At 32.7% G+C, this 72,089-nt stretch overlaps 3 protein-coding genes and 1 pseudogene across 7 annotated transcripts; all 4 read left to right on the top strand.

Annotated features, from left to right (window-relative positions):
- The first annotated feature begins 14,682 nt into the window (after nucleotides 1-14,682).
- On the top strand, nucleotides 14,683-19,703 carry LOC102625727 (uncharacterized calcium-binding protein At1g02270-like). Of its 3 annotated transcripts, none has more exons than XM_006478015.4 (10): nucleotides 14,683-15,121; nucleotides 15,221-15,325; nucleotides 15,424-15,529; nucleotides 15,686-15,906; nucleotides 15,988-16,064; nucleotides 16,168-16,276; nucleotides 16,385-16,510; nucleotides 18,338-18,448; nucleotides 18,541-18,648; nucleotides 18,914-19,703. In XM_006478015.4, the coding sequence occupies exons 1-10, from the start codon at nucleotides 14,978-14,980 to the stop codon at nucleotides 19,145-19,147; spliced, it is 1,341 nt and encodes a 446-aa protein (XP_006478078.2). In that variant the 5' UTR covers nucleotides 14,683-14,977; the 3' UTR covers nucleotides 19,148-19,703. The 3 variants fall into 3 exon arrangements, with proteins under 3 accessions (XP_006478078.2, XP_006478077.2, XP_006478079.2); XM_006478014.4 differs by having other exon boundaries at nucleotides 14,686-15,121; nucleotides 18,911-19,703; XM_006478016.4 differs by having other exon boundaries at nucleotides 14,687-15,121; nucleotides 15,227-15,325; nucleotides 18,911-19,703.
- Nucleotides 19,704-25,794: 6,091 nt separating this feature from the next.
- LOC102626404 (NAC domain-containing protein 62-like) lies at nucleotides 25,795-28,500 on the top strand. 3 transcript variants are annotated; one of them, XM_006478019.3, is made up of 6 exons: nucleotides 25,795-26,112; nucleotides 26,205-26,482; nucleotides 26,582-26,803; nucleotides 26,902-27,267; nucleotides 27,411-27,893; nucleotides 27,982-28,500. In XM_006478019.3, the coding sequence occupies exons 1-6, from the start codon at nucleotides 25,947-25,949 to the stop codon at nucleotides 28,279-28,281; spliced, it is 1,815 nt and encodes a 604-aa protein (XP_006478082.2). In that variant the 5' UTR covers nucleotides 25,795-25,946; the 3' UTR covers nucleotides 28,282-28,500. The 3 variants fall into 3 exon arrangements, with proteins under 3 accessions (XP_006478082.2, XP_006478080.2, XP_006478081.2); XM_006478017.3 differs by having other exon boundaries at nucleotides 27,393-27,893; XM_006478018.3 differs by having other exon boundaries at nucleotides 25,796-26,112; nucleotides 27,408-27,893.
- Nucleotides 28,501-36,268: 7,768 nt separating this feature from the next.
- LOC102627365 (IAA-amino acid hydrolase ILR1-like 3) lies at nucleotides 36,269-39,239 on the top strand. The gene is made up of 5 exons (XM_006478021.4): nucleotides 36,269-36,672; nucleotides 36,758-36,883; nucleotides 37,611-37,925; nucleotides 38,115-38,243; nucleotides 38,593-39,239. Exons 1-5 carry the CDS (start codon nucleotides 36,349-36,351, stop codon nucleotides 38,971-38,973), a joined length of 1,275 nt encoding a protein of 424 aa, XP_006478084.2. The 5' UTR covers nucleotides 36,269-36,348; the 3' UTR covers nucleotides 38,974-39,239.
- LOC102627077 (IAA-amino acid hydrolase ILR1-like 5) lies at nucleotides 39,026-41,757 on the top strand (annotated as a pseudogene).
- The last annotated feature ends 30,332 nt before the right edge of the window (nucleotides 41,758-72,089 follow it).

The following is a 72,089-nucleotide window of genomic DNA, read 5'->3' as shown; positions in this document are numbered from 1 at the left end:
GCCAAAACACAAGGCAACTTCTTCACCAAAATCAATATCATCCAAATAATTCCCCTTATGAATACTTGAAGCTATCACAAAAACAACAAAAAATGAAAAAATAAAAACCAGTAGACAAGAAAAAAATTCCCCAATAAAAATAAAAATACAAAAAAGAAAAACCACAAGTCGCCCTGCAAAACTTTTCCTTGTAGAACCTACAGAAAAACCACCACTATAGGGCTATCGAAACCTCTACCCACCACTATTAGAGTTGAAAAAACAATCTCTGATATGAGTGTATTCTTTCAATTTGAACACCAGAGCAGTTTTTTGAGAGATTCATTAGAAAAAAGCCTTAAGAAGTTGAAGAAGAAATTTAAAAAAGAAGAATAAAAAGAGGAATGAAAATAAAAAGATGCTTTACCAAGAGCTCATTAATAGTAATTGTTATATTTGAGCATGCAATGAAATTTAACCCTATATTCGTATGACATAAAATATAATTTTATTCATTAATTACACAACTAATTTTTTAAATTTTATTTTAAAAAAAATAAATTTCTATCTATTTACATAAATCTTAGTTTTTATAAAAATAAATTAAAAAATAAATTTAAGTTTATTTTTTTACATTGACCTAATGTTTAATTAAGGGCAATAATGTCTTTGTGCTAGTTAGAAATGGCCACTAATTGAACTTAACCTCGTAGGACAACAATTTGACTATTTTGGGGTGGGGTTGATGGCTTACATCAAACTTAGTGTGTGCTAATGATTAATAATAATAATGGGGTAAAAATGAAATTAATCCTTACCCAAGCATTAGAAGTTCGTTGGTTTTCTTTTAACCGGATAATTACCGGTCAATTTGTCACGCGTCCCTACACGTGGCAGCATCTAATTTATTCACTTGTCATTTCAGTTTGTGTTACATACAGTTTCTGTAACTTAGGCAGCTCTCAAATCCGTAGTTAACCCAAAATCTTTTTCCAACCACTTAGGTCTTAGCATTACAATTTTTACCTGCCACGTTACCACTAACTTGAAATTACACCAATAACAGCTTCCAAAGCACAAGGATTATGTTGACTCATGGACTTCCCATAACAAATCAAAATACTCTTACCAGACGTTTTCTTATTTCATCTCAGAAGGAAAACAAAAATGTCGCTTTTGTAACCGGAAACTGACTTGTGCAGCCAATCATCCAACAAACTACGTGGTCAATTTCTTTTTTTTTTTTTTAATTCTTCTGTCAATTCTTGGCTGCACGGTGCAGATTATGCACCTAGCAAGACCCTTAATAATACGTAGGTTAGAACACTAAATATGAAAGGGTATCAAAAATAGTTTTTAACTAGTAATTGAAATGAAAAGAAATCAGAATGAGAAATGAGAATTAAAATAAATTATTTATTTGAATTATAAGAATTGGAATCGGAGTGAGTTATATTCCCATTAATGTATTTACTTTATTTAAGAATTGAAATAAATTGTTCTAAACTACTAAAATGTATTCAGTTAATTACTGTCATTTTTATTATTATTTATTACAATAATTGTGATCATTATTGTTAAAAATATTGCTATTAATGATCATAATTATAACAATGAAAATAATAACAATAATAATAATAATTTTAACAACAACAACAATCATACTCATAATAATATAGTAATTATTGTTGTTCTTGTTGTTATTGTTATAGTAATCATCATCATCATCATGATTATTATTAACAATTAAAAGAGAATGAATAAGAATAATAATAATATAATAATATTTTAATTGAAAACAAAAGTAAAATTACAAAATTTAAGTGGAGTAAAACAAATAGTTCAAAGAATGAGAATTTGATTCCCAACCTCTCATGAGAATCAAATTCTTATTCTTTAGTTCAAAAAATATATGAACTTCATATGTTTCATTCTCATTTTGCTTCTACTTTAACAATTAAACACTATCGATCATTCTCATTTTAAATTTTGATTTGTAATCCCATAAGCAAAGCACTATTAAATTATGGTCATGTTATGTTACCTTAACTGTAAGTGACAGCAATAAACATCACAACTTAAGGTAAATACTCGTGGCACGTGGAGCTTTTTGGGGAGGGGGGGTAGGTAGGGGGAGGAAGGGGGAGGGGTGAGTGAAATTGATTGACGGGTTGCAATCCGTTTTCCGGCGGAAAAATTTCAAAATCATTGAACGGAAAGGACTAAGCTAAGTGAATTTACAATTAAAGACGAACTGAGCTTGATTTCATCATTAATTTAACAAAAAAAAAGGCTCGATCTCATCATTTATGTGAATTTACAATTTTCTAAATCTATAAGAAATTTTAATTTATTCCCCCACCATTCTGATCAACAACTATATCCGATCTAAAGACTTAGTTTAAGAACAGATAGATCCGTATTATGGTTCTTAAATGCTTAATTTTTTTTTCTATTTTAAGAACAGATCTACATAAACTAGTGTTTATTCTTATAGTATATCATAACTATTGAGTTATTTATTTAATTACTGACTCATTACAATCAATAACTTCTACTTTTAATCAAAGCAATTACGTTTAATTTCTTTTAGAATACATTGGAAGGTTTGTTTGTTCAATACGTTGATGATTTTTTCCCTTGTTTTATATATCAGTGCAAGCTTCATTCAAATCCAAGATTTTGAATGTTTATCTCTGTTTTTACATACTCTTTCATAAAAAAAATAAATAAATAAAAAAAGGTATATACCATCATGTTGAGATTTGAAAGAAGAATGGAAAAAGAAACTGTTTATGAATGAAACTAATGACGGGTTACTTGCACCCTAAATTATACACGGAAGACTCTTTAATTTGGACACTCATATGATAAATTTTGCTCACCCTTTTAAATTTCAATATTACCCTTAATTAAACTTTATTGATTAAATATTTTTATTTTCCTCTGACACATGTACATGTTAGGATATATATCTACATTTGTAATAGGGATTTCTTAGGATATTTTCTTATTTTTGAGGATTCTTATTTAAGGAATAAATAATTTTTTCTTTGAAACTTAACTTATTTAAAGAGGAATAGAACTTATATAAGGAAATGAATATTTCTCTTGCAACAAATAGTTACTATTTACAGGGAGGTTAGGTTCACCTCTTTGTATAATACAACAATCAATTTTTCTATAAGTAGATAATTTTTAATGTAAAAAAAAGTAGGTATATTGAGAGATTGGGTATTATTAGAGCATTTGGGTGTGAGAAAAATACTAAAGTGATTATAATAATTTTTCACATAATAAATTTTTTTCTTGTCATCCTTAGCAATCATGATTTTTCTCTGTTATAGGAGTTTTTCATGTAAATTATTGTATTGTGTGATTGGTTTTATTCTTCATCTATATTTTTCTTATTTATTATTTGTGTGATATTTTTGCTTGCAAGATTTTAGGTGGGTTTAAAATTCCTAATAAGTGGAGTCAAAGTTAAAGTTGTTCTACAAAGTAATTATATCTGCAAACAAATTTTCAAGTAAGGATTGAGGTTGAAAAGTTCGACGGAAGAATCAATTTTTTCTTGTGGCAAAATTCAATTTAAGGATGTATTGATTTAATCTGGGCTACATAGTTCTTTGAAGGGCAAGCTATCCCCTACTTCTAGCAATAACTCTAAAAATCTATTATTATGAGCGATAAAGATTGGGAAGAATTGGATGAAAGAGTAGAAACTACTATATGATTATGTCTAATGAAGAATATTCATGTGAACATAGAAAAATTAAATTCCTTCAGGAAAAGAACTTTGGGAGAGGTTAGAAAATTTGTATCAGGAGAAAGAGCATCTCTAATAATTTGTATCTTTAGGAGGGATTCCACATGTTGAGAATGGATGAAGATATGAAAATTTCTTATTATCTTAGTGTTCCACTGGCATCATGACAGAACTGTAAGTAATTAGGACAAAAATTCAAGAGGAGGACAAGGCACTTAGGCTATTGTGGTACCTTCCAACTTTCTACAACCATTTGTTTCCTACCTTGATATATATGAAGGAGACGTAGATGTTAAAGAAGTTATTATTACTCTAATTTAAAAAAAAAAGGCTGGGTAGTGGAAGGAATGAAGTTTTTGATGATATGCTATTGACAGTTGATAATTAGAAGAAAATAACTCCAAAAGAAAGGAGACTATTAGGCATGTAGACAATCAAAACACCTTAAAAGAAATTGTCAGAAAGTGAATGGAGCAAGTTCAGTAAATGACTTCAAGTCAGTATATGAAGATATTGATAGTATTGCTAGTGAAAAGTCTCTCATCATTGTGGGAGACGATGGTCCTCTGTAATAGATGATGAAGACATCCTCATGACATGCTGCTGGTGTCATGCAAGAGGATATGTTACTACTAGCTGGTCACAAGGTTTGCAAACAAGGGATGGTTCGGCATTTATACAAGGCGCATGGTGAAATTTTTTTTTTTTATGTTGGTAGGTAAGTACTCTAAAAGAAGCCAAACATAAGTGTAGTATTTTCAACAAAGTAGTCGATATGTCTCAATACATGTATTCTTGAGAAAGTAGAGTATGATAATTCTTGGTATAGAGAATTATGGCAGTTAGATAGAGAATAAGATTTTATCCTATGATGAAGTGATTCTCACAAATGTGAGAGTGATTTTGATGGAGTTAAAAAAGATGGAGAGAACATGGTTGTATTGATACATGGTAGATCATGTTTTGTCACCTAATTAAAAAGCTTACCAAAGTGGAGATTGTTAGAAAATATATCTCATTCTTCAATAAGATTTCCAAGAATATTTTCTAATTTTAGAGAATTCCTATTTAAGTAATAAATAATTTTTCTTTTAATACTTAATTTATTCATGGAGGAATACAAGAAAGAAATACTTCTTTTATAAGAAAAAATTGGAGGTTGTGTTTACTTGTTTGTATAATACAATAATAATTTTTTTTTGTAAGTAGACAGTTTCTATTGTGAGAGAAACAGTAAGTTTATTGAAAAGTTCAATGCTATCAGGATTTTTGTGTATAAGAAAAATATTAAAGTGATCATAATAATTTTTTACATTGTTGATTTTTTTTTCTTATCGCCCTTTATATTCGTGTTTTTCTTTGATAGAAATTTCCACTTAAAATATTTTGCTATGCGATTATTTTTATTCTCCATCTATATTTTCTATTATTATTTATTTGATATTTTTATTTGCAAGATATCGGGTCAAATTAGAATTCCTTATAATACATTCATCACATCTTAAAACAATTCTTTATTAAAGAGAAAAAACATTAGAGGACAACAACTTATTTCTCTAATTTTCTTATTGATTGAAATCTCTCTTTAATTAGAATATCTATTACCTTCAATAATATAAAATTTTCATTGTTTAAAAGAGAAATTTCTCGCTTCATCATAAAATTATCTATAGTGGAATTGACCCAACTTAAATTTCTAATTGAAAAGTGAAAACTTTAGTGCAAGAGCTACTTGTTGTTTTTTATTTTCTGCAAAATTTATTTTTTTCAAAGATTGCTTGTTGTTTTTTATTCTTAAACAATTGTTGTTTTTTAATTTTTATTTGGAAAATTATCACTGTACCACTTCTGTTTTGTCTTACATTCATCTAACCATTATAAAATTCTGACATGTTCTTTACACTACCTTTCTTTTTAAATTTGTATCAATTAGCCACTTTTGCACTAAGACCGTTAAATAATTTAAACGAAATGATAATTTTATCCCTAAATAAATTAAAAGATCATTTTATCTTATTAAAGAAAATAAACAAAATTATAATTATAAACATGCCCCTAAATTTAATAAAAAATAAATCCCAAAAGAGGTGCTCATTTTTTTATTAAATTTAGATTTTGTAAAATTTTAATAATTATTTTTATTAAAAAATTATAATTTTGCAAAATTTTATTAAAATAACTGAATTTATTTATTAAAGAAATAAATCACAAAAATTTAATAGTTTAGGGGATTTTTATTAAATCCAAATTTTGTAATTATTTTTATAAGTATAATTTTTTATTTTTCAAAGTTTTTATAAAATAAAATGCTCTTTTAATTTTATTTAAGGGTAAAATTGTTATTTCATTTAAATTATTTAATGGTGTTAGTACAAAAGTGGCTAATTGATACAAATTTAAAAAGAAAGATAGTGCAAATAACATGTTAAAATTTTGTGGTGGTTGGATGAACATAAGGCAAAACATAGGTGGTGCAGTGATATTTGTCATTTTTATTTCATACAAATTTAAAAAGAAAGATAGTGCAAATAACATGTTAAAATTTTGTGGTGGTTGGATGAACATAAGGCAAAACATAGGTGGTGCAGTGATATTTGTCATTTTTATTTCAACTGGCAAGTAAATAAGCATTTATTAAAACTCAAGTATTCTTTTGATAATGAGTTATAAATTCGAGGTTGAAAAAAAAAAAGCACAACTATCCCAAACGCATCCTTAATAGGCTCTTAAAAAGATAAATTTTAGCATTCATTATTTAGGCTCAGTTTGGTAATGCTTTAGTTTTTAAAAATTGTTGTAAGTTGTACAGTATAAATAATCAGCTGTGAAACGAATCAATTATTGAAATATGTTTTTAAAAGTGTTGTGAGTTTTAAAAGTTGTCGTATATGTTTAGTAAATCTTACTATTAAATTGTTGTAAAAATGTAAATGACTGAATAATAATATTAAATAAAATTTATTTACACACTTATAAACATGTATATAAAATATTTTTATTTTGTATATATAATAATTGATAACTAAAATAAATATTTTATATTATTAATTTTTTTATTTTGTTATCTCAATATAATTAAAAATAATATAATCTCTTTGAAGTTAATGATTTTATTTTCTAATTAATAAAGATAATTTTAGATTTTCATAATATATATGAGAATATATATGAAATTATATTAATTATAAAAGTAATTTTCAAAATTAAAATTTTAAAAACTTTCAAAAAAAATTACTAAATATCAAAATCAATTTAAAAATTTTTAAAATTACATTTTAGCATCACAAAAATAACCTCAAACCGATCCTTAATAATTTTGGCAAACGGTTATGGCGCCCATTCAGAATAACATGGCCCCCCGTACATACATATATATTAACCATTGCCTCCGGCTGGCTGCCATTTCCTCGAATGCCCTTGGGAAATTTACGAAAATAGCCATAAATATTTTATTATTTTCACAACTAACCCTCTCAACTTTTTTCTATCAACATTAGTCAAACACAAGCCTTTCTCCCCAAATTACCCTTCTTTACAGACCAAAAGCAACAATCTTTCTCCCATATCGTCAAATCAAACGCAGTTTAACCATCAACCAACGTCGACGGCAAAAGACAACAGTAAAAGTGAAATCCGATCATAATCTATCCGAATCCAACACTAATCGGCATTACTTAGTGGTATGAGTTATTTTCTGAACTTGGTGGTATGAGTTATTTTCTGAACTTGGTTAACTGAGTCGTGGGTGAATCTGGCGACATGCTGCCTGTCGCACCAAGCTTCGGGCGACAGGCTGTCTGTCGCACCAAGCCTTAGAGATCCATTAAAACTGTATTAATTTGATCCGGATCCAATTAATTTTTTTTTTGATAATTTCAGGTTTAATGGATTCAGTTGTACTTGAATTGTGTTACGATGGTTGGTGGGAGACATTAGAGGATGGCCGTATGGAGTATGTGAATGGTAAAAATCGAGCTTTTTTGGTTGGGAAAAATTGTCTGTTTGATCAGTTATTGGCAAGAGTATACGAGGTGTTACAAATAAACCCTAATGAATATAGTATTACAATGAAGACAACTTTGAGGTCTAGTAACACATTATATCGTATATGTGCACTGCCCATGGATATATTTGATGATGAAATGGTGAGGGTTGTGTTGCATATGGCATCCGACGTAGCCAATTTTGGATGCATTCCTATATTCGTGACCACATCACCTCGAGTTCCGAGCGAAGGTATTGAGCCACATGTCGATACAGAAACTTCGTTTAGAGCAAATATGTCTGGCCCCGATAATGATGAAGAGGTGTTGCCAAGGACAATATCGCTGCAGCAATATTACTCTCCAATCCACGATAATTATGACAAAATTGGTGTGACGGGCAAGCCTGTCGCACTAAAAAATTGGTGCGACAGGCGCCCGTCGCACCAGCTCTGGTGCGACACGCGCCCGTCGCACCAGCTCTGGTGCGACACGCGCCCGTCGCACCAGATCTGGTGCGACAGCGCCTGCTGTCGCACCAGATTTGGTGCAACAACGTGCCGCGCATGGGCGCGCGCGCGCGCCCTGCCCCCCCCCCCCCCCCCCCGCAAAATTAAGCACAATCACTCCAAAATCGAAAACAATACTCCCAAACACCACCAACCACCACAAACATCATCACCACCACTATTAATCTCAAGCTATAACTATTATTATTCTAAAATCTCATTTTAAATTAATGAAAAAAAGAAAAATGACTAACCTAGGTTTTGTTGAAGGTTGTAGATCGGATGCCGGTGAGAGATGGAGCCGCCGCCGACGAGGGATGATGTCGCCGCCGATGATGGGAGTTGGATCAGTTTGGGAGAGATGAGTGAAAGGGAGTGTTGGGGAAGAGATGAGGGAGGGGTATTTTGGTCTCAAATGTTGTTTTATGGCTAATGTTGATAGAAATATTTTTGGGGGGTTAAGATGAAAATAAGGGAAATTTTTTTGGTTATTACTGTAAATTTCCCAATGCCCTTCGACCCGCTGCAGCCTATAACTAATTTTTAATGGATTTTGCTATGTTACATTTAATGTACCATACAGAACCAACAAGAACCACACAATTATGTGGATCCCACAATTTGTGTGGTTCTTGTGGGTTGTGTATGGTACATTAAATGAACATAAAGAGTCCCATTTTTAATTGTATTATGGCTGAATTGTTGGATCTTAGATTCTCAATCTAACAACCGACAATATCCTAATAAATTCAACGGCTAAATGGTGTCCTAATATTTCTTTTTATTTTTATCCAAAAAGACGAGTCTGGATGTGTATTTAACGGTATAAAGGTCTAACTATCCAATTTTTAAAATTGAAGATAATTGAAGCAAATATTAATTAAAATTGAAGATAGTTGAAGCAAATTTGAGAGTGTGGGTATTCCCTGAACCTTATGATACAAATAAGGATGCAAATGGCGAGTAAGAGGCATGTCACAAGGGCGACAGTGTCAATCATGGGAAATTTACGAAAATAACCATAAAATTTTTGCTATTTTCACAATTAACCCTCTCAACTTTTTTCTATCAACATTAGCCAAACACACGCTTTTCTCCCCAAATTACCCTTCTTTACAATCGAAAAGAAGCTTGGTGCGACAGGCCCAAGTCTTGGTGCGACAGGCACCTGTCGCACCATGCCTTGGTGCGACAAACAACCTGTCGCACCATGCCTTGGTGCGACAGGCACCTGTCGCACCAAGCCTTGACAATGAAGAAGGATCAGTTGGACATGTTCAGAAGGAAACTGGAAGCTGAAAAGGAGAAACACCAAAACTGCATTCAAGAAACACAAAGGATCACGTTGAATGGAATTCAGACCGGTTTTTCGACAGTTTTTGAGTCGTTGGCAAAATTCTCCAAGACTTCTCTAACGATGTATAATGACCTATTGACATACAGTGAGAATGCTGGAAAAAATGGGATCCCGTCATACATTGAAGGCTCACAAGTTGAAGAAAATGGCAGCAGTTGAGTCCATATATGTGAGCCAAGGGCTTAGGTGGATTTCTGATGTGTGTTTGCAAATCGTATCAAGTCGAAGCAGCTCGCTGAGACAAGTATATTTATGTCTATTGTGGGATGAATTTTTTTTTTTTCAAAGGATTGCCATTTGTGTGCTCGAAAGGTTTGCCCATAATTTTGTAATACGACTTGTATATTCCTGCTTCATTTCTCTTGGCAAGGTTGGCCAAGAAGTGTGAAGGAAGGCAAATGGGCAGTTAGGTGTACGTAGATAAAACTTAGTTGACGAACCGAGGATTTTCATTTGTTATGTGACAATTGATCCTCTTGATCAGCGACTGATTATTTTGCTTTATGCTCAGGAAGTTCCTCCATGCAACCCTTCAGAAAATCATTAAGATTCCAACTACCATTCTGCGCAGCATCTAACTCTGCAGGCTTTGGGCAGTAGAGTGAAATAGCAAGCTTGAGACTGCTACACAAAGCAAAAAACTATGGGCGCATGTCCTCTCCTGAAGCTTTTTCAAAGACTAATGTCTATAAATGCTCTCTGTAGAATATCATTTAGGTATTCCGCAACTTTAAAACTTGGGGTGTGACTAACATGCAGTAGCTCTACCATAGAGTTTCTCCCACTTTTTAATTCTCTAAAATCCAATTTCGGAATTCAAATTCCCCGGGATTTTCCATCAAAAGCCACGTTGCGAAATGCTAGGCAGGCTGTACGGATGCTGAAATTAGTACAGAACTGGAGAGAAGAAGGCAAGAGGAAGAGGAAAGGGAGATGAGAGAGAGGGGTAATTTGGTCTCAACGGTTCTTTTATGGATAATGTTGATAGAAATTTGTTTGAGGGGTTAAAATGAAAAAAATTAAAATTTTTATGGTTATTAGTGTAAATTTTCCGTCAATCATTAGCTTTTTCTTTTGCCACAGGTTCCATTGTTTTGATATTTATGTAATTTTAATTTAATATTAAAATATTGATAACTTTTAATTTTATTTTATTTTAATATTATTATCTTTATACTGAACCAATTTACGATTTTTCTTCTTTTTCTCCTCTACCCACTGTAACTTCTTCTTCACTTTTTTCATCAATTTCTTTTCTTGCCTACGGAAATGATGATAGTAATGGATGATTTAGTAGATGATTTTGCTTTAGGCTCACCGGATGATTTAGTTGGGTGAATTGCCTTCTATTTTAAAAATAAAATTTGAAAAATATTCAATTTCAAAAAATAAATAAACAAAATTATCTTAATCATGTAGCTATGACCGTGTACCCCCCAAAAAAAATATCATATCAGAATTTTTTATTTTTTTAAGCTTTCAAAAAATAAAAAAGAAAGAAAAGAAATTGATGAAAAAAATCAAGAAGTTGCAGTGGGTAGGGGAGAAAAAGAAGAAAAACACTTGGAGAGAGAAAGAGCACGAGGATATAACGGTAAATTAGTTCAATGTAAAGATAATAATATTAAAAAAATTAAAAGTTATCAATATTTTAATATTAAATTAAAATTACATAAATATCTAAATAATGGGACACGTTGTAAAAGCAGAAGCTAGCGACTGTCGCTAGCACTCCTCGATGCGGTTGTTGCTTGTTGCAGCAGATTCACTAACTTTCGGCTGAAAAAGTTGATTTTTCGTTGAGCGTGCCTGGGATCACTTTAAATGCCGCCCGCTACGTCCTTAAACTTTAATCTTTTATCAGTCGATCTGTATTAATTACAAGATAAAAGAAAATCTTAATTCCATTAAAAAAAAAAAATCTTAATTAATTCTATTAAACAAGGAATTAAAATTTATGATTGTGTCCGAGTCTTGTGGGAGTGATGAGGGACAATGTACACTGTAAAGGCCCAAAACTAATTATTTAAAGGAATAAATGAAATGGTTAGTTTTTACCTACACTCATAAATTTCCTGCGGGCACCTATTAATTTAAACATGTCATCAAGTTATATCTATTTATCAAATTTCGTCGTAACCATTATAATAAGAATAAGAAGGACATAAAGGTAAATTCTATTATTAAATTAAATGAGGATTTCTCCTGTTAAAAGAATTACAATATCAATAGTGCGATTATTATGAACCATTTAATTTAAAATGAAACACCTCTACCTTTGATTTATCTATAATAGATAGTTACTATTTACTAATTACCCCAATTATTGGTAATTCCTTAAATCTTAATTTAATTTAGATCTATCTTATATCATATTAGTAAAAAAAAATTAATACATAACTAATAAATAATTTTTTAATCACTTTTTCATGATAAAATATAAAAAATAAAAATACAATTGAACTCTTTTTAACAAGGGGATATGTAATAAACAAAATCATTATAAAAGCATTCCATAAGACTTCAAGTTAGATCTTTTCTTTTCGAAAAAAGACTTTAAATTAGATGCATTTTATGCACATTATTTAGACGTACATTTTATTTTGTTGTTTACTAGTTTTGAAAATGTAAAATATTAACATGTAAATTTTATATGAATTATACACTTCAAAAAAAAAATCATCAACTTATAATAAATGGTTTATGAATTGAATCATAAAGTTGTTAATACTGCCCATAAATAGATAGTTTTTATTGTTAGTTATTTTGATAATGTTAAGACATAGTACATGGTGAATGATATGATACAAAATAATAAAATATGATGAAAATTATAAAATCACACGCAATGGAAATTAGAGGGTTATGTAATGGTAAATATGTTTAGAAAATTATGTAATTTTCCATTAAAAATATTGAAAATTTTTAAAATCCTTATTGAGATTTGATGAGAATAAAATAATAATGGAAACAAAACAATTGATTGTTGTTATCTTTATTAATCAATACAAAGATTGATTGCCATTCAACTTAAAGATGGCTTCAACCTTAGTTAATCCATCTAATTCCCAAATACTATAACAATTGCATCATTTCTATAATTATTTATTCATTAATTATAGATTTGTTTTTTGAAAGAATTCATTTATGATAGAAATTCAGCACTTATGCTTATTAAAATGAATTTCATGAGTTTATGTTTTTCATCAATTATAAGAGAAATCGTTATATATGAAGATTACTTTTGTAGCTTTTCACTATACGTATAAATTATCAAAATCAACATTAATGCATTAAGAAATTTATATCAATCAGGTAATGTAATTATAATTTAGTGATATAAGATAAAAACACAATTTGTGTATAAATAATGAAATTTACTTAACAAGTGACTTATACAAAAGAACTTATATAATGTAATTTGTATACCATTTATAAATAAATAGTATAATTAATTATATTTTGTTCATATAAACCATTAAATAATCAGATTTTTTTGTAGCCTTTGATTGTTGTGTTTGAATTAGTTTCTTCTTCTTTCTAGGTTGTAAATCTCCTCTCTTTCCCATTTAACTTGTATGATTTCTTATCCTTTATTGAATCTAAATTATTTAACCAGTAAAGACTTATATCCACGATAAACACTTTAACTTTTTTTTTTTTAATTTTATCCTATTTAATTATTGTAAATGGTAGATTTCATCTAATAGTTCACATTAATCGCACAATTGATGTTGGGATTTTTAAAGAGCATCATATAAGGACCCATTAAATAAAAATTCAAATGAAAACAATAAAAAGTTCACATTATTTTTAATAATTTCAAATAAAAAAATTTAAACGTTTAACCAATTAAACCATCATTAATTATTCAAAACTTATGGCACAAAGAATATGTTTTGGATAATTTGATAATTCATGTTATAAGAATAAAATAATTAAATTAAAGTTATGTTAAGATTAGTGATTAACAATGGTTAAAAGACTTGTATGTAAAAAAAATGATCAAATTGATTAATACTTTAAACTTTTTCATTATTTTAAATTCTAAAAAATAATGTGAATTGTTTAGAAATAAAATTTGCAATGGGGTAGATTTACTTAAATAGTAGGTTGGAAATACCTAGGTGGGCAAATTTCAATTCAGTTCGGTTTTATGCAAAACCGGACCGAATTGAACCAGTTCGGTTTCATTATGATATAAACATTTTTAAACCAAAAAGCATCAATTACGAACCAAACCGAACCGACAAAATCAGCTACTGGAATCCAGATCTCACAAAAACCGAGCCCCTAAAAAATGCAGGATCAAGTTTTCAAAGAGATAAAAATCAAATTTTCAAAGATCCTACAGAAGCCCTGATTCTACAAATATAGAATCAGTTAAAAGAATCTCACTCCAATTTCTCCATTTGATTAAAAAAACATGAGTTTTAATGCTATTAAAACAAAAGCCATTACTACAAATTAAACAAAAATAATATCAGAGAGAGCGGCAGAGATAGGGAGACAAATTGACATTAGACGCAAGCTCCGACAGCAGTTGACAGACGGTGATGGCTGGCTATGTGAGACTTGACGCCTGGCTATATGTGACGTGACGGCTGAACATGTCGTAGCAGTAAAATTAGTAAGAAAGAGGCGAGCTATTTGTTGTATTCTTACTGTTTTGGGGTTTTGTTTGTTTGCTTGTTGACGCAGTTCGGTTTTGATTTTCATTAATCCCAACCGAAATGGAATAGTTGAGTTCAGGTTATTAGACAAAATCAAACCCAATCGATTCGGTTTGATTCTCCGATTTTCTGTCCGCCCCCATAAATATCCCCACCCTGGTGGCAAAATGGTTAATTTCTGCCTATACCCCTTAAGTTTTGACAAAATATCAATGTCCATCCAAAACTTTTGAGATGCGGTCAAATCACACCTATAGTTCTTTCAAATTGTGCAAGTAAAATTGGATGGACACAGGATGGGTAATATTTGATGACATGTCGGACTTCGTGAGTCCGCATTGACATTTATCAAAACTAGGGGTTAGGACTCACTGTGGGCGGAAATTATCCATAAATAAAAATAAACTGAAGAAAAAGAAACGGTGAAAACGGAGAGAGAGGGAAGGCGAATGAATATGAAGCGGTCGTTAATTAGAACAACCTATAAATAAACAGTAATAATAACAGCAATTAGCATTCAGCAATAGAAAGAAAGTGGAAAAAATTTAAAAAAATTGAGGGAGGAGACAAAAACATCCGTGATGGTGGCTTTATTCCATTTTGCTAACTAAATTAACACAAAAACAAAAATATTTTTTTTTGAAAAAACTGTTGGGTTTCATTAGCATTAAAAGTAACAGAAGCAGATACCAAAATTTTCAAAAACCATGAGAACAAAAATGAAGGGAAGAATATCAAGAATAGGGAGTTATGCGATATCATCTTCGATTAGAGATCATCAACAACAGCCTTGCATTACTTGTACCACCTTCAACATTCTTGCTCCCATCTACAAACGCCTCTCCAATGAGGTTTCTTTTTGTATTGTTTTGCTTTTTTTGTTTTTGTTTTTATTTTCGTGTATTTTTATTTTGTTTTGGGTTTAATTTAAAATTTCAAATCATATGGAGGATCAGAATTGCCGGGAAAGTGATTGCAGAGCGTATTGGTTTGGTAGAAACCAGAGGATATTAGATTGGCTGTTGTATGAACGATCTTCCATTATTTGTCTTCAGGTTTTTGTTTTAACTTTACTTTCATTAAAATTTACATTGATTTTGAACTTCTATGCAATTTATTTACTTATAAATTTGAAATATATTTCTAATGGCAGGAGTTTTGGGTTGGTAACGAAGAGCTCGTAGACATGTATGAGAAGAGATTGAGTGATGCTGGTTATGTCAATTTCAAGCTTGCCCGTACCAACAACCGTGGCGATGGTGTGTGTATTTCTTTTCTTTTTTTTTTTGTTAATAACATTTTGTGAATATTAGTTTCCGAAGTGTAAATGAGTGGAAATGAAATAGATGAAAAAATTATGATTAGAATGTTGTAGCTTGGGGGAACAAAAGAAACTGATGAAGTCATTATTATAGGTCTGCTGACTGCGGTGCATAAGGATTACTTTAGAGTTGTCAACTACCGGGATTTGCTCTTCAATGATTTTGGAGATCGTGTTGCTCAGTTGTTACATGTTGAATTAATAGACCCTTTTTCACAGTGTCGAAATGGTGATCTTCGGCAGGAAATTCTCATTGTGAATACCCATTTGTTATTTCCTCATGATTCTAGTCTCTCTTTAGTCCGATTACATCAGGTGAATTTGTTTTTGCCTTTTCATTTTTATTTTTTGACATAATTTCTCATTTTGATCTCAATTACATCATGTTTCATTTAGGTATATAAAATTCTGCAACATGTGGAGTCTTATCAGAAAGAACACAATCTCAAGCCCATTCCTATCATACTATGCGGGTAAATTTATGATTGCTTTTCTTTCCATTTGGAAGGTATCTTGCTTTAGTATGATTATTATCCTATTTAATTTCTCTGACTTGCGTTTTATATTTCACTATAGTGACTGGAACGGGAGCAAACGCGGGCATGTTTACAAATTCCTCAGATCACAGGGATTTGTGTCATCATATGATACCGCTCATCAGTATACAGATGCTGATGCACACAAGGTCATTTTAATGTTCATGCAACAAGTTTTATTCCATTTCATCTAAAAGCCTGGTCGAAGCAAATATGTGTCGATTATGTTTCTCATATCTTTTAGATAATCTTCACAGTGGGTTAGTCACCGCAATCATCGAGGTAACATATGTGGCGTAGATTTCATATGGCTTCTTAATCCCAATAAATACCGAAAATTATTGAAAGCGAGCTGGAGTGAAGCAGTATTTGGGATGTTCAAGGTTAGATCTCCCTATCTGACAAGCCTATCGAAATTCATTAGGTGTACCTAGTCATATGATTTTTGATGAGATGCATCTGTTTCTTACCTGAATTAACTGACTCATTCAGTAAGTAGCTTATTGTTGGCTGATTTTGGCTACAAGTTTCAATGCTTAGAGAAGTGATTTTAATTAACTAACTCTACATTTCTTCTCTAAGAGCTGGATATGACCGTCCTTAGTAAATTACTGTTCAAAAGTAGCTGCAGAAAACTATTGAAAGAACAATATTGAAGTAGGGATTAAAAATTTTCGAGTTGGATATACCTTCTCTCAAAATTCTCATGCCTGGGATTCCATATACATTCCTGCCACAGCAAGAAGCAGATTATTTTGGTCGACTTATGTGGCATTGCTTCCTCTCTCTTTCGCTCTCTTTTTTTACTTTTAGGCTTTTAAAATGTGTTGATATTGATAAAAGGCCTAAAAAACTGGTTGAGACGTCTCAGTTTACTAGTTTCTCTCAACTTCAGATTAATTCCCCATTTCTTTTCTTCGAATGATGGTGTTAATGAGTTGAAATGAATCTCTGGTCTTATTCTACTTGTGGCCAGAGTCCTCCAATCTAACAATATCCGATAATAGTGGCAATCCTCGAGTCTGTCCTGAATTCTCTATGCAGTGTCTTCAATTTCCTGAAGTCTCTTAAAGCAGGCTGGCATAAGTACCGTATTTCTTATGCCTCTGAATACCTCTTTTGCTGGCTGTCTTACCCATTGTATGTAAATTGCTTTTACTCTGAGCTTGTGCAAATAACAAGACTCTGCACAATTACTCCCATGGTGTCCACTACCTAAAAGTGATTTATAGATTTGTGTAGGGCGGAACCAGGATTTTGATTTAGGCGTTGCCAAAATACATATAAAAAAACATTGCAACAAAAATAAACTAAATGCTATTCAAAATCTTAAATTAATGAAAATACAAATAATTATATATTACACCATATGATTCACTCATGTATCAAAATGAACTTACGAATAAAAATTAATAATTATAATTAATAAATTAACAATGCACACATCTTAATACTAAAGTAACACACATAATTCATAAATTAATACAAAACAGATTGTGCCTAAAAATATAAATTAAAAGTTCATAATGCAAAATTCCTTATTAAATAATAAGAATTTGAAGAATAGGTACAAAGAATATAAACCTTTAAAAAAAAAGAAGAAGAAGAAAGCAAACTTTGGATCCTTGGCCCTTGTGAGAGAATCAAAGAACTTAAAAAGGAAGTTGAATGGGTTGTTCAGTTATGTTATGTGAAATAAACTTAAAAAAGGAAATGGAAGATGAAGTTGCCAATTTTGAGCCTTGGGGGTTTGAGGTACATTTTTACTCTTTGATGGGGGTAGAAAAAAGTGGTGTATAAATAAAAATTAAAATAATGACTGTAAAGTAGGAGTATTAATATATTTTGAATGTTTAGGAGTTGTTGGTTATTGATATTTTTCTCAACCTTTTAGTTTTTATTTAATATTTTAAAATTTCTATAATATTAAAAAAATTTCAAAATTTTGGTGGTTGCCCGGGCAACCCCGGGTGTATGAGTGGTTCCGCCACTGATTTGTGGTTGATTCAAAGGACTGTTTTTTCCTTTTAAAATGCAAGACTTTTTGATCTCCTTGCATATGATAATATTACATTCCTAGTTTTGCTGTCTACTTAGGTCTTCGAAGAGGTTTGTATTTGGTTTTTAGCTCAACTTACTACATAAGATGTAAACGTACCAAGCAACTTCATGAGTTTTCTTCTCTGAACATGAAACGTTCTTACTTTCAGTGTCTTCTGCGGAGAGCTTCCCTTACAGAAACTGATGCATTTGCATTTCTGAAAGCTGACAATGATGGCGATTACATTACCTACTCAGGTTTCTGTGAAGCTCTTGAACAGGTATTGTGTATTGTTATATGATCTCAGCTCATTTTCTCTTTATTTCTCTCATGGTTTCTGAGCAGGCCTCTCAATGTTGTGTCATTCTTCAGCTTAATTTAACTGGCCACAAACATGGTCTCGCTGATGAAGAGACAAAGGACTTGTGGGTCCAAGCTGATATTGATGGGAACGGTGTCGTTGATTATAAAGAATTTCAGGTAGATTCAATGAAGCTATCTTTATATAGCTCTCAATTATGCGTATTATCAGAACGTTCCTCAAGCACATGCAGATAAAGCTATGTGATCTTTGTTGAATCCTATCTATTTTAGATTTTCTGCAACTTAAATTTGTGTTTCATCGCTGTACTTTGAATCTAGTGGGTTCTGAATAATGATTACTTGCATTGATGTCAATGCTTTTAGTTTTGTCTGTGATCTCTAATTATAATGGTAATGCTTCTACATGATGGAACTGCAGCAGCGAATTTGGAAGACCACATGGTCAGATCAAAGAAATGACCTCAATGATGAAGATGAAGATGGTTTTGTGAAAAGTAGTCTGGAGCAAACAATTGGTTTTAGCGTAAAGAATGCAGTTCTCTTCCCTCCTGAAGTAGAGAAGGGAAGGTGGCCTGAAAACTATTCTCTTTCTGATCATGCCCGTCTCACTGTGGTCTTCTCACCAATTAGAATGCCATGCTCTCGGTTATCTTGACTAACCTCACATGCTATGCAATTTGAGTTTGAAGCCACATTAGCATATAGGGCAAATAGTTTAGAAGCCACATAACTGCTTCTTGGATTCTTCAGATGACACATCCATACAGGAAGAACATAAGTACAGAGGAAGGGTGCATGGTTCATGCGATGGGATGCTCAAATAGCTCATCGGATTCTTCTTGGGAGAGCTTAAGATTCCACGAAATAGTGCTGTGCTCAATGAATCATGCGGTATACGTGCTGCCCTACAGAACTGCTCCGATTCTCTTACTGGGAAGGGTAGCCCAGAGGACGATATTTAAGATGATAACTGATTTCAACCCATGCAAATTGCACTTTCTCTTAATAGCCTTGGGGGCGAGTGAAAGAAGGCGAGTGAAAGAAGATAGAGATTTATTCAGTGGTTGACACGAGTGGTCTTGAAGCAAAAAGTTTTTGTAAGTACAGTTGAAGCACCCACTCTGTAACTTATTGTACATGAAGTACAAAATTCCAATTGGAGTTTAGCACAACCATCATTAAATTGGTGATATCAAAATGATTTGGGCAATGCTCACTCCTCTACCTTTTAAAAAAAATATTAAAAAATTAGGAAATTTAAAGTGTACATAGTATGTTAAGGAGAGACTCTTTAGCTGGTTACATCGACTGTGCTTTTAAGGATTACTTCTTGCATTGTCGGTTCTGTTTTGTGTAGAAGAGAACATCATGAGAATTAAGAAGTACCTTAATTTAAGAAAAAAAAATTTAGAAAAAAAAAATCCAAATTAAAGAATAGTCTATTAGAGAAACACAATAACGCCAATAATTCTCTCACCTCTGAATTTTTTAGCTGATGGCTTTTAAAAGATTGCTCAGCATTAGCAACCAAGATGACTTTCAAAAAGAGAGAAAAGTAAAAATTGTTTAGCATGATGACTTTTAAGCTATTGCTTGGCCATAGCATTCAAGTTGGAATCAAAGCACTAAGCATATTCGTAAAGCCTGATCTTTTTATCTAAGATAAAGAAAAGCTTTCAACTTTAACAAGCTTATCTCTTGGTTGTATTACTTATTTGTGCCTCCCACGTTTTAGAATGAGAAAAGACCCTGAACAATGAAAAAAATCACACTTATTCCATAGAATTTAATCAATTAGTATAAGATTATTATCTATTAGGGAGATAGTTTGTTTCTCCCAACTAAAATCAATATATACTAGTTACTCTTTATTATTTTCGTTATAACTAATAACTCTCATGACATACTAATTTTATTGTATTATCTATATTTTCAAATATATTATTATTCATATTTATTATTAAATAAATAAATCATAAGAATGGATATTAAAATAAAAAAATTAAATACTAAAAAGAATAAATATAGGTTTGGGTGTAAAAAAAATAAGAGTAATAATATAGCCACAAACTCTTGTATAAACCAATGTGTCATTAATTTATTGGTTGAATGAAAATATAAAATAATATAAATAAATCATGTGGGCCAAAAGATATTTAATTCAACCAACGAATTAATGCCACATCAGTTTGTATAAAATAAGTTTGTACAAGAGTTTATAGCTATATCATTACTAAAAAAAATAATTATGAGACTTTTTTTTATAATTTTTGTTATTTTTAAACATTTTTCTAATAAAAAATATATATTTTATATTCTCAAGATAAAATATCTAGGGATGGCAATGAATTGGATCTGATCCAAGATCCACGTGATCCAAATCCAAATGGATCGGATTTGGGTCGGTTTAAAATGAATTTGGATCGGATTTGGATATCGATGTGCGGATCTAAGTAAAATGCAAGTTATGCAACCCAAGAGGGGGGGGGTGAATTGAGATTTTAAAATTATGCAATACAATTCGCATAACAATTTAATCTATTGCCTTAATCAAATCAAAAACAATAAATTCAATCAAGCACAATATTAAAAGAGTAAGGGAAGAGAAAACAAACACAATGATTTTTACGTGGTTCGGCTATCCCCGTCTACGTCCACGCTTCCAAGCACACCCGGCTTGAGGATTTCACTATCCAAGCCTCCCAAGGCTTCAAATGTTTACAATTGACTTCCAATGTGTCAATGGACTTTTACAACAAGAGATTATTTCCCTAATCTCTTCACCCCAAGTGTTTCTCACACTTGTACACTCACAATTTAATGAGAAATGAAAATCACAACAATGAAACTCTCTTTAAGAGTAGATAACAAATTATAGCTCAATGATGATTCAATCAATGATGATTTGCGAAATGGAAGCTCAATATATGTTATATGATCTTGTTTTTCCTTGTATTAGTTATTAGAATGAAGTTTGAGTTGAATTTTTATAGTGAAAGCCCAAAAACTAGCCGTTATAGGCAAATTCCCGCGCCCAAGCGGTTAGCCACTTGATTATCCGGCTAGCCGCTTAGGAACAGTGATATTACTGTTATTTTTGAATTTTGCTACAATAATACTGTTCACTGAAATTACACTTTGACCAAAACTTTCTGTAATTATACTATGGCCCAAAACGTTATAAAACTTTATAAATATGTCCAATTTCAGAACTTTCTAAGAATAGTTGTCTTTCCTAAAATTTTTGAAATTATGATATGACCCCAAATATTTTATTATTTCGCACAAAGGTCTTTTTCAACATAATACACATATTTTTCAAAGTTCTCAAAACCTTTCATTTTAGTCCAAAATATTCATAAATTATAGTGTGGCCCAAAACATTTCAAATGTTTGTAAAAACGTCCAACTCCGACATTTAATACTTATTAAAATCAAAGATTTCAAAACTTAGCATTTAAGTCCAAATTACTCAAATCCACAAAATATTTTACTTTGTAAAAATAAAATCTTTTACTTTAGAAAAGTATTTAATTAAATTAATCTCTTGAGCTTCTCAAATGCTAAATCATGCATCAATTAAATCACACCGGCTTTACAAGAATTTATCGCACTAATTTGTTCGTTGAACTCTAAACTATATTCTTGATGTCGCCGTTGTCCGTTGAGTGTCTTCAATCTTGATTTCACTTGATTCACTTGTATAAATATTATCCTTAAAAAACTAGTGAAAATGTGAAATACAATATTTATTATTTTTACTTAAGACACATGTTTGTTATCATCAAAATTACATTATGTAAAGCCCTTTAGGCTAACACTAAGATGGATCTGGAGCAGGTCTGGATCTATCTTAATATCTAAATCCATATCCATATTCACTAATCTTTTAATTTTATTTTATTTTAAAAGTTTCTTAACAATTGTGGAATTATAATGATAATAAATTTTATTCATAGCACATTAGTGATATTTACCATGCATTTAAACTCTTCAAACTTAAAGGTTAGTTTTGTAAATTTAAAGGTCAGCCAACCCCAAAGCATGTACATATAATATTCAAATTGCAAGTCAAGTAATACAACTCGATAATTTATTTTATTGTATTGGCTAAATAATTTTTAAGGAATATAGTTATTCATATATTTAGTCAAATATGGTCATAATAAAGATAATAAAGCACTAAATATAAATCATATTTAATTTATATGTCATTATCTAATGTTATAGGAATGAGGGTGGGTGTGTCGTGGATATTAGAATGATGAAAGAGACAATATAATATTAGATTGATCTTACTCCTACAATTACTTTTGAAGAATATTTTATTATATTTCTTATTTGTTGTTTTGTGTAAAATCATAAGTTACAATATTTATTATATATTTTTTAAAAATTATATAATTTATTTGTTATCAATACATTTTAGCCTTCAATTTTCATTCTAAAAAATGATTACTTTTTTATTGCTAAGTTTTAGATTTCATGACGGATTTAGAATAGATTTGGATTTTAATTTTTTTTTTGGATTTGGAGCAGATATAGATATATTTTTTTTTTTTGGATTTGGATATGGAGCGAAAAATATGGATTCATGATAGATATGGAGCAGATACGGATCTTAATTTTTATTATGAATATGGATCTAGAGCAGAGTAGATTCAACCCATATCTACCCCATTGCCATCCCTGAAAATATCGAGCAAATAACTCATTTATCCGTTTTTTCTTTTAAATTTTTATGTCAAGGAGATATTGGCTATTATGAAAAATTGAAAATAGTAAGGGATAAGTTATATATATATATATAGGGAAATTGACAATCTCCTTAATATATTATATTCGATATTGTATCACGTTTGGTGTAATATAAATGGTAATGTATATATAAAAAAAATTAAATTTTAAAAACATAACAACAATAATAATTAATAATATAATAATTAGAATTATAGTATGTGGAAGCTGACTAGTTGAAATGAATACAATGATTAGATGATGATAATAAATTTTGTAGAGAAGAAACTTTTTTGTGGGCAGCAGGGAGAGGAAATTTTCTTTCTGAGAATATCACTGATTCAATATCTATTTGTTTTGAGATTAACAATCTTAATTGAGTAAATTTTGAAAAGTGGAAGCATTGGTTTTTTTTTTTTTTTGAAAATATTAACAAAATAAAGAAGTAACGCTTATAATCATTTCTACACGGTAAAAAAAAAATTTTATTTTTAAGGTCAAAATTATCAAATCTAAAGAGACAATCATGAATGGAATTAATAACAGAGAGAGGCTTTCCTACAATATTTACATAACTAATTTTTTTTGAATTTTTAAAAATATTAATTACACTAATTAATAAATAGATAACTAAACTTTGGACCTTCTAAAATATAGGGCTACGATTGTCTAATTCATCTAGTGCTAAAGTGAAGCGCAGGAGGGTCCGACTGAGGCGTGTCTTCTCTAGATTTCTACGTTTTTATGGTGTCACCCTGGTATTGGGTACATCGGCTGAAGATTCTTCAGATGATATTGATATTAGTTTTTCGAAGTTTGATCAAGTGGGTGCACACATCATGTGGCAACCTTTAATTGGACGAGCTGTAGGTCTTTATTACACAGGCTTGTCCAGTGAAAAACCATCGTGTGGCATGTTGGTGAGCGATGATGCTCACTTTTTTTTTTTTTTTTAACTAATAGCATTTTTTTTCCTGGGGTTTGCGTTCACACTACAGTCTATACTAGCAGACACAATTGGATGAAAAAGTGACATATGAGGCTGAGGAGATGTGTCAAGCAACGATTAACGATCAAGATTTGTCCAATACATATCCCATGTGAATACTAATCGACATTATTTATTTGGCACATACATCCAAAATTTACAGAAAATTTATAAAAATAACCATAAAATTTTTATTATTTTCATAATTAACCCTCTAAATTTTTTTTTATCAACATTAGCCAAACACACACTTTTTTTCCCAAATTACCCTTGTTTACAAACCAAAAACAACTTTCTTTCTCCCCTTTTATCAAACCAAATGCAGCTTTGCACTCTTGAATTATCACTGGGGACTGCAAAAGGCAACGGAAACGCCGACGACGAACGGTAAAAGTGAAATCTAATCATAATCCATTTAGATCCAACACCAATCAGCATCACTGAGTGGTATGAGTTTTTTTTCTGAACTTGCGAGAGAGTTTCAGTGCGATTGCTTACTGCAAGTCGTCGGTGAATCTGCCTTTTGGTGCGACAGGCACCTGTCGCACGAAGCTTAGTGCGACAAAGTGAGGCAGATCTCCCACGAAAATTTTGTGTGTGCGACAGGTGCATGTCGCACCAAGCAATCGCACTGAAACTCTTTCGTAAGTTCAGAAAATAACTCATACCACTCAGTGATGCGGATTGATGTTGGATCTGGATGGATTATGATCGGATTTCATTTTTATCGTTCGCCATTGGCGTTTGCCGTTACCTTTTGTCGCCGCCAGTGATGATTCAAGATTGCAAAACTGCGGTTAGTTTGATAAAAGGAGCGAAGGAAAGTTACTTTTGGTTTGTAAACAAGGGTAATTTAGAGAGAAATACTTATGTTTGGCTAATGTTGATAGAAAAAAATTTAGAGGGTTAATTGTAAAAATAACAAAAGTTTTGTGGTTATTTTATAAATTTCCCAAATTTACAAGTCTAATAAAGATAATATAAATGTCACTTGGATAATAATCAAAATTCTTAATTTGATGCACACAAATAATTTTATTAATTAAATTTATACACGTTCCCGAATCAACGATTTAGATTTATCTAATATAAATCTCACGCGGATACTAATCAATTCCTAATTGTTGATTTTGGTGAACAGAAAGTGAGTCTGGACACAACCAAACTTACTATTATCTTAAAACTCATCTTCATCGATTTCTCTCGTTGTGTCATTTTAATAATTTCAAAAACCACAACTGCATCATAATTTTGGTAATTGTCATTAAAACTGGAAACAACGACGAATGGGAGGAAACTGAGACTAAGGCAACTTCCTAGTACATACCCTTCTCTCTTTCCAAGACATGATGTGACGTCTTACGGTTGACGTGTCAAAATCTCATTTGCTGACGGACGCAAAGTCCCCACTTTTAAAACTTGTTCGAAAAGCTTCATCCATTTGTCGATTCTACCCTGTAATTTCGAGTATAAACAGACAGAGATTAGGGGTAGAAATGGAATAAGGGAATAAAGAAAACGAGTAAACGCGGAATATACGAGGGGTTTAATACGCGGGGTTTTTAAAGAAGACGAAGAAAACCAAGTCCCTGTCTAATTTGATAGAGTTTGGTTGCTTTTCCTTTCTTTTTCTTTTAAGGCCATTTTAACAGCTGAAAAAAAAATAAAAGAAGGTTGATACTAGTAGTAGTGAATATCTCTGAGAATTTGATAATAGGGTTTCTTAGCGATGGCAGTGTTGTCATTGAATTCACTGCCACTGGGGTTCAGATTTAGACCAACGGATGAGGAACTGGTTGATTTCTATTTGAGGATGAAGATCAACGGACATAACGATGAAGTCAGTGTTATTAGTGAAATTGATGTCTGCAAACGGGAGCCCTGGGATTTGCCTGGTAATTAACTTTTTCTTCATATATTCTTGATTAATAATGACAGTAATAATTAACTCACTCACTAACAATTTGAGTCTGATTTATTTTTGTAGATTTATCAGTTATAAAAACAAAAGATCGAGAATGGTTCTTTTTCTGCCCACAGGATAGAAAGTACCCAAATGGGCACAGATTGAACAGAGCAACAGCAGCTGGGTACTGGAAAGCAACTGGTAAAGATCGCAAAATTAAGTCTGGTAATCACTTAATTGGTATGAAGAAAACGCTTGTATTTCATATGGGTCGTGCTCCTAAAGGTAAAAGGACCAATTGGGTCATGCACGAGTATCGAGCTACTGCTGACGATCTTGATGGCACCAAACCCGGCCAAGTAAGAACAACGCTCACTTTGTTGTTTGATTTTGTTAAATGTTATTGCCTAATTGCTCGTTTTTAGGCTGACTATGGAAAAAAAAATAATGTGTTGCAGAGCGCTTTTGTACTTTGTCGTTTGTTTAAGAAACAAGATGAGAGTGTTGAAATTTGTGTCGAAGTCGAACCCAGTGAATCATCTCCTACTTCGGCCAGATCTGAGTTTGCGTTAGATCAAACATTGCTGGACTGCAAACCTTCTGTTTCTCATTTGGCGGAGAAAGTAACATCTAATTTGCAAGAGTGTCAGACCAAAAGCTCGGAATTTACAGCTACTGAGGTGATAATCATGTGCTCAATCTCAATATTTTTTTTCCTTCTGTATTTTGCACAATGAAAAATGTAATGGAATAATATAATCTATATTTTCTACTTTAGATTGATCAAGCCATGCAAGAAAACTTTGGTGATGTGTTTACTACAGTGATGTTGGAGCCACTAGATTGCACCCTGTTTCCTCCATTGCATTCGCCCTCTCCAGTGGAGAAAGGATCTTCTTCCATATCTCATTCTGTCCGCAATGATTTGACCACCATTGATGAGAAGGGGCAGTTACCATCCGAATCAGATGCCTATATTACGGAGTTCTTGGATTCTATTCTTAATACTTCGGATGAGAATTTGTTTGATGAGAGTGACTGTCAGTGGAATTCATTCTTTGTGAGTGAGACACCAAGTAACATGACTTTTGTTAAGGACAGTGGATCATGCAGTGAGTCAGATGCAGAAGTAGCCCAAGCTCGCGTAAGTGTTGCTTCAGGACTTTCATAATTTTATCAAGTTTATGGTATATTCTTGCAAATAATGCTGATAAAATTATTAGTTTGCTGTGTTACTATAATGGGAAGTTTTGTGTTTGCTTGACATAGTTGTTCTACATGCAGCAGCCCAACCCAGACATTACCAGTTCTTTGTGTTTTAAGGATAACATTGCAAGAGCAAGTCCTTTAAAGATGTTAAGAATGCCAGAAGACTTCAGAACTGTGACCTCTCAAAACAGTGATAATGAGCCGTCAATAAATTTCAGAAACTCATGTTACTTAGATGACTTCTGCAACGCAGATGTTGAATCTTGCGAGCAGGACGTTTTCTCTTCTGTTTCTACAACTGGCCAGTTCCATGATGCATTTGGTGGTTTTGGTGATTCAAACAATCACGCAGTTGGAGTTGCCAGCAGAAATATTGTTGCAACTGGTATTAGAACTAGGATGCGCAATCCACAAAGTCTTCCATACAGAGAGGGCTTTGTGAATGTGAAGCAGGGTGATGCTCCAAGAAGATTACGGCTGCAGTGTAAACTTCAAGTTGGACCAGTAAGACTTCAGAGCTGCATGCCAGAGGAAGATGAATCAAAACCTATTGTTGCAGAGGTTAGAAGTTTTTAAATGGAGATCGTCTTGAAGTTCTGACGATATCTTTACGTGTGGTTTATGAATTTGATTAAATTTCGATGTGCAGGGTGTAGCAGATGCAGAAAAGGAACTGCCTGTTAATGCTGCTACTGGTGCGATGTATGAACTAAAGGGAGATTCCCAACTAGCATCGAATGAAAACAGTAATATTTCTGAAGAACAGACTACAGATGAACGGACAAAAGGAAGATTAAAGAGCACTGTTTTGATGGATAAAGATACCTCAAACACTTTTCGAGCTGGTCACTCAAATCGCTCATTTGCTGTTTTGTTTAGGGCAGCTGCAGTTGTAGTAATGTTTGCAATCTTGGTCAGCACATGGAGATGTCTTTGCCTTAATTTTTGAAGCTTGCTTAGATTTCTTATCCCTTTGTTTGTATAATTTTCCCATCTTCTTTCTCTTTCTCCCTATGAGATGACTAACTTCGCGTACGAGATAGTTATTTATTTTTTCAGATGTTATCTTTCTGTACATATATATGTAGGTAGTGCAGTATATGCCTGAACCTAACTTTGTATTTTGATCCTATAATTTAATATTATAGCTAGACTTTTATTATGTTTATTATACTTCCTACATGAATCCACTGACTAAAACACTGAAAAGTATTAAGAGCAAACTTGTTGCAATTTTTCGCCCTACCAGTGTGCTAAGATAAGAGACGCAATGCTCTCTTCTTTCTTCTATTGACTAGGAATATCAGCTTTATTGGCAAATTCATGTGAAACTTGTTGTTTCTAGTTTCTATAGCCTAAAATTAGATTCTATATAAAATGAAAGTATACTCCGAAAGTCATGCACTACACCTTATTTAGTGTTTAGTACATATTTGAGATTATTAGATTTTCAAATAAGTGATTTAGTAGTGTTTGATAAACTTACCTCAGAAGTGATTTTCAAATAATACATGTAGTCTTAGGTGGACTGTAAAGATCTGAGTTTCACTTTAAAAATCAGATTATTTGAAACTCAGTTTTTGTACAATACCAAATATCCTTATTATATATGTGTGTGCGCGCGCACACGTACGCGTGAGTGTGTGTTTTTAAGACTACCCCACGTATGGGGTTTGAAATTTTATTTATTTATTTTTAAAAAAGAGTGCAACATAAGTATTTTCTAAGAGGTTACCCAATACTCCTTTCATCCAAACATGCTTAATTGTGTAGTTTTAATGGATTCAATGCATTAGTATTATTTATTAATTAACATTTATTGTTATTGATACTTAGGGAACAGGGAATATACATAGAAAGTTAAAAGTGAACCAATTTTAAGTTTGTGAAATAGTTTGCCTCAAAATAAATATTTAATTTTACAACTATAGCCAAAAGCATAATTTGTCCATTTTACTCATTTCAAATTTTCAATGTACCTATGCAATTTTATGGTTAATTATTTAATAATACTATTATATGATAATATGAAGTTATTTAATATGTTACCAAATTATGTACAAACATAATTATTTTAAATTCTATATTAAAATAGATTTGCATGAAATCCCAGACATACCCTTAATCTCTGCTGTAGGAACCCTAAGGTGTAATTAGGGGTGGCAACAGGGAGGGGAACGGAGGGGACTGACATCCCATCCCCAATATTCTACATATGTCCCCGTCCCTATCAAAATTGCTTGAGGGGAGGATATGGGAATCTTCAAGTAATAATAGGGGATCCCCGAAGGTTTCCAATTCCCAAATAATTAATACGTTTTTAGTTTTCAAATTTGATTTAATTAGATTAAAATAAAAAAATTTAAATAAAAGAAAAATTTGACAATATATCTTACATTAACATTAACTCATTATAAAAGTCACACTAAAAAAAGAAATCATTAGAATAATTATCTTCATCAATCTTCATAATCTTATAACCAAAAAAAAAAAACTTTTATATCAATAATAAAATGAATGAATGAAACTTATTTCATTCTACTCCATCAAACTTTTGGTATACGTAACATCAAATAATGTCTTTCAAAACAAAATTCGAATAATATGATTTTTCTACAATATTGATGTGTGTGTTGTCTATGAGCAATCATATCTCTTGGCCACCGACTATGATGTGACTAACACTGTGAGCTGGGCTGTTGGCTGACAATGCGACTATCTTGGTTGCTCGGTCGCCAGTGATGCGACATGCTACTGAGTTATGATGAGTATTTGTCGTGCTGCTGGTTGATGAAGCGACAAACTAGGTTGCTCGACCACTAGAGACGCAACATGCTATTGAGTTATGATGATACGAGGACGAGTTGGGTGCTGGCTACAGCACAAATAATTTGCAAAGGATGAGTGAGACTGTGAAAGAGTGACTAAGAGTTTGATTTGTTGATTGTCGGGTGGTGGGCTTTGGGCTGCAGTTAAGTTATATTAAAGTCTTTATATTATTTGTATAAATATTTAATATTTGTTATTTACACCAATATTTAATATTTTATAATTTAAAATTTATTCTAGAAATTTAAAATAAAAATAAAAAATTAAAAGGGATAAATGAAAAAATGGGGAGGGGATCCACCTCATCTCATCTCTTTCTCGAATTAGAAATTGAAAAAAAATCATTACGTTGCCACAGAGATTTTTACTATTGCTAAGTGTAATGTACCCTTCCCCAATTTTGCAAAATAAGCCCCCGTTTATAAAAGATTGTACAACACACCCCCTCAAAAGATTGTACAACACACCCCCTCAACCTTAATGTGTAAAAGGATGATGATATTTATTGGAATAGAATCTTCTCTCTACTGAATTTTTAAATATCTTCTGTTATATTTTTTTTAATGACAGTGTATTGATAAAAATTAATTTTTTATTTATTAACAATGTATTTACTCATATATGATCGGATCAAGAGAGTCTTATCCCAAAGAGTTCTGCTATTTACCCTGGGTCAAACCCCGAAGCCAATAAACGACGCCTTTTCAATCCTTTTTTTTCCCTTCCATTCTCCCTAAAACGAAGTCATTTTAGCTTGGTTAAGGCAGCAATGACAGCCCCAAATTGCTCAATTGGATCAGTTCATACTTCATAATGCAGGAAAACTGGAAAAGAATTCTTTAATAAGAAAGAAGCTCAAATGATTTAAAAATTTCTACATCCTTCTGGGTTTCTGAAACATCTCCGACAAACTCAAAAACCATAAAGAAAAATCAGACAAAGTTAAATAAAAAATCTGCTGAAGAACTTCACAAAATTTACAGGTTCCGCTTTGACTTTTGTGACTGTGTTAGCTTAAGCTAGAACTCAAATGCGGAGAGCAAAAAATTTTGGTAGCTGTAAAAGCTTGTTTATTGAATATTGAACCGAGACTTTTATACAGCCATTACAAACAAGAATGATCCAAAGTGCTAAGATTAAGGAAGAACAATTCAAAAAAAAAATCTTCACCCTGCAAACCAGGATTTATTCAACACGAACTAACAAACTCAGAAACTAAAGGGATAATCTGTTTAGACTTAGTCAGCAAATACTTAACAAATCCTCCCTTAAACTGAACTGCAAAATTTACAGTCAGTTTATCTCTTGAACGATGCATACTCCAAGCTGTCCTCTCATCTTCAAGAACAAATCCAACTTCAATGGTTTTGTCATAATATCAGCTAATTGGTCTTTAGAGCCACAATGCACCAAATCAACTACACCATCTCTGGTTAACTCTCGAAAAAAATGGAATCGAATATCGATATGCTAACTCCTACCATGCATTATAGGATTCTTCGAAAGCTTAAAAGCAGAACTATTATCATAGAAAATGGTACATTTACTTTGATTGAGTCCAAGTTTCCCTAGAACCCTCTACATCCAAATACTTTGACAGGCACACGAAGCAGCAATTATAAACTCTGCCTTTGTTGTAGAGAGTGTCACAACTGGCTGTTTCTTGGAACTCTACGCCATAGCTCTAGAACTCAATTTAAAGACATAACTTGAAGTGCTTTTTTGATCCTCACTATCCCCGACATAATCACCGTCAGAGAAAGCAATCAAATTTTCCTCACCACCTTTCTTCTATAATATTCCCATCTCTATTGTTCCTTTCAAGTACTGAAAAATTCTCTTCACAGCCTGTTGATGCAACTCAATCGGTGCCTCCATGAAATGACTTATTAAGATCAGGTCTGGTGGCAGTCAAATACATGAGACTGCCCACCATTTGCTTGTAAGTGGTGGAATCAACCTTCATACCTCATTCATCTTTCACAAGTCTACAGCCAGACACAATAGGATTTTTCACAGGATTACAATGCTCCATTCCGAACCTTTCAAGTACCTAATTAACATCTTTGGCTTATGAAAATTCCAACTAAACCCTGCACCACCTCAACTCCGAGGAAATATTTCATTCTTCCAAGATCAGACATTTCAAACTCTTGCTTCATTGACCTCTTGAACTCCTCAAACATCTTCCCATCATTCCCAGTAAAAATGAAATCATCAACATACAAGCTGACTATAATGATTCTTCCATCTCCACCATTCTTTTTGAATAAAGTGTGCTCATTTGAACACCTTTCGAACTCTTCTTTGATAAAATAAGACTCAATTTTACTGAACCATGCTCGTGGGGCTTGTTTGAGCCCATACAATGCCTTTTTCAACCGATAGACTTTGTTCTCAACACCCTTCACCTCATAACCTTGTGGCTGCTCGATCAAAACTTCTTCAGTGATCTCACCGTGCAGGAAAGTACTCTTAACATCAAGCTGAAACACCTTATAATCTCTGCTAGTAGCTAGTGCAAGAATTAATCTAATAGTATCCCAACGAGCAACAGGGGCAAATACCTCAGTATAATCAATGCCACCTTGTTGTGTATATCGTTTTGCTACGAGCCGAGCCTTGCATTTGTCCACTTCTCCCTTCTCATTCAGTTTAGTTTTGAAAACCCACTTTACACATATTTTCTTGGCTCCCTTTGGAAATTCTGTCAACTCCCAGGTACCATTTCTTTCGATGGCTTGAATTTCTAGGTCCATGGCATCTTTCCAAGTAGAACTTTTAACAACCTCTTCGAAACTTACTGGATCACCTGATGATGTGAGCATAGCTAGCTGCTGCATTTCTTCTTCTTCAGAAAAACCCTCACGGCTTACATAGTCCACTATCCATACTGGTTTTCTTCTGATCCTCCCTTGAACGGGGATTATTTACATATGTTGATGTAAAAGAACCCGAGCCACTAACTTCACTTTGCTCAAGCTGTCCTTCTTTTCCAATGACACTTTCATTCACAGATTCCTCACTTTCTTTTTCATCTCCCCATTCAAGAGTATCACTTCGAGTTGCTTCAATTGTTTTCTCCTATCTCCAATTTTCTTCTTCTTCAAACATCACATCTCGACTTATGACAATCTTCTAAGATTCAGGATTATACATTTGAAAGGCTTTCGATTCTTCACTCACCCCTAAAAACACACACTTGAAGCTCTTATTGTCAAGTTTCTTCCTCTTGATGTCTGGTATGTGAACATGTCCGATAGAACTAAACACTTTGAAATACTCCACTGAAGGCTTGAGTCCACTCCATGCTTCTTCAGGTGTTTTGTCTTTCACTGCTGAGGTAGGACATCAGTTGAGAATATGCACTGCCCAATTTACAGCTTCTGGCCAGAATTCCTTAGGAACTCCTTTATCAGTCAACATGCACCTCACCATGTTCAATAGGGTTCGGTTCTTTCTTTCTGCAACCCCATTTTATTGTAGGGAGAAGGCTGCATTGAGTTGTCTGACAATCCCATTTAAACAACAATATTTGTTAAATTTCGATGAGGTGAACTCCTCACCTCGGTCAGTACGTAAGCTAGAAATATAATTCGCTTTCTCTTTTTCTACCATGCTTTTGAAAATTTTAAACATAGCAAATGCCTCTAACTTAGCATGCAAGAAATAAGTCCACATCTTATGACTATAATCATCTGTAAACGTGAGTATATACCTCTTGTGGCTATTTGATTTAGGAGTGATAGGACCACAAATGTTAGAGTGCACAAGCTGCAATGATTGATAAGCTCTCCACAAACTTTTCTTGGAAAAGGGTCACAGTGCTACTTGCCAACAACACAATCAGTGCATAATTTGGCAGAAGGTTTTGAGAATCGGCAAACCCTTCACCAGCTTTTTGTATGCCAAAGTTCTCAGGCCTTTCATGTTCAAGTGTCCAAACCTCCGATGCCACAGATTAGTTGTTGTGTCCTCGGTTGCCATTTGAAAACAAGCTTGTCCCGGAGCATAAGTAGGTGCAGAAGCACACAACATAAACATCCTATTTGCTGACATGTTTGTTTGCATAATTAACCCTCTCATTGGATGATAAATCTTGCATACACCATATTGAATCACAATGGCCAAATCTTTTTCTTAAAACTGTCCAATACTAATCAAATTACTCTTTAGCTCGGGAATGTAAAATACCTCTGTGATCACCTAAGTTGTTCCAAGAATTTGTATCCTGATGTTTCCCTTTCCCATGATAGCCATTTTTGAGTTGTTGCCGATTTTTACCATTTGCCTGAATGACTCATCGAGCTCAATAAACCACCTCTTATCTCCACTCATATGATTGCTGCAGCCGGAGTCTAAAAACCACACCTCCTCTATTTTGGAATTATGCATCTCAACATAGGACATGAGTAGCATTTCTTCGTCTTCATCCAACTCAGCGTAGTTGATATTTTTGTCCCGGTTGGGACATTCATACCTAAAATGTCCTAACTTGTGACAATTAAAACATTTAACGGTGGTTTTGTCAACAGGTTGTCTTCCTCGACCTCTTCTTCTTCCTCTGGGATTTCCACGACCTCTGCCTCTTCCTCCAAACTTGTCTTCCTCACTTGCGCCAAGCCTCTCACCACTTGTGACCTTCAAAGCTTGCTCATCGCCACCATTTTTTTGAAACTTCTGCTCATGAACAAGCAGTGAGCTCTGCAGCTCATCCATAGAGAGCTGATCAATATCTTTTGACTCCTCAATGGAACATACAATGTAGTTGAATTTTTCAGTGAGGGTACGCACCCGACATATCTTCTCCAATATTCCTCATGTCATTGGCTACCAGCATCACCCTTGAAAAATAATTAGTGACAGACTCACCTATCTTCATCTCCAGAATCTCAAATTCTCTGCGAAGAGTTTGAAGTTGAGCACGTTGTACTTTGATGTTTCCTTGATATTTTCTCTTCATTGAATCCTACAACTGCTTGGATGTGCTCTTCTGAGTGATGGTCTTCAGCATTGGCTTGTCAATTGCTGAGAAGAGATAATTTTTTAACTTTAGGTCTTTTAGCTTTAAATCCTCCAAGTTTTTCCTTTGTGTAGCCGTCAATGTCTCTCCTTTAGCAGGCTCACTGTAACCTGTTTCGACGATGCTCTAATATTCTTTCGATCTCAAAAGGTTTTCCATCAGCATGCTCCAGTGATCGTAATCTCCATCAAACTTGGGAATGCTTGGTTGTGTAAAGTTGCTAGCTTCGGCAGCCATCTCTCTTTCACTCTTCTCACAGTGTTTTACTCACACTCTTTTACAATCCAGCCCCTTTGTGAAGCTCTAATACCACTGTGAGCTTAAGTTAGAACTCAAATGCAAAGAGCAACAAAACTTGGTAGCTGTAAAAGCTTGTTTATTGAACACTGAACTGAGCCTTTTATACAACCATTACAAATAGGAATGATCCAAAGTGCTAAGATTAAGGAAGAACAATTTAAAAACAAATCTTCACCCTGCAAACCAAGGTTTATTCAACACGAACTAACAAACTCAGAAACTAAAGGGATAATTTGTTAAGACTTAGTCAGCAAATACCTAACAGATTGTTCTTGCTTCTAAGAATAGTGATACTACATTTTGATTATAGTTGTTGTACTATGCTTCCAGAATTTACTTGTCCATTAGTTTCACCTATGATCTGCTTGGGCATTTCAGATGGTTCTCGTAGCCCAAGCTCTTTTTGCATAGAGTGAGAAAAACTCAGATAAAATACACATGTAATGCTAACATCTCATTAAACTACTAACTAGGTTTTCATGCAAGTATCATTTATCAATGATAATGATACCAGTTGTGAAATGAAGGGGAAGAAAGCAGTGGTTTTACATAGAAATAGAAGGCTGTGGTGAGAGTAAGACGAAGAGGAGAGAGAGCAATTTGGGGCAACGAGCATTTTGGGGCTGTTGTTGCTGACTTAATCAAGTTAAAATGATGTCGTTTTAGGGAGAATAAAAGCAAAAAAAAAAGAAAAAAAAAGATTGAAACAGCACCGTTTATTGGTTTTGGGGTTTGACTAAGGTAAATAGCATTTTCGTATCCCAAATATGATACCTACAATAGGTAAGATTCATATAAAACCCGCCTATCCATATACGACCCATAAATAATTACGGGATCCTGAGCCAACGGATTGTTATTGAGATGGCGATTGCCTTTTTGCTTCTTCTACTACCGATCACTTATCTCACTACGACCACAGCAGTTGATGAAATACTTACAAATCAAGTTATGATATCAGCTCAACAAGATAAAGATTGGCTAGTCTCTGTAAGAAGACAAATCCATGAAAACCCGGAACTGCAATTCGAAGAACACAACACAAGTGCCCTCATTCGCAGAGAACTTGATAAACTTGGAATCCCTTATGCATACCCAGTCGCCAAAACAGGCATTGTAGCACAGATTGGCTCTGGTTCTCGCCCTGTCGTCGTGTTGAGAGCTGACATGGATGCTCTCCCTTTGCAAGTAAGTTTGCTACTATCTCTAATTTACTAAATTAATATCAATGAATGAATATATGGAAAGCAACTATGTTGTTGCTGATGTTTAGGAGCTCGTGGAATGGGAGCATAAGAGCAAAATTGATGGCAAAATGCACGCATGTGGACATGACGTCCACACCACCATGCTTCTTGGTGCTGCCAAGTTGATTCATCAACGTAAAGATAAACTTAAGGTTAGTTGAGTGCTTATTTGACTGGTGCTGATATTTTCTAATTATGGAGTTTTTTTCCCAAGAATTTTGTTCTCATATAGTTAATTAATATGACTGTTGCTGATGAGTACTAAGATGATTTTGTTCCATTTTATTCGAAGAATGGGATAGTGCTAAGTACCATGGATGGACACATCTTTGAATTTATTGGGTGCTAGATGATTCCTTCAGCTGTTATCACTAACTCTGTGGTACTTAAAGGAATCAACGATGAGTAATAGTTTCAAAGACTGCTTGGTAATTCTGGAATCCCCCTAGCTTTGTTTATAATGGAAACAACAAGGAAAGACTGGGCAAAAACCATTTATTAAAACAGTAGAACAGAATTTATTAATGGGGCAAATCTATTTTTGTCCCAAATGTAGCTAAATTTGATTAATTATCTGTTATTGATAACATTTAAGGAAGGTCATCTTAAGTTTATTTATATTTACTTTTTACTTTGATGATGATTTTGCATTTGAGTTGTGGGGTTTAAGTGGTATATTTAAGTTAATCCATTCATCTTCCTGTACCCATGAATAAATTGCATCTATTATGCATATGTTTGATGATGTGCTTCCCCATCCCTTTCAAGCTATTTTGCGTCTGGGTTCATCCTCCCCCTAATGTTTTCAGTCATATTGATTTGGAACTTTATTTTCAATCTGATCTAATTTGCACAATTTTACTTGATTTGCGTTGAAAGGGAACTGTGAGAATTCTTTTCCAACCTGCTGAGGAGGGAGGTGCAGGTGCCTTTCACATGATAAAAGAAGGCGCTCTTGGTGACTCTGAAGCAATATTTGGAATGCATATTGACGTAGGAATACCTACAGGAAGTATAGCATCAATTTCTGGGCCACACTTGGCTGCTACATCTGTTTTTAATGTTAAAGTAGAGGGAAGAGGCGGACATGCTGCAATGCCCCATTCAACAATCGATCCTATACTTACTGCTTCATCTGTGATATTGGCATTGCAGCAACTTATTTCAAGAGAAGCAGATCCCCTCCAAAGTCTAGTATGTCTCAGTCTCCTTTTATCAATTTATTCTGAAACCTGCGAACTTTTGCCATTGAAAGCATGAAGAATTCTCCATTTCACTCTTAATAATTTTTACTGGAATTTTAACTGCATGAATGAATGCATAGAAAGACTTGAAGTGAATATATCATTTTGTGACTTAATACTAGTTTGTCTTTGGCTGAAGGTGTTGTCTGTTACTTATGTTAGAGGGGGAACTGCATTTAATATAATTCCACCGTTTGTTGAATTTGGAGGCACTTTGAGGAGTCTTACAACTGAGGGCTTGTATCAACTCCAAAAAAGGCTGAAGGAGGTATACAACATTACTTAATTTCTCATCTTGGTTTCAAAAAAGGAATCACAGTGCTCACTTTGTTCTTCATGTTGAATAGAAACATGCTAGTAATTTTGCTGGTTGTGGTGTCATGCTATTTTCTGAAGTAAAATTATTAGGAGTTCACAATTCAATTATCAGTTAAGTCTTCAGTTCAGGTAGTACTTTTGAAAATTCTTGGTGCTTCATTTTCTCCGCTGTCATTTTCATTTCATAGAAGTTCATCATCTTAAATTGAACTCTTTGAATAGTCATATTTCATGAATAATATTGAACTGAAAGAGGAAGTTATTTTGGCAGTCCTTAATAACTGTAAGTAGTTTGATAGGTTGTGAAGCAGCAGGCAGCTGTACACAGTTGTAATGCATTTATTGACCTGAAAGAGGAAGAGCACCCACCATATCCTGCTACTGTGAACGATGATAGCTTGCATCTGCTTGTCGAGAGGGTTGGCAAATCTTTGCTTGGTCCCAAGAATGTAGGTGAGGCCAAGAAGGTTATGGCTGGGGAGGACTTTGCCTTTTATCAGCAACTGATCCCTGGAGTCATGCTTAGCATTGGAATTAGAAATGAGGAAAAGGGTTCAATTCACCCTCCGCACTCCCCATACTTCTTTCTTGATGAGGATGTCCTGCCAATTGGAGCGGCATTGTACACTAATCTTGCAGAAACATATCTGAATGAGCACCAACATTTCAATGTACAGTAAAATTTGTAAGAAATGGCAAATTTTAATCCCCGTTCTCAAATCATTTTTAACTTTGTAATATTGTAAATGCATGGAGGCGTAGATTTTTAACTTGCCCGCAAAAACAAAGTTCACAAGTGTTGGAGATGGACAAGACTCATAACATGAGCATCAAGACATCTTGTATTTTAAACTTGGGGGAGGACTAGAATTGTAAGTAGTGCTTTTGTTCTGATAACCACTTTCTCCTTTATTATCAAAACAAGTGCAAGGATTTTTTAGTAGTTTTTTAAGCATCTCCCTTTCTCGTTTCTTTCATTTTACAGTTGATCCGCTCATCCACAAAAGATAATCTCAACTACTTCTTGGCGAGTCAACAGGCACAAATTTTTTCCTTTAGCAGCATTAGCAGAAATCCAATCCTTGCTTCATTTTCAACTACTAAAAAATGGAAAATGGGTTTTCCTTTAATCGCCCCTTTGCTGTTTATTTTGCTTCTTTCACTTGCATATCATTGCACAGACGTCCGTACAGTTTGGATGAAGCTTTTGCAGATCAAATTTTAATAGAAACTGAACGAGATAAAAATTGGTTGATCTCTATAAGGAGACAAATTCATGAAAACCCAGAACTTCGATTCGAAGTGCACAACACAAATGCTCTCATTCGCAGTGAACTCGACAAACTTGGCATCACTTATTCATGCCCGCTTGTCAAAACTGGTATTGTGGCAAAAATTGGTTCTGGTTCGCATCCCTTTATAGCTCTTCGAGCTGACATGGATGCCCTTCCTTTACAAGTAAGTATTTTGTCACCTCTTTCATTGGTCTCTTTTAAGAATTAATTTGAGTATATTTAATAGTTGTGTATGCTGTTGCCTATGGATGACCTATGGATGATGTTGAATGTATAGGAGCTCGTGAACTGGGAGCATAAGAGCAAAATTGATGGCAAAATGCATGCATGTGGACATGATGCCCCCACCACCATGCTTCTTGGCGAAGCCAAGTTGCTTCATCGACGTAAGGATCAGCTGAAGTTTTTTTCCCCCCTATTTGCAGCAGCTAGAAATCTTTTATATACTATTGTTTCTGATCAAGCTGTCATGAAATTTATTTTCATAAGACAGTTTTGTTCTTAAATAATAATTCAACATGATTGCCTAGTCATTTGTGTTTGGGATTCGAGGAAGAGCGTTAATAATGTATAGTTTAGTTCCATTCTATTTAATCATACTGATTTAGTATTTTAAATCCAAACTAATCTCTAGTTCAGTAATGTGCTTAAGTTTCTGTCATTTTTGTGTTGGAAGGGAACCGTGAAACTTATTTTCTAACCTGCTGAGGAGGAAGGTGCTGATGTTTCATACATAATAAAAGAAGATGTTCTTGGGGACACTGAAGCAATATTTGAATTCACTTCCATAATGGCTTACCCACAGGAAGCATAGCAACCCTTCGGGGGCCCTTTTTAGCAGCTGTATGCTTCTTCCAGGCAAAAATTGAGGGAAAAGTTGGGCACGCTGCCCAACCCCATTCCACAGTGGACCAATACTAGCTACTTCAACTACAATATTAGCATTGCAACAACTCTGATCCTCTCCCTAGTCAAGTATGCTCTGTTTTCTATCTATTCCTGATCTTGTGGCTCCATCTTGCTAGAGATGCATAGCAGTTATGTGATGAATAGGTTTCACGACAAGCTTCCAAGAACTTAGATTCAAACTCCCTTTATCTCAGAACTTCACTGAAGCACCAAATTCAATGATTAGTAGTTCGCAGAGGAAGTTTCATCAAATTCGGCTTGTATATTTGTCATTTCTGCATTGCTTAGCTATTTAATTATTCAAGATTGAATTGCTCAAATCATCCGATGTTACTTAATTCTGATACTTTGTTTCTGGATAAGGTCCTATGACTCCTATCTGTCACTTATGTCAACGGTGGGAGTGCGGCGGACGTAATTTCGCCACGTGCTGAATTTGGAGGTACTTTGCGGAGTCTTACAACTGAAGGCATGTATCGGCTCCAAAAGAGGCTGCACAACGTAATATTTCATTACTTTGCTTTTCATTTTTCAAGAGGCATCATACTGGATGTCGCTTCTAACCTCCATTATATATTAGGTAGGAATAATACCTCTCAACACCCCTAATGTAGTTGTTCTGTAGAATAAAAGCACACAAGTAATAATGGCATATACTGCATTCCTTAGTATCTGAAGATGAAAAGTTGTATGTTTCTGAGAGTTTATCAAGTATGTATAAGTTGCTTAGTACTTTATTGTTGGCATAATTTTCCATTTCTGTCATGTTTGCTGCATTGAGCTTCATTGTCACTGATTTACACAATTGGTGTTTGTAGGTCGTAAAACAACAGGCAGCTGTACACAGATGCAATGCTTATGTGGATTTCCAAGTAGAAGAATTCCCACTAATTCCTGCTGCTCTAGATAATGATAGCTTGTATCTGCTTGTAGAGAGGGTTGGCAAATCTTTGCTTGGTCCTGAGAATGTGAAGGTGGCCGAGAAGCTTTTGTCAGGAGATGACTTCGCCTTCTATCAAGAATTGATTCCTGGAGCCATGATTCAAATTGGTATTAGAAATGAGAAGGGTTCTTACACGACTTAAAAGTGTTTGATTTACTCTCAAGTATAAGAGTGTCTAGTTATAATATATCTTGGTGAGTCCGAGGTTGATCCACAGAGAAAAGATTTAATTTGTTTATTTTATTTTATCTAAAATTTGAAAATAAAACTTAAATATAAACAACTTAATTTAAATAAAACTATGAAATTGAATTAATTAGGGTTGTGGATTCACTTTTAGTTGTAAATAAAACTTAATAAATTTTTTTTGCCATTTGTTTTAGATTTATTGCCCAAAAGATTAATTATATAAATTATTATTATTTTCCCTTTAATTTTATGATGATTTAAGTATTCATTGTGGCAAAATTTAATTTGTCTACAACAAGTCAAAATACCATTTTACCATACCTTATATTAAGATAAAAAGAATTTATTGTGCCAAACTCCCTTGTTTGTCTACAATAAATCAAAATTTCATAATATAAAATATGTATAAAATTAAATAGAAAATAACTTAATTTATAAAATTAAAAATAGAATTTGATTAAATCATATTTATTTCCTAAAAGTTTGACCTTCCCCTAACTATTAATATCTAGCTAAAAAATTTTTTAATAAAGGAAATTACTAAAATTGAAAAACACATAATTAAAAATGGAATTTGAAAATTGAAATAAAACTAATTTTATTGATTGAAAATAAATTACAAAGAGAGATGAGAAGAAGAATTTGGGGGGAAAGAAGAGAAGAGAAGGTGTGGAGAGGTGTGTTCACCCCCCCTCTATTTATACTAAAACATGGTAAATCCTCACCATACAAATAAAAAAATCTAATTACATCACCAAATGGTTGTGGCTCAGTTGGCAACGCAGGCTGGGTAAGTGGGAAGAGCTCTCGGGTTCGATCCCCACTAAACACACCATTTGGGAGGGGTAAAGAGCCTTAACTGTGACTACACCCCGAATCTGAATTAGTCGGGGCCCAATGCGGTCGCCGGAAATCGGGTGGTTTAAACCAAAAAAAAAAAATCTAATTACATCTTAACCTTACATTTGTCCCACTAATAATCCCACTAATAAAACATAAACCTAACTTATCCACTCAAGCATATCCAACACATTCCACTAACAATTAACATACCTAACATGATAAAAACTTATAATTTTACAATTACCACATTTACCGTGGTAAAAACGTAAAAATTTACAACAAAAGTCTTGGATCCTCCTCGATAATGACATAATTTTTCGGACTTCGGGAATCCAAATTTGACATCCATACATTTGTTTGGAGCCTCAAATTGCATGAAATTATTATTTTTACCTAATAACCACACAAAAAATACATAAAATCAAATATTTAGAAAAATAATTAGAAATTCACAATACGTTACACAATTACAAATATAAATTACATTAATAAAACAAAATAACATTTTTATCCCTTAATAAACATGCAATTTTTAACACTAATCACACCCCCCAACTAGCTTATTGCTATCCCCTATCAATTAAAGCGTTATATTAAATTAAGATTTACAAAATTCACATACAAGTTAATAGTTGTTCATCTATCCTCTAAACTACCAAATAAATAAACTCTCTCAATTTTTTTTAAAACTCTTGGTTGTCCACTCATTATCCAGAATATCATAAACCTTCTTTTGTGCTCAAGTGATTAACACAATACTTATGGGGTTTTATTAAAAGAAAACAACATTTTCGTTCTAAAACTCATTAGAAATTCTATCTTCAGGCAGTAGATTATTCAAGCTTTTTTTTGAAAATTACATTTTTAACCCATGTAGCGAGCTTTAGGTCAGTGACTCCCAGACTAGTTGACCTTAGGGCACTAGGTGTTGAAACACCCATACAAACTTAATTACTCGGGTTTTTAATAAATAAGCAAACAATATATTTATAACCCATGTAGCGAGCTTTAGACCAGTGACTCCCAGACCAGTTGACCTTAGGGCACTAGGTATTAAAACACCTCTACGAACTTAATTACTCGGGTTTTAGATATAACAAAATTAAACTCATTCAATTTTGTTTTTTTTACCTTTTTTTTTTTGCAATATACACTTTCTACCACTTTAGATATTATCCCGAATAAATTAAAAAAACTAAATGCTACAAAAATTTTAACTTACAACCCACTAGTATGTGTCATAGTGTGTGTCAAGAATGATTTAATAATACCTGTTAAATGAGTAAACAACAAAATAACTTTATAACTAAATAGAGGAGAGTACACAAATTTGAGTAATTCAAAGAAAAGGGAACAAAAACAACTTATTATGAATTTTAAAATAAAAAATATAATACAACAAGACTATTAGGATGCGTCTCAAAAGTTGTGACTCTTTACACAGCCATCCTAGACACAAAAAAATTGTTGTTTTTGTTTTTTTTGGGTTTTTTTTAAAAAAATAAACACACTTATTTACAATTTACGTCAACTACCCTCCCTCCAACCTAATCTAAACATAATTCATAGTTTAAAAATATGCATGCAAAAAGGAAAAAAATTAAAAAAAAATAAAAGAAGAAATAGGAAAGATCACACCTGAACAAGCCACTGAAGATGCGTTTATAGAGTCGCTACACCTCATATTCTGCCATCTTCGACAAAAGCATTACTAGGATTTGCTATATTCCACAGTTGTCAACTATTCCCTCCCCCCAACCTGAACAAGACATTGTCCTCAATGACTTAAAGGAAAGAAGTAGAGTTTAAAAGACATAACCTCATAGCTTTGAGAAGATAGTGACAACCAAAGATAAGTCCAACTTGTACTTCTTCCTAGGGCTAGGGTTACCATCATCAGTCAACCATTCCAATGCCAAGGTCTTAGGATCTAGCTCTGGTTTGTAAGCTTGTAAAAGATCAAGTAACTCGTTAGCCGTAGAAGCACAAACAAAGAGATTTTTCGCAGAGATTAGAATAAAATGATTCTTAATTGCATGGTTAATGAATGTGAGCAACCCATCAAAAAAATTATTAACATTTAGTAAACCGATGGGTTTTTTATGGAAGTTTAAATGGGCTCAATGCCTCTAAAGTTGCAAGATCTCCTGGCAAGAAAATGAAAGCGTCAGCATGATTTAACATCTCAGTTATTCGCTCTTGCATACTTGAGATAACTAACTCTTCTCCAATTGGTACATCAAACCTACATCCTAGAGGTTTTAAGGCTTGTGGAATGATACCTAGTACTTGGTTTCCTCTAATAAAAACAGATTCTGAGACAAGTTTTGATAACCCGTGGTCACCTCCTCCATATACAAGGTGCAGTTTCCTCTAAGTTATGGCACGACCAAGATCTACAGCTGCTTGAACGAACTCGAAGATACTGCCATTAGAATAATCTTCAAAAATAAGTTGTGAGTGGTTGGAAAAAGAGCTCTTATTTAAAGATCTGAGTGACAAACAAAATGAGAAACAATTATAAATGAGTTGGTGTATTTGTTAGATGACGCATAAAGCTCATGTCTCAATTATTCAAAAGTAAACAGTAAAAAGAAAAGCAAACAGTGAAAAGAAAGAAAAAAGTAAAAGAAAACAAATAATGATTAGATACAAAATCCCACCATACAATAATGCAAATGATAAAAGAACAATAAAGTAAAAGAATATTTACTGGTAGTTGTGATTGTGGCTCACATCTTTCTCTGGTTTTACGTCTGGTAACGGCTTGAACGCCCTTTATGGGTTGAGGATAGGCTTCCCATCCAACTTTCTTATAAACTGGCAAATAAGGTCTTTTTGAGTTAGATTCCCAAGACTAAACTGTGCACATTCTTTTTGGAATAGTCTCCATAACCTGTGTATCTCATATTGCACATGTCTGTTTTGATGCGTCTCAAGAGATCGTAAGATATCATCCAACGATTCTTTACTTATGCCATCTTTGACGAATTTAATTTTATCTTCTCGATTATTAGAAATCATTCCTAAAGATTTACAAACTTCTAGTTTGCAACTAAGTCGCACACAATTATGACATTCTGAGCCAAGTCTTTTAGCTCTCCGTTTTTTAGCAAATGTGCTTTTACCAAAACCAGGCATGTAAGAAATAAATGGATCAGGAAACTCACCAACTAATTGGATCTTTGCTTCAATTAACCAACGAATATCAGAAGAAATTTCGTTGTCATTAACAAACGCAATCTTTCACAACGAGCTTTGTAAATTTTTTTGAGTGCATTTTGAGGGAGAGAAGAAAAACGCTTATGCAATTTATGTTGTATTTCTTCCATGCTTGATTTTGAGATTCCAGTTATTGTGGGAAATTGAGGATACCGACTTAAGAAGTCACGGAGTACCGTTATTCTCCATTTATACGGGAAAATAAATCAAAACACACCAAAATCAAATCTGTAAAATCAGATTAAACGTGAAAGCGAACAACAAAAAAGAAACACAATATGTACAAAGGAAAATGAACTTACATTCGTCCTCTCATTGAGTTAACCTCTCTATTGTTCTGAGTTGTCTTTCTTGATCCTCAATGTAGGCCACTAATTCTGGTGGTTGTCGTTCCCAAATTGGATGTAATTTACAGCTCTGTATCAATCTTCTCAAGTGAAATCTTATTCGCAAAAGTCTTTTAAGACGTGTGAACAAAATCTTCCTTATTGAGATACTCATGATGTATAATGATGAAGAAAACACAATTATTAAACACACTTAAGTAAGAAACATCACAACGCGTATCATTCAAGACAGTCAAACAATTCAAACGGGAAAATAACAGTGAAAAGTTAAAATACTCATTAAAAACTTAATCAAGAGTTTGTGGGTCACTCAAATTTATTTCGGTGCTTGGTTCACGTGATTGGTTTTCCAGATAGGGCTTTATTCTTTGTCCGTTAACTTTAAATGTGACACTATTTTTTGGATTCTCAATTTCTACAGCCCCATGTGGATATATATTTTTTACAATAAATGGGTCACTGCACTTTGATTTTAACTTTCCTGAAAACAAATGAAGACAAGAATTATAAAGCAACACTTTTTGACCAATTTCAAATGTTTTTCGAAAAATTCTTTTATCTTGAAAATTTTTTGTTCTTGCCTTAATAATTCTTGAATTTTCATATGCATCATTTCTTAATTCCTCAAGTTCATTCAATTGCAATTTTCGCACATTACCAACATAATCCAAATTTGAATTAAAAGCTTTAACAGCCCAAAATGATTTATGCCCAAGTTCAACATGTAAGTGAATGAGTTTACCATAAACTAGCCGACAAGGTAACATTCCTAAAGACGTTTTAAATGCAGTACAGTATGCCCAATGTGCATCAGTCAATCGAAGAGACCAATCTTTGCGGTTTGGGTTAACTGTTTTTTCTAAAATTTGTTTTATCTCCCTATTTGCTAATTCAACTTGACCATTTGTTCGAGGATGATAAGGGGTAGCATTTTTATGAGTAATTCCATATTTTTTCATTAAAAACTCAAATGACTTATTACAAAAATGCCTACCTCCATCACTAATAATGGCTTGAGGAATTCCAAATCGACTTAAAATGTTTTCTCTTAAAAATTTAACGACAATTTTACTATCATTATTTCGACAAGACATTGCTTCAATCCATTTTGAGACATAATCAACTGCAACTAATATGTACACAAATCCAAAAGATGGTGGAAATGGACCCATAAAATCAATTCCCCAAGAGTAAAATATTTCAATCTCAAGTGTGGGATCTAAGGGCATCATGTTTTTTTTACTAATTGATCTTAATTTTTGACAGTTTTCAAAAGTTTTGCAAAATTTATATGTGTCTTTGAATATGGCAGGCCAATAAAATCCACATTGCAAAATTTTAGCCGTAGTTTTTCTTGAAGAAAAGTGTCCACCGCATGCTTCAGAATGACAAAAATTAATGACACTACTTACCTCATTATCAAGAATGCATCGTCGAAAAATCTGATTAGGGCAATATTTGAACAAGTAAGGATCATTCCAATAAAATTTCTTTACTTCAACCAAAATTTTTTTCTTCTCCTAAGTGTTCCATTGCGAAGGCATTTTACCTATAACAAGGAAATTAACAATGTTAGCATACCATGGTATTGAAGTAACATATAATAAAAATTCATCGGGAAAGAAATCATTGATGGGTGTTACATCAGTGCAGATTTCAGATGTGAGTCTTGATAAATGATCAGCAATGACATTTTCGGCACCCTTTTTATCTTTGATGGTGAGGTCAAATTCTTGAAGTAACAAAATCCAACGAATTAGGCTTGGTTTGACATCTTGTTTAGTCATCAAGTATCTCACAGCAATGTGATCAGTAAAAACAACAGTTTTAGAACCAAGCAAATATGAGCGAAATTTGTTTAATGCATACACCACAATAAGTAATTCTTTTTTAGTTGTAGAATAATTCATTTGAGTACTATTCAAAGTCTTACTAGCATAATAAATCACAAACGACTTACGATCCTTTTTTTGTCGTAAAACAACACCAACAGCAAAGTCACTTGCATCACAGATTAATTCAAAAGGCAAAGACCAATCAGGAGATTGCATAATAGGTGCAGATGTCAAAAGGCAAATTATTTTCTCAAAAGACTTTTGGCAATCATCAGTCCATTCAAATGGTGCATCTTTTAATAAGAGGCTACAAAGTGGTTTAGTCATCAAGTATCTCACAGCAGTGTGATCAGTAAAAACAACAGTTTTAGAACCAAGCAAATATGAGCGAAATTTGTTTAATGCATACACCACAACAAGTAATTCTTTTTTAGTTGTAGAATAATTCATTTGAGTACTATCCAAAGTCTTACTCGCATAATAAATCACAAACGACTTACGATCCTTTTTTTGTCCTAAAACAACACCAACAGCAAAGTCACTTGCATCACACATTAATTCAAAAGGCAAAGACCAATCAGGAGATTGCATAATAGGTGCAAATGTCAAAAGGCAAATTATTTTCTCAAAAGACTTTTGGCAATCATCAGTCCATTCAAATGGTGCATCTTTTAATAAGAGGCTACAAAGTGATTTAGATATGACACTAAATTTTTTTATAAACCTCCTATAAAATCCTGCATGTTCTAAAAAGGATCGCATATCTCTAACTATTTTTGGTTGTGGCAATTTATATATGACTTCAATTTTTGCTGTCAACTTCAATTCTTTTAACAGATACAACAAAACCCAAAACAATTCCAGAAGTAACCATGTGATGACATTTTTCCCAATTTAAAACGAGTTCTTTTTCAACACATCTTTTTAAAACGTTTTCCGAATTATCAAGGCAATCATCAAAAGAATTCCCAAACACTGTCAAATCATCCATAAAGACCTCTAAATAATGTTCAATCATATTAGTAAAAATACTTAGCATGCATTTTTAAAATGTTGCAGGAGCATTACAAAGTCCAAATGGCATTCTTTTAAATGCAAATGTTCCAAAGGGACATGAAAATGTGGTTTTTTCTTGGTCTTCAAGTGCTATAGGAATTTGATAATAACCTGAATATCCATATAAAAAGCAGTAGTAGGGATGTCCAGCTACTCTTTCTAAGATTTGATCAAGAAATGGTAATGGAAAATGATCTTTTCTAGTGGCTTTATTTAATTTCCTATAATCAATGCACATGCGCCAACTAGACGTAATTCGTGTTGGAATTAATTCATCTTTTTCATTTCTAACTACAGTGATTCCAAATTGTTTAGGCACTATTTGTGTAGGACTTACCCACTTACTATCAGAGATAGGGTAGATAATTCTTGCATCAAGTAACTTAAGAACTTCTATTTTTACTACTTCTTTCATGTGTGGGTTTAATCTTCTTTGAGGTTGTTGACATGTTTTATCATTTTCTTCCAAATTGATTCTATGTGTGCAAATTAAAGGATTAATACCTTTAATGTCATTTAAAGTCCATCCAATTGCGTTTTTATGCTTTTTAAGAACATATAGTAACTTACCTTCTTGGTCGCTTGATAAGGTTGAAGGATAAGTTTGTTCTTCTCCAAGATAAGCATACTTCAATCCCTTTGGCAAATGTTTCAATTCCAATTTAGGCGCTTCTTGTTGTTTAGTCTTTTCAATGATTCCAAGTTCCTCAAATTTTGGTTTCCCATCATCACTTTGCAAAGTCTGACAAGAATCAAATAACAAATTTATATTAGAAGTATCATGTTCAAGTTGTTTATTTGATTCAATCGAATTAACCAAACAATATCACTAAGTTCAGAAAAACTCCCTTTTTGAATAACAAATTTATATTAGAAGTATCATGTTCAAGTTGTTTATTTGATTCAATTGAATTAACCAAACAAATATCACTAAGTTAAAAAAAACTCCCTTTTTTGAATAACAAATTTACATTAGAAGTATCATGTTCAAGTTGTTTATTTGATTCATTCGAATTAACCAAACAAATATCACTAAGTTCAGAAAAACTCCTTTTTTGAATATTCTCATCTATACAAGATTCAAGCAATTCCTTTTGTTCATCAATTTCATCTTCATTCTCATTTTCCTCATTATGTTGCCTACACATATTGAAAACATTCAATTCGAGAGTCCTATTTCCAAATGAAAAATTCATTAAACCATTCCTGCACCCAAAATTACAGGAATTGGTTTATAATTATTCACAACAGGTTCAGTTTCTAAAATAATAAAATCCACAGGGTATATGAATTTATCAACTTGTACTAAAACATCTTCCACTATTCCTTTTGGTATTTTAACTGATCTATCGGCAAGTAAAAGTGTAGTTGAAGTTGATTTTAACTCACCAATATTAAGTTGAAGATAAACTGAATGTGGAAGCAAATTAACACTAGCACCAAGGTCTAACAAAGCATGCTCAATTTTGTGGTCTCCAATAATACAAGAAATAGTAGGACAACCATGATCTTTATACTTCAACTTATTATTTGTAGACAGAATGGCACTTACCTGTTCAGCCATGAAAGCACTCTTTTTTACCTTCAATTTCCTCTTAACAATGCATAAGTCCTTTAAAAATTTGGCATATGAAAGTACCTGCTTGATTGCATCTAACAAAGGAATGTTAACTTTCACTTGCTTAAAGATTTCATAAATTTCAGAAGAGTGGTTTGATTTCCTTGGTTTATTTAATGCATGCTGAAATGGTGGTTCAGATGGAACATTAGTTATTTCTTCACTAGGTGTAAGTTTATCTAGTTCTTCCTTACCCTTTGAATTTTCATTTTCACAAAGTTAAGGAATAAGCCGATCAATAACCTTACCACTACGAAGAGTTATAATTGACTTAACATGGTCTATGGGTGCATTTTGAATCTTAGGATTTGTTTGTTGTTGAGCTGGAAATTTTCCTTTTTCTTGAATTGTGAGTGCATAAGCAATTTTAGCAAGAGTATCTTTCAAATCAGAAAAGGTTTGTGCATTTTGATTGTTAATAGCATCTTGCTTCCTAATGAATGAATTTATTGTACCTTCCAAATTTTTCCATGGTGGTGGAACATATGATACAAAAGGCTGAGTATTTTGAAAATTTTGTGGAGGTGATACTTGTGAAGATTGTGCATTATTATTATTCCTCCAACTAAAATTTGGATGATTTCTCCAACTAGGATTATAAGTTTGTGAATATGGGTTTGGTTTGTTAAAAGTGTTGATGGCATTAGCTTGATCATGCAAACATTCTTTGAGTGCAGGCAGAGTGGGACAATCTTGAGTGAAATGATCATTAGAACTAGAAACATCACATGCAATTTCTTGAACAGATTTTACTTGATCACTTTTTTTATTTTCCAAAGCTTCAACTTTCCTAACTAGGGATGCAAAGTTTTCTTATAAATCATGATCTTCCCTAAGGTTGTAGATTCCTCCACTAGATGGAGATGGTTGTGGTTTATTAGTTAATTCAAAATTTCTAACGGCATCCCAATGTTGTGCATTTTCGGCTAGTTGGTCAAGGTAATCTAGTGCATCTTCAGGATTTTTATCTTTAAATTTACCATTACATATCATTTCTACAACGTGTCTAGTTTGTGGTATTAAGCCCTCGTAGAAATAAGTGACCAATCGCCAAGTTTCAAAACCATGGTGTGGACATATGTTAAGCAATTCTTTAAACCTATGCCAACATTGGTATAATGTTTCTCCATTTTTTTTAGTAAAAGAAGTAATTTACCTTTTAAAAGAATTTGTTCTATGAGGTGGAAAGAATTTTTTCAAAAACTGTTCTTGCATGTTATTCCAAGTTCTTATTGATCCAGATCTAAGGTTTTGTAGCCAAGTTTTAGCTTTATCTTTTAATGAAAAAGGAAAAAGCTTTAATCTAATTATGTTCATGCTACAATTTTGATCTGTGTATGTATTACAAACTTCCTCGAAATCTCTTAGATGCAAATATGGATTTTTAGATACTAAACCATGAAATGTTGGTAAAAGTTGGATAATACCTGGTTTGAAGTTAAATCGAGATGCTTCTGGAGGAAATACTATACACGACGGTGCTCCAATTCTTGTTGGATTCATGTAGTCTCTCAAAGTTCTCGGTTGATTATGATCATGTTGAGATTGGTTGTCTCCCTGATCAATTAGAGGATTAAGTTGGTCTAAATTGTTTTCATCTTGGATCTCGTCCATGCTTGGTGGTGGTGATTCAGATCTACAAATTAACTTGCCACTTGAAGTGCGAGACCAACGTCTCATACAATAATTATATCACAATGATAACAACCAAATTCGTAACACAAACACTAAATGAAAATTACAAAAAGAAAAAAATGAAAATTAAATATGCAAATAATATGAGTGTACAAAAGAAAATTAATAATTTAAAATTAAATAACAATTTGGTGGTTGAACCCACCAATAAAAAGAAAAAAAAGGAAATAAAAAAACTGAAATAAAAAAAATTAGTAGTTAGTTTGTTAAAAAAATTTGTAGTTAGTTTGCTTGGTCCACATTAAGTCCAAATAAGTCCAAGTCTAATTACTGTGAGAAATTTCGTCTAGGGATCTTATTGCAAATTATTTATATTTTATGGCCACACCATAATTTTTAGAAGTTTAAAATTGAGCCATGTGTAGGGATAGCAAAATCCGGGTCCGGCCTTTCCGGTTCCGGACCCGGATGACAATTTTGATATACCGGACCCAAATATAACCTGAATATTTTAATTCCGGGTCTGGGTTTCCGGATTGCGGGTTCCAAACCCAGATATCTATTACAATTTTTTTTTCTCTCAATGTTACTTCCTCAAATCTCCAAATCTCAAATCACCAAAATTCCGAAACCATAGCTAAATGAATGTTGAGGGAGGATTGCTGAGTTTTCAGATTTTTAGTGGCATTGGTGTTGTCGTTGGCATCGAGGAGAGCATCGCCAGAAAGTTACTGTGGAGATTCGGCAGTTTCTAGTGACAAAAAACTAGCAGGAGTGGCGGAAAACAGCTATCAAAAACCAACAAGAGTGATAAAAAATGAGGATCAGCCTTAATGGGCACATTCCTCTTTGTCTTCCTTTCAATACAAAGATTTTTCCAAGTCATTTGAGTGAATGAAAGAGAAATTGGAGAAGAAAGAAAGCAGCTGCAGTGGATTTAATGAAAAGAGAAGATGGAGAAGAAAGAAAGAGAAATTAGAGAAGAAAGAAGCGGCTGTAGTAGGTTAAGACTTAAGGCATTAGGGGGGTTTTTTTTTCTTTTATACTTAAATTATCCGGGTCCGGGTTAAGATAAAACTGGATCCGGACCCGGAATGTATCCAGGTTCAAAATATCATTTCCGGATCCGCATTGTATTACCTTTCGGTACGGGTTAAACCCGGATCGGATTATCCGAGTTTGTCCGGGTCCGATCCAGGTCCGGGTTAATTTGCCATCCTTAGCCATGTGGGATGAGAGTGAAGATTCGGAAAGATTTTAGGGTCAGAACATAATTATGAGAAGAATGAGCAAGAAACGAGAATTGTTGGGGTGAAACTACAATTATGAAAGATGTGGGGGTAGAAGAGAATTTAAGAAAAGGAAAAGGGGGAAATTTACACAAAAAGTACAAAAAATAAAAGGAAAAATAAAACAAAATAAATACCTCTCCCCATCAATGGCGCAAAAAACTTGACACGACTTAAAAGTGTTTGATTTACTCTCAAGTATAAGAGTGCCTAATTATAATATATCTCGGTGAGTCCGAGGTCGATCCACAGAGAAAAGATTTAATTTGTTTATTTTATTTTATCTAAAATTTGAAAATAAAACTTAAATATAAACAACTTAATTTAAATAAAACTATGAAATTGAATTAGTTAGGGTTGTGAATTCACTTTTAGTTATAAATAAAACTTAATAAATTCTTTTTGCCATTTGTTTTAGATTTATTGCCCAAAAGATTAATTATATAAATTATTATTATTTTCCCTTTAATTTTATGATGATTTAAGTATTCATTGCGGCAAAATTTAATTTGTCTACAACAAGTCAAAATACTATTTTACCATACCTTATATTAAGATAAAAAGAATTTATTGTGCCAAACTCCCTTGTTTGTCTACAATAAATCAAAATTTCATAATATAAAATATGTATAAAATTAAATAGAAAATAACTTAATTTATAAAATTAAAAATAGAATTTGATTAAATCATATTTATTTCCTAAGAGTTTCACCTTCCCCTAACTATTAATATTTAGCTAAACATTTTTTTTAATAAAGGAAATTACTAAAATTGAAAAACACATAATTAAAAATGGAATTTGAAAATTGAAATAAAACTATTTTTATTGATTGAAAATAAATTACAAAGAGAGATGAGAAGAAGAATTTGGGGGGAAAGAAGAAAAGATAAGGTGTGGAGAGGTGTGTTCACCCCCCCTCTATTTATACTAATACATGGTAAATCCTCACCACACAAATAAAAAAATCTAATTATATTTTAACCTTACATTTGTCCCACTAATAATCCCACTAATAAAACATAAACCTAACTTATCCACTCAAGCATATCCAACACATTCCACTAACAATTACCATACCTAACATGATAAAAACTTATAATTTTACAATTACCACATTTACTGTGGTAAAAACGTAAAAATTTACAACAAAAGTCTTGGATCCACCTCGATAATGACATAATTTTTCGGACTTCTGAAATCCAAATTCGACATTCATATATTTTTCGGAGCCTCAAATTGCATGAAATTATTATTTTTACCTAATAAACACATAAAAAATACACAAAATCAAATATTTAGAAAAATAATTAAAAATTCACAATACGTTACACAATTACAAATATAAATTACATTAATAAAAAAAATAACATTTGTATCCCTTAATAAACATTCAATTTTTGACACCAATCAGGTTCAATTCACTCCCACCACTCCTCTCACTTTTTTCTTGACGAGGATGTACTTGGGGCAGCAATACAAACCGCACTTGCTGAAGCATATCTGAAGCTTTCCAATGCATAATAAATGCCCTTTGGTTCTCAGTAGTTTCAATTTGTCTGTCTACTGCAATGAAAGTTGCTACGGATGTGGTCCACACTATTTCTCTAATTTTTCTGCTCTTTGTTTAGACAATTTTTAGATGGCTCTGCATTTATCAGGTGAAATGTTTGGATATATATTTGGAGGTTTCCATGTACATACACTTGAAAGAAAGAGCTTTTGTGTATTTAATAAATACAAATATAATTTATCATAATTTAATTTGTCTGGTAGACTAGTAATGTTAATATATTTTTAATATATAGAATATTTTTAAAATATAAATTATTATATTTATTTTAATAATATATTTGTATTTTTCATGAAGATTTTAAATAAATTTTTGAATTAAATAGATTTTACGATTAATAAAATCTATCTTACATATTAATAATACTAAAATTATTTTATATAATATTCAAAATATTTTAAATTTATATATATTTTTAATATTAGTTTTCTATTTATTATAAAATTTAGTTTAATATAATAAAATATCTCTAGTAGATTGTAAAGTATTGAAATAACTTTTCAAATATTGAAATTATTTTAAAATGTATATTATTATTACATTTATTTTAATACTATAATCCTATTTATTATAAAAAATTGGAATCAAATTTTTAAAGTTAATGGAGCTAAATGGTATTATGATCAAAACTGGGTCTTGGTATCCTTATTAAAAACTTGGGGTCTACATGACTATTGTCTAAAACTTTCAGGGTATAACTGTCCCTTTTCCTAATACATTATATTAAAATAAATAGTTAAATAATAAATTATATGTTAAATTATGCATCAAACACAACAATATAGCAAGAGAAAGACAGAAAGCAAATAAAAGAGACAACGTTTAGGGAGGAATTTTATTCATCTCAAATACCAACAAATAAGGCGTAAATGTCTACTTTTATAGTGATACAACCACAAAATAGTAAGTAATACATCACTATTATAAGAAATAACAATCCTCAAATTACAGAGATAATGAGAGTTATAAAAAGATTAAAGGTTGCTTTGATAAATACCCACATAAATGATAGAATTCATGACACACCCGTTGAATGTTTATCCTATAAAGAATATGCCCCATTAAAACTTTTGCTAGTAAAAATCCTATGAAAAAAACACTAGTGAAGAAAAAATAGTATAATACTCATTTGTATCTTAAGGAGGTCTAAATTGCATCATTAAAATCTTAGTAGAAAAATACGATGGGACAAAAACGAAAGGAAAATGAGTATAATGCATTTAGCCCTCCATATCAATAACTCCCTTCAATAAGCACACTTCCCCTCAAAGTGACATAGCTACTTCAATGATCAATCATATTTTGTTGTAATACTTTGGTCAAACAATCTATAAGATCAACCCCATCTTTTAAAAGCTTGAATTCTTAACATAAAACCATCATTTTGATTGAAGAATATCACCATGTATATATCTTTATAATTTTTTCATCTCATAAATAAAACTAAGCTTTAACACCCATATCCAAGGAGAGTGTAATATGCTTTTCACACTACTTTACATTTTCAAGTTTATGTTGAACATAATTTAATTTGAATATATGCAATTTTCCAATGCCATTGTAGGCACAAGTTAGAAAAAAAAATGGTTCTTTGGGACCAAGTTGCATACAACTTATTTTAAAATAGAACAAATTTGAATACGAAATCTTCTAGTAGTTTTATACTAGCAGCATTCCATTTAGTAAATTTCAATACAAAAGTTGAAGGAAATTCTGTCATTTCAAGATCTTTTATCTTGAATTTCATTTTTAAAAGAAATAAAATCATAAGCTCTTCGAGAGTCTTTTCCATTTTTATATCATCAACATATTTTGTAAGGATTACGAATTTAATTTTAATTTTTAATAAAATCACGTAGTAAAATGGATAATGAAATATCCCACTTGTAATAAATTTTCACCCAAATGATTATACTTTAGGTTGCTATAGTATACACAAGTTCGATTATGGCTTTATCAAGAATATGTAAGGTGCAAATCATTTAATTTAGTACTTCGGGTACTTGTTTCAACCATTTTATCTTTTAAGGATAAGTACATAGATTCTTCTATTTTAATTTTTATGTAACATGGATTCTTCTATTTTAATTTTTAAATACATGTCAAAAGTTCTTTACGTCTTTTAACACATGGAATGCATGTCCAAATTTTGGCCAATCATATAAATCGATATTCTTTCACATTTTTTTAGTTCATGTTCCTAAATATTTGTTTGCATATTATAGTAAATTAGCAAGTGATATAAGGCCACAAACTTTGTATGTAAATATACACTAGTCAGGTTCCTAAGAAAGACTGGAGGGGTCACAATGGTCCCACTTAAAACCAAAACTCCTTAGGTAACATAGATAGCCTTTGTGACAGAACCTTTCTAGTGCACATAAGTTTACATACTTATCACAAGTTTATAATAATAATAATAACAATAAATAAATTGAAACAACAAAATTATAACATATCATTCAACAATATGTAATATGACAAAAAAAGCACTAAGCTGAGCTCTGTAAAGATATAGTGTCCTTAAAACATATCTGCCACCTTCATAGTGGTGCTAGAATTATATTGTTATCTATCTCTCAAGATACAACAGATCTGAATAGTGTTGGCAGGACAACTTTACTATTCATACAAACTTTAAACAAATGTTTGAACTCTATCACACTGAAACTTAAAGATACAATGGAATTGCTGAAGAGAGAAGAGTAGAAAATTGCTTGGATTTTAGTGTATTTTGCAAATGAACTTGAAAACCAATTAATAGGTTTCAAGAGAGGGCATTAGTTCGTTAAAACCCTAAGTGGGATTTTTCTTCAATTTTTTTCACACTAATGGGTGCTCTTTGAGATTGAATTTGTCATTCACCAAAGCGACCAATTTCAACATTCTATGATTCGTTGCGAAGAGCTCATGGAGGAGATTTCAAATCATTGTAAGTAACTAAGTATATAGTTCCAATATTCATTTTGCTTAAAATTGGCCTGAAAATAACTACTTTATGCTATTCTTCTAACAATCCCCCACATGAATAAAAATTGGCAGGAGACACAAAAATGATTGTTTTAACATCAAGATCATTTGATTATGGTGATAGAATTTAATGGATCAAAGCTTGCATAGGATCAGTAGGTCTCAACCTTTGAACCTTTCCTTGTGATATTTATTTACTTTATTGACTAACTAGTAGACGCAATGTCTTGAAATTTATCACACAAGAATTTTTCCTAACACTATCGAATTATCATGATTGTGTTCATTTTGACCCTAGACAGTTGCTTGGTTCTCCAAGAGTTTCTAAGAATTGAGCCCTTAACATCTCCATTTGAAGTGACCCTACTTATCTCTTGTGTAGTTAATTTCTTAATCAAAAGTAGTCCACTTTGCTTTGCTTGGATTCCTAACACATAAGAAATCATTAAAAGCATAACTTATTCTTTTCTTCCTATAGGGCATCACTATTTTTATTATAGAAATGGATAGGAAAGTAACCTCCACAATGATGAACAAGGTATTTTACAATTAGATTGTCCATTTGAACCTAGTTTTTGGTATCTCTAGTAAGCTATGTTGGGTTTTCCTTTATAAAATAAACTTTTTCTTCAATAGTCTTTAGTCCTTTTTCCCTCGATGATTTTTCTACTAACTCTTTGCTTAACCTTTTGGTTAATGGATCTATATTGTTATCTCTTAACATTACATAGTCAGTATAAATAACTTCAACAAAGAGTAGTTGTCTAATGGTATTATGTCTACAACATATATGTCAAGACTTGTCAATATACATATTGCTATGCACCCTTTCAATTAAAAATTTACTATCATAATGTATGCAAATTACTGGTATAGACTTTGGCTATTTTGGAATACCTGCTAAGAAATTGTGCAGCCATTCTACCATTTTACCACATTTGTCTAATGCAACGAATTCAGAATTTATTGTTGACTTGTCAATCATTGTCTTTTTAGATGATTTCCATAAAATGGTAGCACCTGCCAGTGTTAACACGTAGCCATTAGTAGAATTTACGTTTTTCTCATTAGATATCCAATTTACATTAGTATACCCTTCTAGTACAGTTGCATATCTAGTATTGTGCAACCCACAATTATGAGTATAATGTAAGTACAGAAGTTATATTACTAAAGTTTTCCAGTGATCAGCCCCTGAATTTTTAATATATCTAACAAGTTTGCTTCCTATATAAGCTAAGTCTAGCTTTGTAAAACTTCTAAGGTACATTAAACTAGATATTATTCTAAAGTATTTGCTGTGAAAATTCTATTGTACTCGTACGCACATGAATTTATTGTAATATAGATTTATGGTGATAAGTGTTGATCCCACAAGGAGGTAGATTTAATTATGTGTAGGGTTAATTTTATTAAGCATGTATGTAAATTAAATGGAGATTATTTTTTAGTAGTACTAAGATTTTTTAGCGATACTTGAGTCTCTAAATTCATACTCAACAACTCACTATGTGCTTAATATTCCTTTTTAGTTCCAATTAATTTATGAGCGAGATTTTCACTAATCATAATCCTCACTCTAATAAATTTGGTATCAAGTGCTTAGTATACCAGAGGGTAATGATCTTTTGCTAAGTGTAGTGTCAAGTACTCGTTGTGCCAAATGATAATAATACTTCTGTCGACAACGTGGCAAGATCGTCCACTTAATAACTTAGATAAACTCTATGCCAACACTAAGTCAAGATAGCCTATAAGTACAAAGCACCAGTGTAGAGAGCCTCTTGGTGGTTGACAAAGAAGCCTAGCGATTTAGTGTCATATTCTTTTATGAAGGTCAGCTTGGAGAAAAACTTCTCTTGGTGAGAGGCGTAGCAGAAATTCAGAAAATAACTTATCAATGCTAGCTATAATTCCTAGTTTCAGAGATCGAAACCAAGACTTGGCCAGGCCCGTGAGAATGTGTGTAAACATATGGCACATGACCTTTTCTCTGATTTCTTTTATGAGAATTTGATCCCAATACAACTCAACATACTCAGCGGTGTCGGAGGTGCCCCAATATTGTATAAACTAAAGGATGCTGAAGTTAATTTCAAGGGCTGCTTGGCGAATTTCCATCGTGAATGGTGATTGATAAATAATTGACACTTAATACAGAGCAAGAAACTGAAGAAATCCTAATTAGATTGAAATTTATAATATTTAGGAATAGTTTAATTAATTTGTATTCTATTTTGATTTGGTTTCCTATTTAGAGTTTCATTGTTTAGGCATAGTTTATTTAAGTTGTATTCATAATTTAGGTATGAGTATTGTTAAGGTAGGTTTTCTAGTCAAATTAAGATAAGTCGTAGTTAGTATAAATAAGTATCTTTTGTAGCTTTACAAGAAGGCCTTGATTATTTGTTATTGATTATTTCTTGGAATAAACTCGAGATTCGAGTTCAATAATATTTTCAATTTTCAAATCTTTGTGTGAGTATTTATGTTCAGTTAATTCTTGATATTATGCGGAATCAATGAGTCTTAGCCCCTAAATTCGCGGTATTCTTTTGAATCAACATGAATTTAGTTTAATTTTTTTATTCTGGTATTCTCTAGAATCAACAAAATATTTTGAACATTAAACTTCCATTGCATCCTCTTGGTATCAGAACTAAAACCCTGGTTTTACCAATCTAACTCTGTCTATGGCCAAACCTTTTATTTTCCCCGTTTTGATTTTTCCGTTTGGCTTTATAAAAAAAAAGAAACAAAAACGTCAGCCCAGCATTGGCCACCATCCAAGGCTGTCGACTTTTATTTTCAGTCACCATTTATGCTTTATAAAAATGAAGTTAAGTATCAATTAGATAAGAAAACTAAGGACTTGAGAACTAATAAAAGTGGTGAGTAAGTTGCTCTATTTAAGTCACTTTGTGAACAATAAGGAATTATACATCATACTACAGCTCCTTATTCAACTCAATCTAATTAGCTGAAAAAATCTTATCATGAAGGAAATGATATAAGTAATGTTAATAAGCTCTAAACTACTTCAAAATATGGGGGGAAGTTGTTTTATTAGCCAATTACCTTTAAATAAGGCATCTCCAAAGGGAACAGAGAAAGACCCTTACAAAGTATGGAAAGGTAGAGTACCTTCCTACAAATACTTGTGGTTGTGGGGCTGTCTTGCTAAAATCGTCATTCCTCAACCAAAGAAGGTGAAGATAGGACTGTATTTTCATTAATTATGACATAACTACTAGTGCCTTAGATTTCTTGTGTATAAGTTGAGTATTCTAGATATTCACAAGAATATGATGATTGAATCCATAAATGAATCTTTTCTTGAACATGTATTTCCCTCTAAATTGAAGGAAGATTAGAGTTTGATTAAACAAACACATGGGGCTATCATTGAATATAGTGAAGAAAAAAAACAAGAAGAAATTTAAGGTACAGAACAAGAGGTTCATTTTGAGCCCAGACGTAGTGAAAGAGCTAGAATAAAAATTTTTTTTGGTCTAGATTTTCTTATCTTTTTCCTAGAGAGTAAACCAAAAAACTTCATGGAAGCTGTAAGTTAATCGGAAGGCACTTTGTGGAAAGATGTTATCAATAGTGAAATTGAATCCATCCTACAAAATCATGCCTGGGAGTTACAAGATCTTTCTCTAAGATGCAAACCTCTAGGATCCAAGTGGATTTTAATGGGAAAATGAAAGTTGATGGATCAATACAAACTAGACTTGTAATTAAAGGATATAAGCAACAAGATGACTTTAATTACTTTGATACTTATTGATAACTCTATGAAATGAGAGTTACCATGACACTTTTAGATTTAAATAAGTAATATTTAGAGAGTAAATGATGTGTTTTTATTGCATTTTAGTTATATTTTGCATGAACATCCATTTTATTTTTAATAAATTTAGTTTGATTTAGAATAATTTGTGTGCTAGATCATATGCATAATTATAGGTGGCTGGAAGCTTAAATTTCAAGGAAGAAATGATGCCGCAACAGACTTGTAGAGACAATGAAAGAACTTGGCCACAAAAGAATTGAAACAAGTAATATGCAGTAGCATCATTGCTGTAGCAATCCTGGAGCAATGACAGAGAAGATTTCGCATGCATCAACTAAAAGATTAGAATTTAGAGTTTTCAAAAATGGAAGATAGGCGCCTTAGACTTCTGGTTGCCTTAATTCCAAGTTATAAAAAGAGCACGCTTGGAAAGAAAAAAAAAGAGCTGTCACCTAAAAGGATAAACCGCAAAGAAACAACAAGAAAAACAAAAATCAAGAGAGAGATTAAAGGCTGTCCTTGAGGAGAAATCGTAGAGATAAATTGAAAATCAGTTCTTCTTATTCTTTTCTTTTTTCTATTTATTCATGACGATGTATTGGATGGATGAAACTCTTTTATTTTTTCTTCTATCGCAAATTATGAATTAAATTCTATTATGGTTGAGTGATAAACGATCCTAATGGATATTGGACTGACATATGCATGTTGTTCTGTGTTTGCTATTGCATTTTGTTTTAATTGTTTTTATTTTAATTTCTTATTTCGGTTAACCACCCATTTCGGGATACTAGCTAAGGATGAGCCTAAAAAAGGTTTGACTTAGTGGATCTCATTAAGACAATACTTGGTTTTAGATTGGGTTTCCTAAATTGAGTTAATCTCAATTTGAATAGGACCATATTTGATTTAAAATTAGTGATGAACTAAATATAAGGATTCACCTTGTAGGGTAAAGGGAACCTAGAACGTTTAATGGTATATTTAATGTTGGCGTAACAATTAGTCACTACTAGGTTGCATTAGATACAAGATATCCAACACACGACAACTGAGGATGCATGGGGGATTCTGCTTAATGTTGTAGTTGATACTGTAGCAACGATACTGTAATTGAAAAAATAGTTAATGCCATTAAATGAGTTTATTCACTCAACTACTTTATTCCCATTGGTTATATCCTTGTATTTGACATGAGAGTTTTCTTATTTGCATTTCATTTATTGCATTTTTGTTTTAATTAGTTTATTAGTTTTATAAAGTGTCTTATTTTAATTAGAACAAATTGTACTGTTAAGATTGTTGTAGCAAATCTGATAACATCAATTCTTGTGGAGACGATTTAAGTACTCAACAGTATATTACTTGTTGTGTGTACTTGCAAATTGATACCCATAGCATTAGAAATCACACACACCACATATTCTCTTGCAACGAGAATAATTTCCATTAGGATGTTACTAGCAATTACAACATTACACAATTTAGAAAACATCAAATGGATGTAAAAACAAGCTTTCTAAATGGATATTTAAATGAAGAAATTTACATAGAATAACCTAAAGGCTTATAGCTCCAAGGCAATAAAAGAAACTATATACATTAGTGAAGTCATAATATGGTATGAAGTATGTGCCCAAACAATGACATGAAAAGTTTGACCGACAATTATGGGAAATGGTCTTAAGATCAACGAATGTGACAAATATATATATGTTAGAAAGATAGAAAATGGTTATCTCATTTTGTATCTTTATGTTGATGGTCAGATGTCATTTTGAAATCTAATTTTGACATTAAAGATATGTGTTTAGTAGAGGTCATTTAGGGAATAAAAATCTCAAGGACATCTAACAGACTTACGCAGACACATTATATGGATAAAATTCTTGAGAAATTCAACAAAGATGATTATGTTGTAGTAGGAACTTTTGTATATACAAGTTTGCATCTATCTAAAAATAAGAATAAATGTATATTTCAAGTAGAATACTATTGAGTGTTGGAGAATGCATAATTACCAAGGGTAAAATTGTTATTTTATACTCCAAGTCTCACTAACATTTTTAATTTTATGTATTTAAGTCCTTTAAACTTTAATTATGTGTGTTTTGTTATAATTTGAATATTTTATGTATTTCAGGCATATTTTGGCCACTTCATGATTAACGCGAAGTCAGGCAGCAAACAAATAGCATTTTTTAGCTCAAAACAGCTGAAATCCTTAGAAAGGACATTGAAGGCGAAATCATAATTTTAAAATTTTGGTAAGGCCCAGTTGATGTGGTATTTACCAACTAATGTGGCAACATCTTATTGGTCTAAAAAATAATGATGTTGTATTAACTAATGACATGGCATTGACCGATGATATGATGTTGGCCGATTATGTGGCAACATCTTATACGACCAAAAAATGCTAATGTAGCATTGACTAATGAGGTGGCATGAACCAATGATGTGGCATTGAACAATGATGTGATAGCATATCATTGGACTGAATGATGTCTCCCAACTAATCAGATCTTGGCATGTGGTGCAATCCTGAGCGTCCGAATTGTTTTCATTCGATGACCATAATTTACTCATTATATCTATAGATAAGGGGTTCCCTCCTAATTTGACAGCTTTGAATCCAAATTTAAGCTCTATTTTCTGTAATTCTCACTATATCTTGTATTTTTTATGTATTTTAATAAAATTATTATTTTAGTCATAGTTTAATTATAAGTGGCTAATTTAATTTTAAGCTTGCATTGAAGGTGAACACAATCTATGGGCTTAATTTGGTAAGTTTATTTTCTTATTCCTCTCTGATTTTTGTAGTTGTTTTGATTCATTATTGATAGACAGTGTATTTTATCTAGATTTTGCACAGTATACTTGTTCCCTAGTGAAAGATCGTTACTGTCTGGCACAATCAGTACTTTACACTATATTTAGTAGAAATAGACTACCCTTTAGTTAAGGGTGGGCAAACAGTTAGGTTTTTGTCGACCGAATAGAAAAAATTCGGTTTGGTTCGGTTCAGTTCTATGAGAAAAAACTGAATGGTTTTAAAACTAATGAACCGATTGGTTTTTGTTCGGTTTGGTTTAAAACCAAACTGAACTGAAAAATCGATTGGTTCAGTTTGATTTAATTATAATATATTTAATTGAAAATATGTAAACCAAAAAGCAAATTTCAATCACATCTACACGCCTATCTCAAATCCCTAAATTTCAATTTGCAATTCATCACCTTACTTGTCTCCTATGCCTCTCTCTGTCGCCTCTCTGCCTCTCATTTTTCTCTCTTCACATGGTGCAGAACTTCAGCTCAGCCCCTCTCAGTTTCTTCCTCGTGAGCGTTTCTCTCTCTTGCGTTAGCTCAGCCCATCTCTTCCTCGCGTGCAGAGCGCCTAGCACATCCCCTTTCTTCCTTGTGTGCACGCCCTCCTAGCACTGCCCCTCAGCAGTGGTACAGTCCTTCCCCTCAAGCATGGTGATGCCGACATTAGCCCCTCACATGTAGTCATCTTTGGTCATTTTTTTTAATTTATGCCATGGCTCGTGTGTTTGTACAAAGTTTGTATACTCTTAAGTTTCTGTTAGTCTTAATGTGTTAGGAATTGATTTTGTCGACTGCTGATGTTTATAATATACTTGTTGGTGGAGTTAAAAATGGTGGGTAGATATAGTGGTTGTGGCTTGTGGCAGTGAAATGGTTGTACTGTATATTGCGGTCGAGAATTGAAAATTTAAAAATAGACAAATGTATCATGCTTCTATCAATGAAAAATTGGAAATAATATTTGTTATTTAACTTATTTGGCATAATGATTAATGACTTAATTAGCTTCGTGAGGTTGCAATTTGATATTGGCAATTTAGCACGGACATTTGAACCGAACCGGATTTTGGAACCGAAATTTTAGTTCAGTTCGGTTCCTAAATTTAGTTCAAGTTCGGTTCATAATCTTAAGAACTGATCAATTTCAATTTGGTTTAGGTCCCGAATCGAACCTAACTGACTATTGCCCATCCCTACCCTTAGTATTTGTAGGTTGTCTTGACTCAGTGTTGATAGAGAGTGCACCTAAGTTATTTAACGAATGATCTTTCTATGTTGTCGATAAAAGGATTATTATCGTCTGATACAACGTGTACTTGACATCACACTTTGTGGAAGATCATTACCCTTTGGCACACTGAGCGATTGATACCATATTTATTAGAACGAGACTTACGAGGAGTGGAAATATCCCCTTATGAATTAATTGGAAGTAAAAAGAAATATTAAGCATATGATGAAGTGATAAATATGAATTTAAAGACTCAAGTATTTTATTTGAATTATTTTTATTCTTAATTTATTCTTATCATTTTTTACTTTGAAGCTTAGAATTGCTCAAAAATAATCTCCAGCTAATTTATATATACACTTAAGAAAATTAACCTTGCACATTATTAAATCTACCTCCATGTGAGATCAACGCTCTTCACCTAAATCTATATTACAATAGATTTGTGCACTTGTGAGTTCAACAAAATTTGCATAATAAGTTTTTGGTATCGTTATTGGGGAGGTAAGTTATTTTAATTTGTGGAGTCAATTTTCTTTGTAAATATTGTGTAAATGTTTTGAATGTGTTTTTATAGTAAGTGTGCAACAACATGATAATGTTAGTACCATAACTTTCCTCTCTCTTTATTTTCTATAGTTTTGCTTTTAATTTTTACATGTTCTTTGCATACACGGTTGAAGATCACCATCATATGATCTAGAACCTATAAATCTCGAATTGGAAAAGATACTTTGCATGCAAAGACACATTGCATCACAAGTTAAAATTGAGGATAAAATTGAAATGAATTTAGAACAACAACCACAAGCACCACAAAAGAGGCCATTTAAGGGCTACTTTAATTCTTTAACTAATTTGCGCATGTCATGCATAAGATACCCAAATATAACTGCTATGAGTTTTAAGTTGAAACCTAGTGTGCTAAATTATCTCTCATCATTTTGTGGTGTTGTGCAAATTTTATTGAACTCGCAAATGTACGAATCTATTGTAGAATATATTAATGGTGACGAGTGTCGATCCCACAAGGAGGTGGATTTTAATTATATGTAGAATTAATTTTCTATGAGAATGGTTGGATTTGTTGTGGAAGTGATTTAAATTATCCTAAAATTCAACTTAAAATGGCGGGAATAAATTGAAGAGAAAACTTTTATAATTGAAGCGCTTGGGTATCTAGATCCTCATCAATATGTACCATGAGCTAAATATTCCTTATTAGTGCCAATTAAATCATGAGGGGGTATCCACACCTCATGAACCACACTCTAATCAATATGGTGCTAAGGGCTTATCGTGCCAAATAATAATAACCTTGTACTAGGAAGCCGGTGAAACCAGGGCGGTATCTAGACAAGATTATTATTATTTGTCGACGAAAAGTCAAAACATCCACAATAATTAGAGGGGAAGAGAAAATAAATTTACCAAATAAAGCCCATGACACATGTTGAGACTTCACCTTCAACCCAAGCTTGAAAAAAAATTAGCTACTCATAATTGAACTAGGGGCAAAATGAGAATTTATTAAAATACACAGAAAATACAAGATGGAGAAGGAATTATAGAAAATGGAGCACAAAAATGGATTCAGGGATACCAAATTAGGGGGAGGCCCCCTTTTTATAGATACATTGAGTAAATCATGGCCATCAGATTAAAAACAGTTTGGACGCTCAGGATTGCGCCACGTCATCAGTCAACAGTACGCGGTTTGACTACGCGGTTTGAACAGTGACACGGTTTGACCACGAGGTTTGAACAGTCAACCGGTTTGAACAATGACATTTTTCCTTTTATGCTCCTCCTAAGGTTTTCGACTATCCTGAGTTCAAAAGTGATGTCTGTTTTACCGTTTGATCTCTCATTCATTGTGAAATGACCATAATGCCCCTAAAATATATAAAATACTTAATTAAAATAAAGCACACGTAATTAAGAGAAAATGATAAAAAGTAATATCACACACTCACCAGGATGAAAGAAATATGCTCTCAGTTTAGAAATAATACGATCTCAAGTCAAATAAAAATGCTAATCAACCCAATTTATTTATTTATTTGTATTTTTTTATGCACCACTACAACTTTTTAGCCCATATAACTAGCTTCTACTTCAGACTATAATTTCCTAAAATAAAAAAGGACTTTTATTAGGACGTAATGTAGGCTAGGGGCATGGCTAACAAAGGAGGAGAAATAAGGAAAACAAAGTGTATGTTTGAGAAAAATGTAGAGATTATTATTTTTTTTTGAAGTTACAAGGTGGATTTCACCTATTATTGTTATTTATTTATTTTTTTAACAACAATTTTTTTTTTTGCTTTTGTTTGGTACAACTTCACTGAAAAAAATAATTATTTACAATTTTCTCAAACATAAATAGGTGATGGAACTTGTAAGATATCGGGTAATACTCCAAATCAGAGTGGGTCAAGATGATAAGTTTGACAAAGAAAAGTTTTTTTTTTAAAGGCTCAAAAGGGTTAACTATCCATATTTCACAAAATGGATGGCTAGAAAGGCTCAAACGAATCAAAGATGGTCTTTCCATCATCTTTTAGGGCTCTAAATAATCTTCTATATCTACTAGTTAGATGAGCGTCCAGATGTAGCAACACACATTTTTTCTTCTTTTTTTTTAATTTTACAATTTTTTTTAAGGGTTAACTCAAAAGAAATCTAGAGATCGTGTATAAAATAATAAACTGCTAAGCTGTATGAAGAATGGGCAAAATGGTTACTCTCCAAGAAAAATGATAGGCTCAAAAACTCACTTGGTACTTATTATGACATGTTCATTCCTTCAAGCAACTCATATTTGTCTCTGACATCAACATGTAGAGTAGCAAACATGGCGTAACATCACTTAAGACTAAAGATAATACAAATACTAAAATTTAAATTCATCATGTCATCCAATGTTAAAACAAATCACACAATTTTTTTTTTCAAGCAACATTCTACCCCCCAACCTATTCTAAACATGAAAGGAAAATATGTATGCAGAAATGTGAAAAATGATGCAGAAAAACTAATTAGAAAAGTTACACTTAAAATGATAGAAAAAGAAAATGGTTTTTTTTTTTACTAAGAAGATGCGTTTCTAGAGGCACTAAACTCCATATTCAGCCATCTTCGACTCAAAAATTTGAAAATGTATATTTATAAAGGAGAAATTAAAAAGAAGAAGTAAAAAAAATGAATATCAAAGCTTAATAAAGAAAAAAAAAGTCTGGAATTTCTTTTTAATGAAGACGATGTGTTTCCTGAGTAACTACACTCTATATTCAGCCATCTTCAACACAAAAAGTTAGCAACAATTAGTTTCTACAACAAAAAATCAGTAAAAACTTAACCAAGATTCCACAATTATCGACTATTCCTTCCCTCTAACCAGAACGAAATATTGTTATCAATGTTTTAAAGGAAAGAAGTAAAGTTTAGAAGATATCACCTGGGTGGTGCAACACAGAAGAAAATATTTATAGGCGGAGAGTTAAATCTAATTTGTACTTCTTACTGCGGCTATTGTTACCGTCATTATTTGGAGACTCCAACACCAAGGTCCTGGGATCTGGCTCTGGTTGATAAGCTGCTCATTAGCAGTGTGAGCACAAATAAAAAGCTTTTTCATTGTGGAAGGAATGAAATAGTTTTTTATTGCATGGTTAAGAAATGCGATAAAGCCATCATAAAAGTTATTGACATTAAACAAACCGATGAGTTTCTGGTGAATGTGCAGATGGGCCCAAGATGCTAATGTGATAAGTGCCTCTAGAGTTGCAAGATCTCCTGGTAGGAAAATGAAAGCATCAGCATGATTAAGCATTTCAGTTATTCTTTATTGCATACTTGAGACGACTAACTCTTCTCCAGTCGGTGAGTCAGACAAACTGCCCAAAGGTTTTAGGGCTCTTGGGATGATGCCTAACACTTGGCTTCCTCTGACAAAAGAAACTTCTCAGACCAATTTTGATAACCCTCGGTTACCTCCTCCATACACCAAGTGTAATTTTCTCTCTGCTATGCTTCGAACAAGATCTATGGCTGCCTCAATGAACTCTTTATGTTTGCCACAGTTAAATCCAGAAAGCACACAAATGTTCTTGAATTATCTATTGGGAGTTGCTGCCATTAGGATACATCTCAAAAATAATTTGTGTGTGCTTGACAAAAAATCATATTTAATAATCTTGGTGACGGTGGGTCACAGCTGTGTATGAGGTAACATGTCAGTGTCAATTAACATGTAAAGCACATGGCTCGAGAGTCAAAAAGCAAACAGTAAAAAGAAAAAAATGATAAAAATAAAATTATTAAAAACAATAATGCAAATGATAAAACAACAGTAAAATAAAACATCAGTGAAGTAAAAAGATATTTACAGGTAGTTGCGACTGTGGCTCACATCTTCCTCTGGTGTTACGTCCAGAAACGGCTTGAACGTCCTCTATAGATCGAAGATAGGCTTCCCATCTAGTTTTCTTATAAATTGGCAAACAAGGTCGTTTATAGTCAGATTCCCGAGACTATATCGTGCATGCTCTTTCTGGAATAATGACCATAACTAGAGAATCGCTCCTTGCACATATCCACTGGGATGCGTTTCAAGAGACAAAAAGATATCATCCAATGACTTCTTATTCAAGCCATCCCTAATGAATTGAATCTTATCTTCCATGTTATTAGACACCATTCCTAAAGAACATGGGTTTTTATTGCATCTTATTCTGGCACATTTATGACAAGCAACATAAATTCTTCGAGCTCTTCGTTTTCTTGCATAATTTCCTTTACCACAACCAGGCATGTATGCAATAAATTTTGGAGGTAACTCAGCTGTCAAACGTACTTTGGTTTCGATTAACCAATAGATGTCAACAAGTATGTTATTCCTCATGAGCAATCGCATGCGTTCAAACCGAGCTTTATAGATTGTAAGAAGGGCATTCTGAGGAAGTGGAGGGAATTAATTGTGAAGCTTCACTAGAATCTCGTGTTTGTCCATACCTTCACCTCAGAATATCAGTTATTATGGGAAACTGAAGTAAGCGACTTGATTATCACGGAGTACCGTTATCCGCCACTTCACCGGGGTAACAAACTAAAACACACAAACAAAGAAAAACAAACTAAAACACAAAAAGAAAATTACAATCGTCATCTTATTGAATTTACCTCAAGCTCTAACTGGATGTTGTAGACACTTCTCTCAATGTCTCTGAGTTGGCTTTCTAAATCCTCAACATAGGATACTAACTCTGGTGGTTGCAGAGCCCAAATACGATGTGTTTTACAAAATCGAATCTGCCTTTTGAGATGAGATTTTACACGTTGAAGTGGTTTAAGAATGTCCAGGAGGAACTGTTTAGCTATGGCACTCATGATTAACAATGATAAAAGAAAACTTAATGGTTAAACAAACACACTTATGCAAAAATAATTTCAATTAGCAAAAAAATAATAAAAAGAAAAAAAGAGAAAAAAATCAAATCACCGAAAAGAAAGAAAGAAAAACTCAATTCAAATCTGGTGGGTCACTCAAATTTATTTCGGTGTCCTCTCCATATGGTTGGTACTCTAGATATGGTTTTAATCTTTGACCATTAACTTTAAACGTGACACCGTTCTTTGGGTCCTTAATTTTAATTGCCCCATGTGGAAAAATAGTATGAACAATAAAGGGGCTAGACCATCGAGAGTGTAACTTACTTGGGAATAGGTGCAAGCAAAAATTGAATAAAAGCACTTTTTGACCTGGAGTGAGAGATTTTCTCATAATTTGCTTGTCATGGAAGACTTTCATTCGCTGCTTGTAAATTTTGGCATTTTCGTATGCATCATTGCGAATTTCTTCAAGTTCTGCCAGTTGTAATCTTTTTCTGAGCTAGCTTGCTGCATGTCAAAGTTGAATTTTTTGATGGCCCAATATGCACGATGCTCGAGTTCCACAGGTAGATGGCAAGCTTTTCCATACACTAGCCTGTAGAGTGGCATCCCAATCGGGGTCTTGAAAGCCGTTCTATATGCCCATAATGCATCATCAAGTCTTAATGACCAATCTTTTTTGTCTGGCCTCACTGTCTTTTCTAATATGTGCTTTATTTCTCGATTGGAGATCTCAACTTGGCCACTGGTTTGCGGATGATATGGGGTCACCGCTTTGTGAGTGATTGAATACTTTATCAAAAGAGTTTTGAATAC

Source organism: Citrus sinensis, chromosome 3, assembly GCF_022201045.2.
Source record: "Citrus sinensis cultivar Valencia sweet orange chromosome 3, DVS_A1.0, whole genome shotgun sequence".
Taxonomy (NCBI): Eukaryota; Viridiplantae; Streptophyta; class Magnoliopsida; order Sapindales; family Rutaceae; genus Citrus; species Citrus sinensis.
Note: the sequence above shows the minus strand (reverse complement) of the source record. Positions and strands in the feature narration are given on the sequence as shown.

What these genes read in the sequence shown, in the direction of transcription:
- LOC102626404 (XM_006478017.3), top strand. Translation starts at nt 25,947, where the DNA reads ATGGCAGTGTTGTCATTGAATTCACTGCCACTGGGGTTCAGATTTAGA. An exon ending in GGAGCCCTGGGATTTGCCTG is followed by an intron (nt 26,113 to 26,204) that starts GTAATTAACTTT and finishes TTATTTTTGTAG; the next exon opens with ATTTATCAGTTATAAAAACA. An exon ending in CGGAATTTACAGCTACTGAG is followed by an intron (nt 26,804 to 26,901) that starts GTGATAATCATG and finishes TTTCTACTTTAG; the next exon opens with ATTGATCAAGCCATGCAAGA.
- LOC102625727 (XM_006478014.4), top strand. Translation starts at nt 14,978, where the DNA reads ATGAGAACAAAAATGAAGGGAAGAATATCAAGAATAGGGAGTTATGCG. An exon ending in CTTTAGTCCGATTACATCAG is followed by an intron (nt 15,907 to 15,987) that starts GTGAATTTGTTT and finishes TGTTTCATTTAG; the next exon opens with GTATATAAAATTCTGCAACA. An exon ending in ATTCCTATCATACTATGCGG is followed by an intron (nt 16,065 to 16,167) that starts GTAAATTTATGA and finishes ATTTCACTATAG; the next exon opens with TGACTGGAACGGGAGCAAAC.
- LOC102627365 (XM_006478021.4), top strand. Translation starts at nt 36,349, where the DNA reads ATGGCGATTGCCTTTTTGCTTCTTCTACTACCGATCACTTATCTCACT. An exon ending in TGGATGCTCTCCCTTTGCAA is followed by an intron (nt 36,673 to 36,757) that starts GTAAGTTTGCTA and finishes GCTGATGTTTAG; the next exon opens with GAGCTCGTGGAATGGGAGCA. An exon ending in TCCAAAAAAGGCTGAAGGAG is followed by an intron (nt 38,244 to 38,592) that starts GTATACAACATT and finishes GTAGTTTGATAG; the next exon opens with GTTGTGAAGCAGCAGGCAGC.